Genomic DNA, 72,089 nt, shown 5'->3' with positions numbered 1-72,089 from the left:
CCTCTTTTTCACCGGTTCCATGGCGAGTCATGCTATATGACAAGGAAGAAAACTGGGAGGCCATGCGGCTTGCATTGGAATCTCTCCCGTAGCGCAGGGGCAATGCCGCCGTGCGTCATGAAATTTACCATCTGAGAATGACAAGAGCCTACAACAAAAGAGTACACAACAAAAGAGTACACAAGTGGCCCTTGAAAGTTGGGGACTTTGTGTTACAAAAAATGGAGGCAATCGGTAGGACCAATGAACAAGGAAAATTGACACCCAATTGGGAAGGTCCCTACCAGATCCGTGAGGAAGTAAGAGGCGGTACCTAATAGCTGGAAACCCTAAACGGCAGGCACTTGGCCAAAACTTGGAATGTAGACAACTTAAAAAAGTACTACTTCTAAGACTTGTAAATTTTTGTAAATAGAAAGCTATCAATGAAAAAGCTGCTTCTTGTTTTCAATTGTTTATTTCTTTAATTACAGACGTCTCCCAATAGGAAAACTGCCTGTGGAATGTACAGGCGGCAAAATCTAACAAATATATTTCAAAATCTTAGTGGCTAAACAACCGTTTTTAGAAGACATAATGAGGCCAATGGCCGGATGATATAAAAATATTCAACCGTCTGCTCCAATATGAGTAGGACATCCGGCGACGCCCATCCGGGTGAATTCGTTGCGGAGAGCATCTCCCATTTGGGTGGTACATTACTCTATAAACATGTACAAATGGCCAAAATTGATTGACCTAATTGGCCAACTCATAGGTTTTTGACTTAAGTAATCTAAAAGGAACACAACCGGGGTTATAAGAAACCGTGTGTCTAAAGACATCAGCCGGTGACCAAATGTAGTTCTAACTTAGATTATATTTTGAAATTATATAACTTTGAAAAGTCCTCCTAATGAGGAAAAAAGACGTTTGAGTATATAATTGGAGTATAACTGCCCCAAATGAAGGAAAAGATAGTTTATTAAGCCTACTTGAACCGCTTGGGGGCCAACTGTCTACTCGCTTATACGTTGGACGGCTGTGTACTGAGTTTGGGGCAATCACTACTGTGATTGATTGGCTTAGGAACATGTCATACTCTTTAAATTATCAAAAGTTCCCAAGTCAGTCAATCAAGATTTGAAACCAACTACACAGCCACCTAGGGGCTAAAGGTCTGCCGATTTGTTAGTTGCCGCATGCATCTAATAAGTTAAGGCAAAAATTAGGCACATAAATAGAAAAATAAAAATTGTGGCCAGCTTCATTATGGCCAGGTTGAACTTTGTTAGAGTCAACCGGGGCCTGATCGTTCCGCTCCTCGAGCTCCTCTTCCTCTTTCTCTTCTTCCTCATCATCCGAGGTAATGTTGGCCCACTCCTTAAAAGAAGTCGGCACCGCCAGGTCCAGAGTTTGGGCACCATATACCTCAATGGCATGTGATACTTCGAGTTGAAGAACTCCCAGTCAACGCCCGGATGAACAAGATCTCAAGCCATCTTCACGCACTCCTCGCAATCTTTTTCATTCTCAATGACCAGCTGGTCCTATTCTTTGGCGAGCTCAGCCTTGTGATCACTCTACAGCTAGACCATCTCCCATTTTTGAGCTGGTTGTTATCTGCTTGTAGTTGCTTTTTTTCATGATCAGCTGCCTATAGAGCCTTTAGATCAGAGTTAGCAATTTTAAGCTCTAACTCAAGATTATTGGCCTTGTTGTTAGTTGTCTCCATAGTAGTCGTGAGCTCCTTAATCAGCTCCTCCTATTTCATCTCACGACCTTTAGACTTTATATCATTCAAAGTGTTTCTATATTGAGTTGAGTTAATGGTATGGGTCGCCCTAGCACAGGCGTCTTTTACCTCCTCTTGCCTCTTCCTAAAAGGGGTTTTGAGCCCGTCTACCCTCAGCATCGCCTGTAAAGCACAGTCGGCAAAAGAAGGGTTAGATGATATACTTCCAAAATCAACTAATTGAAAGAAAATCTAAGTTACCTCAGCCAGCATGGCTAGGATACGATCAAAGTGACCTACTGCAGTCTAGGCACCCGATCCCTCTCTGACCAAGTGAGAGTCCTCAGCATCCATTTGGAATACTGCTGGAGGTCAAGCCTGCTTGGAGAGGCATTTGCACCAGAAGAAGGATGTGGTGAGAAAGCAGCATAAGCTACACCAATATTGTTTCGGCTGCCAGACGAATCTCCCAACGGGGTGGCTTGAGTTTTGACTCGCATATAGTGAAGTGGCCACGGGAGTTCAAAGTAGTCATCCTTACCTTGGTTTTCAAGCTGGGAGGTCCATCCACCCCTAGCCGCTGAAAAGCCGATTGCAGCATCGAGTGGCACGCCACTCTTCGACGCCGTAGAGGTGTCCGGCTTTTTCCCAGCCAACTCGGGCTTTCGCTCAGAACCTTCAACGCAGTCGGATCTTTACCTCCGGTCGTAGGAAGTTCTTGGTTTGGCGGCGCTGTTAATACTGACTGGGTAGGCTTTTTCTTCCCTACCTTGGACGGGGTTTTCCCCGGCTCATCACTCGTCCGTTTGAGCATCTTTGAGATGGAACGGGGGATGACCTTCCTGCCACTCTAAAAGTGAAACAAAGGGGTTACAGTTGGCAAAGATTGTTATAATTTAAATTCAAGTGCCAAAGGGAAGACGAAGCTTACTCCATCATTTTTGGTGTCCAAAGCCGCCTTCCTCCTTTTCAACTGCTCCTTCCTGATTTTGGCAACAGGTTTGGCAGGCGTCTTACCTGCATACACCATTTTCAGAGCGTCTTCTGCAAAAGGAAGCTAGTTGGTTAGATACAAGATAAAAGTGCAACAATATAAATGGCAAGACAACGTCTACTAAAGTTGCCAACATACGTCTCTCAAAATGGTACTCAGACCGTAGGCGAAGAGAAATGCCAAATCCTTCAACCAGTCCGGATGGGGTACCCAATTCTTGGGTACTATTATTTGTGTTCCATCATCTAAGGGCTCGGTAGTCGTTTTGAAAAACTCTAGCTCCATGATTTCCTACTAAGCCCTCTCTAGAATACGAAGGAGGGCACACTTCTTCCCTAGAATAGCCGGGTCTTTGTTGTACCAGCAGAGGAACCGGTTGTGTGCTAGAGACGGGGAAGAGACCAGATAAAACTTGTCCTTCCAGTTGGACCACTTTGACGCCTTGTCCAGCATCATCATGAACTCCGGGTGTGTAGTCAAAATGTATTACGCCCCCAACCGCCTGGGGTCCGGCTCATATAGTGCATATGGGCGAACGCCTCAAAGCTCGGCATTAAGTTTTGCATTTCACAGGCAGCGATATAGAATAAAATGTTCATCCATAAGTTGGGTGTAAGTTGCCATACGCCTAGGTCATACCCCCTCAATATTCATCTTATGCCTTTATGGAGGGGGAAGCGGAGTCCGACTTTGAATGCCGCCTCATAGCAGCCGAAGTAGTTGTCGGCGTGTTCAATATCATCATCCCACACTACAGTCACCTCCGCAGGTGGAACTATTATTTCCCAATTATGCCCAAGTGGGCACTTATCTTTAAAAGCTTGAAAGTTGGCCTCCAGGGTGAGTATATCCCTAACAGACATGTGTGTTTCAGTAGGATTAGTCATAGACGGCCCTTTGACCGCCTCTTGGGCCTCATAGCCGGCATCCGCCTGGTATGAGGTTGAATCTTCAAAGCCAGATCGACGGGCAGCCACTTCGCCGCCTTGTTCAAATTCTTCTTGAGAGACAGAGACAGAGGCGGCCTCTTCACCGTCTCCGTGGTCTGACTCATTTAAAATCTCATCACTGGGAGTGGAGGGTCTGCCCTAAGAGGACCCCGACTCTTGCTCATTCGGCACATCACATTCCCCATCCGGCGTAATCTCATCCGTCGGCACTTCCAAAGTAGGTCTTCTTCTCTTCAGCTTTGTAGCCGTTTGTTTCACCCTCGCCATTGTGTCCTGAATAGACACAGAGACAGTGGGATTCGGGGATGAGCAAGGGAGATCCGAACACCCAGAGACGGCATGTAATACCTCGTATTTTCATACGTATTTTCCTAATTAATTAATTATTATTTCATAAAAAGGGAATTTTAGTAAATTAACTTACTATTAGAATTTTGGAGCCATAATGATATTTAAATTTTGGGCGCCAATAATATTTTGAAACCTAATTATTTTTTTTAGATTTTGGATAAGATTTATTATCCATTATTTTATTTTAAAAACTGGATTATTTATATATTTCAGATATTTTAATTAAAACAAAAACTATATCTTATTAATTATTTAAAAGGTCCGAAAATTCCCAAACTGTGACTAGGTATTTTGGATTTTCTATGTACAGAAGATCTTATTTTTCTTAGTTATTTTATTGGTGAATAATTGGTATTCATTTAATTAATTATTTTATACAATAAATATTATTTACACAATTGCTTTTAAAGCCTAAAATCTAGCAAAACCTTTCCCTAAATACAGCTATATGGTCCGAAAATTTGGAGCTATGGAAGCTCAAAATTTTCGGCCATCTTGATTGAATTTTTGGGGATTTATTTTGGAAAATCGCATTTTTAATAATCTCCTTAAAATATCTTATTTTCCTTAATTCTATTTTTCCATCTCCTAAATATTTGATCATCTTATTTTTCTACCTTTTATTTCCCTTGATTATTCCCCAAGTAATCTTCCTTACCATATTATTTTTCATGACAACACACCTTCCATATTTTTATATGCACAATCACCTTAATATCAAAACTTTCCATATTTATTTATTCACTTCTCTAAGTATTTCCTTAACTCTTCTTGCCATAATTCTTCCTACATTTTTCTACCATAATTCATGCCCATGCTAGCCTATAAATACCCGTTTATTTCATTACCAAACACTCACACTAATTCTCTTAATTCTCTCTTATTCTCTTCTCTTATTTTCTCTTCCTTTTCTTTAACTTTTCTCCATCTTTTGGTGCGCCACCACCACCGAGCACCACCTCTACCCACAGCTGCCACCAGCAGTCACCGCCAACCACCGTCGGTAGCCCCTTGCCGCCACCTCTCCTCCTCTTTTCCTTTGGTTTTCTACCTTTTCTTCTTCATTCTCTTCTCTTATTTAATTAATTATAATTATCATGGGGGATTTATAAAAATTATTATGACTGGTTTTAATTAAATAAAATCAGACTTTTAATGGTGTTTATGAGAAAATAATTTATAAGGTTCATATACATATAATTGGGGGTTTTTAATTTAATTGTTGTGATTATTTGTTAACCTTATATTAATTAGGGCTATATTAATTTGTAGGGTGTGTTCATTAAGGTTCTTGAGATTCTTTTTGAGTGGCTTTGCTAGCAAGGATCGAGGTACGTTTAGGTGACTAGATACTTTTGAAAGTGATTGGTTGAATAACATGTTTTATGTGATTTTTATTGGTGATTAAGTTAAATTGATTTGAATTATGATTTATGAAATAAAGTATGATTTTAATGTATGTTTTAATAAATTGGTCTTGATATTGTGATTTTCATGGAGTTGTGATTTATGAAATAAAGTATGTTTAATTAATTGGTTTTAATAAATAATTGGAGTATTGATTTTTATATCATGTTTTGAAAGACTTGAGTTATTTAGCATGCTTAAAGACTTGATTTTAAAAGTATGTTGAATTTAATAAAAATGGAGTTTGATATATTTATTGAAATTAATGAGTTAAAGAGTTTTATTGATTATTTAAAAGGCTTTACAAGCATGTTTATTTTATTAATCCCACTATGCGGATTCATTGGAGATTATGGACTTTGTATGACCTAGTCTTTCTCCAAGAATAGCCTTGAAATAGTATGAGACTAGTTTGGGGGGTCTGCACACTTAGAGAGGAGTTTGAGTTAAATTGATTTTATAAATCATTATTGTTATTTTATTGAGTTTTGAAATAATTGATTTTAATAATCATTCTTATCGAGTTATTGAAATTATATTTGAGTATATTGAGAATTGGTTTTAAATAATGAGTTTTGGAACCTATTGATTAATCCTTGGAAGTTGGTTTGAAAGCATCTTTGCAAATAAATTGAGTTTGATTATCTTGCACTTATCGTACTTAGCATATTTTGCTAATCCGTATTTCCTATTTGTTTTGGTTCGCCCTGTTTACCTTAATGATAAGAAGTGTTGACTAATTTCAGGTGAAGTCAATATGTGAGCATATAGAGTCCAGGGAATGTCTTCATCTAGATCAGCAATGTCGGTTCTTATTTTTAATTATGAGTACTCATGAAAATGGTTACTATTTATAGTATTATTAATAAAGAGTATTGAAATTTTTCGCAGCAAAGTATTGGTTTTATTTAGTAAGTATGAGTAGACTTGCGTAATCACGCGGCGGTAATACGTCTAAGTCTATCTCTACAGTATAATTATACATATTATACTAGTATTTCCGTAAAGGGAGATTGGGGGTGTTACACGGCACCCACAGTCCTAGACTCAGCCGTACCAGAAGACCGGTCGGTTGCTAACCTAGGCTATGCCTTGTTTGTTGATGGTGAATCCATTTATTGAAAGCTATATATATATATATATATATATATATATATATATATATATATATATATATATATATATATATATATATATATGCAAACTGAAAAAAGTTTAAAAGAGCTAAGAACAGGAGAGACGGTTACCTTTATGTTGTTTGCTGAAACAATTCTCAAACAATGACCGGCTGTGTCAACGAAAAAGCAGACGAAGGTTTTCACGAAAGCTTCTACAGGCGGTGATCAGAGTCTCTCTCTCTATATTCTCTCTTTCTCTCTCTAGACTTTTGAGAATGTCAAAGATGAGGGAGGGTAAAATCCTATTTATAGAGGGGTAAAATGGGGGGCATCCCCGTAATTTCCTCATAAGGTGAACAATAATGTAATATTCTGTATTTTCATACGTATTTTCCTAATTAATTAATTATTTATTATTTCATAAAAAGAGTATTTTAGTAAATTAACTTACTATTTGAATTTTGGAGCCAAAATGATATTTGAAATTTGGCGCCAAAAACATTTTGAAACCTAATTATTATTTGGATAAGATTTATCATCCATTTATTTTATTTTAAAAATCGGATTATTTATATATTTCGGATATTTTAATTAAAGCAAAAATTATATTTTATTAATTAATTAAGAAGTCCAAAAATTCCCATTTATTTAGCTAAGAATTTCGGATTTTCTATGTATAGAAAATCTGATTTTCTTAGTTATTTATAGGTGAATAATTGGTATTTAATTAATTAGCTATTTATTTAATTATTCTATATTATTTACATAATTATTTTTATTCCTTAAAACCGAGCAAAAATCTTCCGAAATATTACTAGGGAGGTCCGAAAATTTGAGTTATGGGAAGCTCAAGATTTTCGGCCCTCTTGTGTGATTTTAGGGGAAATTTTTTTGGTAATTTGTATTTTTAATTATCTCCTTAAAATCTAGTATTTTCCTTAATTCCATTTTTCCATCCTCTTAATATTTTATCATCATATTTTCCTACCTTTTATTTCTCTTGATTATTCCCCAAGTAATCTTCCTTGCCACATTATTTTTCATGACAACATACCTTCCATATTTTTATTATGCACAATCACCTTAATATCAAAACTTTCCATAATTACTTATTCACTTCTCCAAGTATTTCCATAACTCTTCTTGCCATAATTCTTCCTACATTTTCCTACCATAATTCATGCCCATATTAGCCTATAAATACCCCTTCATTTCATGACCAAACACTTACACCAATTCTCATAATTCTCTCTTATTCTCTTCTCTTATTTCTCTCTCTTTTTCTTTCTCCTCCTTGCGCCAACCACCACCACCGAGCGCCACCTACCACCTCCCAGCCGCCACTGGCAGCAACCACCTGTCGTCGTGCTGCTGCCCTTGCCGCCACCTCCCCCTCCTCTTCTCCTTGGTTTTCTATCTTTTCTTCTTCTCTTCTCTTTTCTTATTTAATTAATTATAATTATTATGGGGGATTTATAAAAATTATTATAAACTAGTTTTAATTAAATAAAATCAGATTTTTGATGATGTTTGTGAGAAAATAATTTAAAAGGTTCATGTACATTTAGTTGGGGGTTTTTGATTTAATTGTTGTGATTATTTGTTAACTTTATATTAATTAAGGTTATATTTAATTGTAGGGTGTGTTCAATTAAGGTTCTTGAGTTCTTTTGTGTGATTTGCTAAGCAAGGATCGAGGTACGTTTAGGTGGATAGATACCTTCAAAGTGACTGGTTTGAATAACATGTTTTATATGATTTTATTGGTGATTGAATTAAATTGACTTGAATTATGATTTATGAAATAAAGTATGATTTTAATATGTGTTTTAATAAGTTGATCTTGATATTATGATTTTATTGAACTAGGGTTTATGAAATAAAAAGTATGATTAAAGGATTGTTTTTAATAAATAAAAAAAAAGGTTGATTTTATATCATGTCTTGATTAATTAAATTATTAATCATGTTTTAAAGGTTTGATTTGAAAGCATGTGGAATTTAATAAAAAGGAGTTTGGAATTATATTGGAATTATTAAAAAGAATTTATTAAATTATTGAATAATTATTATTAAAGCTTTATAAGCGTGCTAGTAATCCCACTATGCGGATTTGGTTTATTTGATAAGACTTTGGACTTTGTATGACCAAGTCTTTCCTCAAGAATAGCCTTGCAATATAAGGAGACTAGCTTGGGGGGTGTGCACACTTGGGTGAGGAATTTGGATATTTAATGGAATTTGATTTAAAGGATTTGGTTTTATTATGATTGAACTATTGGAATGGTTGAAATATTGGAATTTGGTTTTGAATCATGAATTGGAATTTTTGGTTAATTATTGGAATTGGTTTTAAAAACATCTTTGCTTCGAAATTAAATTTAATTATCTTGCACTTATCGTACTTAGCATATTTTGCTAATTCATATTTTCTATTTATTTTAGTTCGCCCTGTTTACCTTAATGGTAAGCAATGTTGACTAATTTCAGGTGGAGTCAATAATTGAGCATGTGGAGTCCCAGGAATGGTTTCATCTAGATTAGGAATGTCAGTTCTTGTTTTTATTTATGAGTACTCATGACAATGGTTATTATTATTATGATGTTATTAATAAAAGAGTATTAAAGTTTTCGCTGCAAAGTATTGGTTTTATTTAGTAAGTTTGGTAGCTTGCATAATCACGCGGCGATAATACGCCTAAGTCTATCTCTACGGTATAATTATACGTGGTTTTCTAGTAATACTGTAGAGGGAGATTTGGGGGTGTTACAAAGTGGTATCAGTTTTTCGGTCCTAAAAAGATTAAAATTAGAGTAATAATAAAAATTGTGGGTAGACTTACGAGGGCATATAGGATAGATAGAGTTTCGCATTTGTGTGAGAGTCAAAAGCTTTATTTTTTATATAAAACTATTTTCCTATTTGTGGAAAGATGAACGAGAAAAGGATTCTCGAGTTCTCTACGGAGGCCTATAATGGGTACGACTCTCTGTCTAGGAAAGGCTCGCCTCAACGTCGTAGGTAACTTTCCTGGGAGACGCGGGCTCGACCGTCCTATAATCATGACTCAAGTACATTATTATTATTATTATTTGAAAATAAAAAGAATTGAAATTATTTGAAACTTGAGTATGTGATTATGTGTGCATTAAAGTTGGTGTTAAAACACCTTAGAGTTTATAGGGGTCCGAAATTTTTGGGTTATTGTCCATGGTTGGGCGATCTTGATTTATACTTGATTGGTTGAGTTATGAATTGCTTATTGCAAATGGATTTTGAATTAAATTGTTTATGTGATTTAGCATTGAATTTATTGTTTTTCATGTGTATGTGAAACAGATGGAGAACATTGATGATATGAAAAAATAATTACTTTAACTTGCACTACTTGAAAGATAATGGAGTCACAGTTTCTGAGTTCATAATTGGAATTATTACCTTGGCCTTTACCCTTTATGAGAAGTATTACTTGGAAGTCTTGACCCAACCACCTTGGATGATTCTTTTAGCCTTGGCTCATTTACCTAGGGTTACAAAATATCAACATCTTTTTGACAAGTATGGGGATATAATCAAGAAAAATGGGATGTGGAATGAAAAGCATCATCATGAAGGGAAATGGTTAGCAACCATGTCTAGCCTTAAGAGGGACTTACATTATGTGGAGTGTGAGTTTAAACCCAAGAGAAAAGTTGTGAACATTCCCAAGCCTTCAAAGGGTTGTATCTTTAGAGAAGATGACCAAATGTACTACCTAAATGCCCAATTACCTTTTTCTTATCGAAGGGAGCGTCATGAATTTATGGAATCCAGTGATGAGTCCATACCACCTCTTGGTAGGAGTAAGAATTACCGTTCTCCTAACCGTACTCCAAGCGATGAACCTCTAAAATGTCCTAGCCCAAAAGTCCATTTCCATGTTGCAAAAAGCCTAGAAATCGTGCCCAAATTGCCAAAGAAAGAGCCCAAAATCCCAATGCTTCTTCAAGCCAACCTCGTGGTGATGTAAGCCCAGTAAAAAGCCTAAGTTACACTCCTAGCCCGGACAGAAATCTAAGTGATTCTGGGTCAAGCTCTTCAGACCATATTCCAAGCTATAGTGGCTATAACCCAACTCTCATGGCTGAACCAAGTGATAAGCAAGATGATCCAGATTATGATCCTATTGAAGATGGTTATGCTCGTAGTGATGCTTGATTGAATGATTTTGAACTATGATTTGTTTAATGTTTCAATAATTGTCCTAAATGACAAAGTTGTATTTTCATTAATTATTAATGAAATAAAATGATTTATTTGAAATTTTTCTATGTTATTAAGTGAATTAAATGCTTATATGATAGAACTTTTTTTAATTTTCAAAGTATGATAATTATACCCAGGAAGTATGTCTACAAGAATAAGAGACCAAGTGAGAAGTAAGCGCACTAGTTCCAAAGTAGGGAAGGTCCTTAGAAAGCTAACCCATATTATTGAGAACATCACAAAAGTGGTGAACAAAGGAAACCGAAGCTTTGACCTTGACTCTTACAGTGAGGTTTTCAAGAGAGTTGTTGCAGCCAAACCACCTGTTACTTGGAAAGGAGGACCCTGCCAGTCTTGAAAACTGGATTAGGGAGTTTGATAAGTTGTTTGATGCAATCAATTTCCCAAGTGAGCTGAGGGTGAACAATGGGGTTTATTATCTAAGGGATGAAGCTGACTTATGGTGGGCCCAAAGAAAAGATGAGCTGTTGAAGAAATCAAACTTTAGGTGGGATGAGTTCAAGGAAGCCTTGAGAGAAAATCAGAAAAGTTTTACCCTTCCTGAGAAAGCAGAAGTGCATGGAGTTCACCAACCTAAGGATGAAGAACGTGTCAATCAGTGAATACTACAACAAGTTCATTGAGTTGATAAGGTTTACCCCGGAAGTAGTCCCTACCAAAACCATCAAATCTCAAAGATTCAAGCAAGGCTTAACCTTAACCCTTCAAGGTAAGTTAGGGGAGTGACCTTTGAGACCCTGGATGAAGTGTATGGCCGTGCAGCCCATCTGTACAGAATCAAGGGGAGGGAAATGGAGCATGCTGGAGAGAAAAGGAAGAACCCAGACTCTTTCCACGGGGGTAAAAAGAGGCATAAGCCCAATGGTAACTACCAAGGGAATTCTGAGAGGAGAGACAACAAGGGAGGCTTTGGGAAGGGGAATGGAGGACAGTCGTCCAATGCTAAGGGTAATGGAAACCAAAGGGGTGATAGACCCAAGAGGAAGTACATCTGTAAGAGGTGTGAGAAAGACCACCCAGGGAAGGACTGTGAGGGGAACCCAGTAACCTGTCGTTACTGCTAGAAGTTGGGACATCGTGAGTATGAGTGTTTCAAGAAGGAGCCTAACGTTAAGTTAGGAAAAGTGAAAGTGTCGAGTGCTCCTAATAAACCACCCTACTCTAGTGGACCTACACCCAAGGTTGGAACCAGTGGCAGTGTGGGAAGTGCCCCAAAGGGTCGTGTGTTCGTGATGAATAGGCGTGAGGCTGAGTCTACTAATGATGTGGTAATTGGTGTTTTCTCTATAAGTTGTTTGCCTGTGAAAGTCTTGTTTGATTCGGGGGCTTCCCATTCTTTTGTTTCTAAGAGAGTAGTTGGAAGTCTCGGGTTGAGCAAACCAGCTCTCTTTTTGCTCGTCAAACTTTTTGGAGTCTGACTGATGGCTGGATGAGCAGAGGTTGGTGCTTGAATAAAGCTCTCCGCCTCCATCAACGCCTCTTGGAGGGTGAAGACCCTCTTTCTGACGAGGTCAAACTTAAAGGTTGACCCGTCCTTCAGACCCTTAAAGAAGTCTGTGTAGGCTACCTCGTCAGACAGCCCTTGAATCTGGATTCTCACCAGATTGAACCGCCTGACGTAGGAGCAGAGTCCTTCTCTCTCTCCCTACCGTATGGTGCTCAAGTCGAGGCTTGTTTTCTTGGCAGGAATGTTCATCAAGAAGTTGAAAGCAAACAAGAAGGCAAGCCTCTTGAAGCTATTAATGCATCCGGTTGGTAAGTTGCCAAACCATTGTTGGGCTATACCCTTCAAGGTAGCCGAGAAGCATCTGCACCACATGCATCATCCAACCCCTGCATGTGCATAAGGTTGGTGTAAGCCATGAGGTGATCCTCAAGGTTGGTGGTACCATCATAGACACCAACCAAGACATTCTTAACCTTGGTCGGCTATGCCGCCTCGGTTATTTCCCTGGTGAACGTAGAAGTTTGTTCACCAAGTCTGAGTAGCCAGAGCTGCCAGTCCAAGGGTTAGACGTTATGTGTCGCTTGTCCTCCAAAGAGGGCCGACTGCATGAAAGGTGGGACATATTGCCCGTATGACATATGAGGCACATATGGGACTGACCTAATCATCTGAGGGCTAGTATGGACGGACTTGCCGCCTATATGGCTTTCATGCAAGGATTGAGAATTCCTTGCAGAGGTGTTTTTAAAGCTGTCTGGAAAGCTCGATGTGGAGGCTGATGTAGACAGCTGCTGACTCTTGTTATACTCGACGATGTGTCGAGCATCAGAGAAGGTTTTCTTGCTGCCATCCGGATGAACAGCTCGGATGACCTTCCTTTTGCCCGTCTGAGGCAGAAGGATCTTGGACCAGTCAATGGCGGGTGTGGCCTTATCCTTTGGATGTGGAGTAGGCTGTCTTTCTCTGACTGGCTTTCTCCTCTCAGCTTGAGGAGTCTTCTTGGCCGACTGACCCTTGCTAGAGCCAGTCGTCCTCTTGTTGATCAGGTCCTTGATTTTACCCTTGAAACTTGTCATGAATTCATGAGTTCGTCTCAGGTGACTGGAGCTTGACCCTTTGCCGTTTTGGTGTTCCCAAGCGGTGGTCTAGTAAACTTGCTGGGACCAGCTTTGTTATTGCTCCGTTCCAGTATATCCTTGGGACGGATGCGCTTAGAAATGAGTGACCCATCAGGGGCCACATAAGTTTCGACTTCACAGTCGTTATCTATATCATGGTCCGTATGGACTTCCCCATCGACCGTAGGCTGGTTGGGTTCAGGTGGCGATACACAATCTTGAACCATCTTAGAGGTACTTTCCCCACAAACGGCGCCAAATGTTTTGGGTGCTTTTGGTCCATCGGGAGAGTTACGTCACCAAAACTGGCCCAACGCTGTCTGAACCTGCAAAACACGGAGACTCCGGTTGGTAGGAGCTCCGCCTCCGATGATCAAGTTAGTATTGGTTGTAGAAGATGAAAAGGTGTAGAAAAGGTAAAGGGGAGATCTTCTCGGATTCCGAGATCAGGTGTTTTCTCTGATGTAAGAGAATGTAGGACTGTTATAATAAATGAATGTATCCCTAAAATGGGGGAATATCCCTATTTATAGAGTCATTGGTAATTGTGCCCGTTCTTAGGTCACTCTGACCTAATTCTGATGGGCTGCGCCGCATTGCGGCTTTCTTGGGATTTGGGCCCTAAAGACCATCTTTTCTCCCGAACTCTGGGAGCGCCATGTGTCAAATAAGGATAGGTCCACTTTGGCCTTATCTTGGGCTGACACGTGTCGTCTACTGGCTGGACCACATGGCATGGGTAATTTTAACCCAAAACAATTGTCATGATTGAAAGCATGTTTAATTAAACTAAATGTTTAATTTGGTTTGGAATATTGAAAGAGAATTTTATTATGATTCATATAATTTTTATTGATGTTATGAGCATGAGGAAAGAGTTTTTTAAGTGTCTAAGGACACGAGGATTAAATTACATTTTCGGTGCCTAAGTGCACTTAAGGTGTTTCCAACACCGAGGGATAGGATTTGTGGCGCATTATGCATTTAAGGTGTCTTTGACACCGAGGTAGATTAAAAAGGGTTCAACATTAAAGATTATGTGGTCACTAATCATTCAAGAATTAAATTGGTATACTTGGTTGCTTGAATGACATTGATTATTGTTGTTGCTATAGTTTGTGAGTCATCACCAAGTTAAATAATATGTAAATAATGTAAAGTGAAAGAGATTATGCACTAAAACTCTTGGAACATATATACCTTGAGTATGAACATATGAGGGGAGTTATGCAACTTTATATTTGACCATAACTTCTACTGGGAGTACAGGACGTTGTATATTCCTTTTTATTAATGTGCACGAATTCCACCACTTACGAGTGGTTCTTTTATACTGGCACGGTTAGCTCCTGTGTTTAGGGGTGTGCAGAAATGGACCTAGACCGGAAAACCGACCGGGACCGGACCGGATCGGGGGATTTCGGGTCGGTCTTCGGTCCTCACAAATTGGTGATTCCGAGTTTTCGATCCGGTCCGGGTCAGAATGGACCGGAAAGTGTATTTTTGTAATATTTTGGGTAAAAACATTAAATTTAATGTTTCTTTTTCTAAAAAATTTAGGTACAAAAGTTGTAATTTATAAATTCTAGGTACAAAATAGGAAAGAACGCAAACAAAAACAAGACATTAAAAATGTATGTATATACTGAGATACTAAAATGAAAAAAAAAAGAAAGAATATAACCGGTCCATTCTGGTCCAAAATCGGACCAAAATAAACAGGTTCGGACCGGAACCCAGGCTGGTTGATTACGATGTGGTACCGATCCTCAGAAAAAATCGATTCCAGGTTCTGGTCCATTCTGTTCCGGTCCGGTTTTGGGCCGGTGCACAGCCTTACTCGTGTTAGTACCCCTTTTATTGGGACAAGTTAGGGGAAAACCTATTCGATGCGTAATCAAGCTAATAAAAAATTAGTTATTTATTGAATGTTCATGTTGTATGTTGTATGCTTGTAAACAGGTGCAACAAGGTAAGTTGTGTGATTGATAGGATAAAAGCATGTTAGTGTGTTTCATTACGCTTATGTACTCAGCTTTGCTGATTGTGTGTTTGCATGTTTGTTTGGCCTTGTCTTTACCTTAGCCCTACGATGACCCATTTCTAATGGCGAGTAGTGAGGACAAGTAGAGTGAAGCTTTTCAGGCGATGAAGCATATTCACGATGAACATGAGTGAAGAGCGAATCATGCTTAGTTCACGTAGAAATATGATGTGTTTTATTGCATTATTATTATTATTTATTTATCGTGCTTGCAAACTAACGCAAAGGTCTTGGTATTTCTCGGTTTTAATAAGAGCATACAATGGTTCCAAGTTGTAGGTTGACTTTGTTTGACTTTATTTGACTTTTCTTTGACTTTACCTTCATTGGGTTTTGACTTTGAAGTTGACTTGTTTTGGATGGTTTTAAAAATAGTCTTCCGTTGTGTGTCTTTGATTATTGCTTTAGCTGTTTTCACGGTGGGGGTAATGTCTTAGATTTTCCTAATTCGTATTTTAAAAAAAGCAAAACATGTATTTTAAAGGAAAGGAATTTCTAGGGTGTTACAAAAATGATATAGATTATACACAGAATATTTTCTTCAAAAATTTTTGGAAAAAAAAAATTGTATAATAATGTACTTGCCAACTTAGATATCTAACCATATCTTTCTATAAATTCCTATACAAGTAATTATTTTTAATGTATATAATTATTATTTATAGTAAGAATATCATGAATATATATCTTTCAACCTAACATAATTAGTGAATGAAAATTTTTGTAATGTGAAATAAAAAAAAAAATTATATGCCATCAGGGATTCAGGGTCTAAAATAGAAGAAAGTTGAATTAAAAATATAATATGTAGTCATAAAAAAAAAAAATGGCATTTTAAGTTGCTTAATTTGGGATTATATAAGAAATAGATAATGGACCAAATTTTTTTTAATATTCAAATATAGTTTTAAATTGCTACTCCATAATAAAGAGTGAAAAACTGTGCCAGGTTACGAGGCAGCGACACTTGGCGTTCCAACTTTTCGCCAAGTGTCGCCTCACATTGGATAGATTTAAATAGGCTTTATAAGATAAAAAAAGTTAGTTTAGAATTCTACTAGATTAGTGCCCGTGCATCGCACGGTAGTAACAATTTTTTCCCATAATTAATTTGTAATATAATATTAAAAAATGAGGCAATTCATATGAAATATACAAATGCAATTGAGAAAAAAATTATTGTTGATTAGTTGTGTTAACAATATTTAAAAGTAGTATACATTATATTGCATTAATGATGCATGTTTTTTCCAAAAATAACTATACAATGTACTTTTAAAAAATACGTTACGTAAAATAACAAAAACCAAAAAAAAAAAAAGAAAAAAATAAATTAACGATGACATCATATATTGTTTTAGCGGGAAATTTTTTAATGATAGCTTAACATGTGTCAAAAATGATGTAAGCATGTTCTGTTTTAGTGTTAGTTAATAGATTTGGATAGAATTTTAGGATAAAATTATTAGCTTAGAGTTTTATTTTCGATAAAATACCAATATTTCAGATGTACAAATTGAATTATAATTTTATTTTAAAAAATTATTAGATTATAATTCTCAAAAATTATCATATAAATTTATATATATATATATATCATTGTTTTTTTGGGAGCAAAGAAAGTAGTTCAAAAAGTACAACATTCATTTATAATATATCCTAATCAATTTAAATACAAAACTTCACAATCTAATATGATTTTATTACTTTTATGTAGAACTATCAATCGGGGCGGATTACGGGTCATTTCGAGTTAAGTCCCTTCAGGTCACGGATCAAAAAATGTTCATACTAGCACACAGTTTCAGGTTTGGGTCAATTGAACTAGCTTAATTTTTTTTTTATTTGCTTTATTTTTGGCTAATTTTTAAAAGTTTCTAATATTTCAAACTTATTTTGCTATTTATCTTTAAAATTTTTTAAATCAAGCATTTTTACCAATATTACTATTACTCATTATGCCTATTACATAATTTAAATCATCACAAAATCACATCAATTCCTAACTAATTTTGTATCAATGATAAATTATAAAACTTGGTATATAGATAAAAAGTTTATGTTATAAAATTATTAACAACTCGGGCGTCGCACGGGGCACCAAACTAGTATATATATAAAGCAATTACTTTATTGACACTATAATTATATTAGATTCGAAAATGCAATGGCACGAGATCTAAAATAGTAAAACACAAAAATGTAACCTTTAAATTTAAAACAGAGTGAATAATCATTTTAAAAAAAAAAAAAATTGATTATACGTTTCTTCTCTTCTAATCTAAATCAAATCTATCAACTTGTGCCAATCAATAGTAGCATAGACATCAAAGTAGAAGAGACCCCAAACCATACAATATACAATAGTTTATTAGATTCTTAATTGTAATTTATTAATGTATTACCATCATCATCATTATTATTTTTAATATTGACTATTGAAAATTAAAAATGAAAGCAAAGCAATGATGCCATAATTTTTCTAACAAAAGAAAGCCAGCGAAAATCCCAAAAAAAAAAAAAAAAAAAAAAAACCACCCAACTCAACCCAACCCAACTGTTCCAGACTACAGACTTTTTTGCTTTTCCCACCTCTTCACCAAAATTCTCTTTCTCTCTCTTCAACCTTCATTCTTCATCTTCTTCTTCCTTTATTATTCAGTAGCAGATTCATTTCTAGAGAGAGAAAGTCGGCGATCTCTGTGTAGTAGAGAGAGAAAGCTTGATAGTGATTATCAATGGCGACTTTAACATGGCGGAAAGCTTACGGTGCCATTAAAGACCACACCAAAGTCGGTCTTGCTACAATTAACAGTGATTATAAGGTTTTTCATTTTCTTCCCCCTTTTTTTTCGTAATTTTGCCCTAATTTTCCGAATTTTTTGAGTCTAATTTTTGCCTATTTTTGTGCGATACTAGGATTTGGATGTTGCGGTTGTTAAGGCAACGAATCATGTCGAATGTCCGCCAAAAGAGAGGCATCTTAGAAGTGAGTAGAATTACTTTTTTTTTTTTGTAATATTTGAAGTTTTTTTTTTTTTTTTTTTTTTTTTTTTTTTTTTTTGTGGTAGATCCGTTTTTAGTGGATTGAAAATTTGTTGATGTTTGGTAATTGATTTCAGAGATTTTGCTTGCTACATCTGCAATTAGGCCTAGGGCTGATGTTGCGTATTGCCTTCATGCTCTTGCTCGCCGATTAGGCAAGACTCGTAATTGGACGGTACTGTCTTAATTTTTTGATTAGTATCATATAATCATGATTTTGTCAAGTGTATTTAAATTATTCTTTGTTTGCTTGCATATTTTATGTATTCTTTTACTGGTTCTCGTTTTATGACCGTTTCTCTGTAAATTAAGAAATGAAATGATACCTCTTGCTCACTCCGCGATGAATTTTGGGCTGAATTTAATTAGTTTTTGCTATGAATTAGTATTATTGTTGTCGAGACTGAGTTTTGTTGGTTCATCATATTGATTTTGATTAGTGTCAGTGATGTAAACTTTTACAACATATTATGCGAAAGCCAGGTTTTTCAATGTTGAGAGGTTCTTTTGTTTGCAGGGGGAATGTAGTCTGCCTTAAAAAGAATTGTAGGATCTGATATTGTATGTCTTTTATTATTTTGTTCGAACACTTTCTTTTCTTCGTGTGTCCTAAATTTTATTGGAACACTTCCTATTTGGAAAATAATCCATTATTAGGGCCCCAGTCCCTCTCACATTCATTTCAACAACTTAACACGTAAAACATTCTGTTCATACAAAATTTTGAACTATTGGCACTCCTTAAGATTTTGCACTGGGTTGTGCAAATTTATTCGTCTGTTCCATTTTGGTGATTTATCTACTCCTCTATCTTCATGCTTTACTAAGGTTGGGTGGTACCCATGTTGCATTGTGCATGTTCTTTCGTGAGCGGGCTTATCGCTTGTCAAAAGAAAATGTGTTGGGCATCTATGGATTATTCAATATATAGCCTTTTTCTAAATTTAGCAAATTTATTGTTATCTTAGTTATAATAGTTTTTTTCTGTTACCTAATGCATCCATACTTGTCTTTTAGATTTAGTTATTTAATATTGGAATTAAGATGGATCCATTTATTATATTGATTCATGTTGGACCTTTTCTATTTATCCTTAGTTGCACTTTACTTTTTGATGTCATAGTTTGTAATCTTTGATAGAGTATTTCCATTCATACAAACATCAAAATATTAATGTGCGTGGTGTTGTTTGATTTGTCTCAATGAGTATTCTAAGGGTAATAAATTTTATTATTCATAGGCATTAGTGATCAATGTGTGAAATGGATATTGAAAAAAAAGGTGTAACCATTATAGTGAAACGAAGGTAAATTTACTTGCAAGCTTTTGGACGATGGACTCTGTAGGCTTCTGTCTCGTATGTAGTAATGGAAATTTAATATTACCAGGGAGGTCTTAGACCAGGTCTGTCCTGCTCTCTGTGTTGGTACTCTTCCTAGAAGGTGATCGGCAAAGGGAGGGGATTTAGGTGGTTGTTTGGCCCTCTTTGGGGGTTCTGTTTAGTTTGGGGTTAAGCCTGTTTACAGGTTTGTAACTTTGTACAATTGTACAGTTTTTTTGGCTTTAATATATCTCTTACTTTCCAAACAAAAAAAAAAAAAAAAAAGAAATTTAATATTGCTTGTTGCACCACTTCATGCTGACTTTCTGATCACAAATAAGGAAACAAACCACAGTCGCGATTTGTTGATGTGGCATCTCATGGATTCTTGTTGTGAATTGATGTAATAGAAATTATTCAATTTTGTCATTAGTTGCAGCATATCTCTAAATTACTGTTCAAAATATACTTTTTAGCTCTTAGGATATTGTTTTGTTGTTCAGTATGGAGTTGAAGGTGTTTTAACTGTATAGTGACTATATTGTGAGTGTAAAATTTTTGAATTTAATTGCCTGTTGATGTTTAATGGCTTTAATATTGGATTAAGACGTTCGATACCGTTACATTTCAATCTTTATTGAAATGTTTAACACTCTCTATACTATATACACGGCATGATTATAATATACTATAACCTAAGCATATCATGGATCAACAAGTTGTGAATTTATCATAGAACGGCATCTTGCCGTCTTCATAATTTAGGGTCCTTGATTTAACTCCATGGTGCTGAACTGCTGATCGATTAACTAACTGTCATTTCCTTTTGCCTAGCTTTGGGCCCGTGAAATAAAGCATGATCCATTTACCATTTTTTTCTATGCTACATTGCTATAGCTATATACGAAGTATGTGACAGATCTGAACTTCACCACATTTGCTGTATTACTTTTTGTTGGGAAAGAATCCATTGATTTGGTTACTGATGAACATAACGTGTACATGTATACTTGTCTTAGTTTATGATTTTGTTGGGAGAACCGTAGCTGTATGCTATAGTTTATGATGCATAGACTTATGAGGATTCTTGTGTTGTTTTTTCCCCACCTTAATGAACAGGTTGCATTGAAAACATTGATAGTTGTCCATAGGCTGTTGAGAGAGGGTGATCCAACTTTTAGGGAAGAACTTCTTGGTTTCTCCCAACGTGGGCGTGTACTGCAACTCTCCAATTTCAAGGATGACTCGAGTCCAATCGGTTTTCCTTTAATCTTTTATCTTTTTCTTGGTTATGCTTGTTCATTTTCACATGTTCAGTTTGCTCCTCTTTTTTCTGCATGTTGCATTATCTTATGTAGCTTTATAATTGAAAATTGCAGCTTGGGATTGCTCTGGTTGGGTTCGTACTTATGCACTTTTCTTAGAGGAACGGCTTGAGTGTTTCAGAGTTCTAAAATATGATATTGAAGCTGAGCGTCTACCAAAACCTGCTGATGGGCAGGAGAAGGTGTGTATTCTTTCACTTTTTTCTTTTTGAAATTTTAGTTAATTTTTTTCAACTTATCACTTTGTTTTAATTAGAAAATATTAGCATATGTTAAATGTGTTATAGCTGTTGGATCCATTACATATTTGCTAGACACTCAAACGCATTGCTGACTAGTTAAGCCATTTTATAGCATTTGTCTTTTTAGAAATTTTAATGCCATAGATAACCTCAATACCTCATGCTGTTTAAGAATAGTTGGTGATGGTTTTGAAGCTTTGATTATGAGTAGATGCTACAGTGTGCCATGAGGAATGAGGATTCCTTAGTTTGAGTGAAAGTCTTAGGTTTGTTAGGCTCTAGGCACTTTGAAGGGCATAGAGTTCCTAAAGATCAGATGTGAGGTATGAGATGTAGGCATGCCATTTACTATTGAGAATTGCTTCTTCCTTACATTCGGGATAATCCTTTTTTATTATATACTTCCTCCGTTTTTTATCAGATGCATCACTTTCTAAAAATAGAATTTTCAATTTAGATGCATCACTTAACTTTCTAGTTAATTAATTCTCTCTATCTCTCTCCTATCACATGGTCTCTCTTTATTTTTTTTCTCTTTATCTCTCTCTACTCCAAAAATTGCCTAGGACTCCGTAATTACAGAATTGATGCAACTAAAAAAAACGGAGGAAGTATTTTTATTTTTTAACTATATTATGTGTAATAAGTAAATTATTGCTACATATAAAATTTGCTTACTACTCACATTAGTAAGAGAAATCGTGTCTATGGGTTTTGGCTGAGTGTGACTCTTGTCTTCTCCCTTTAGTTAAGAAAAGTGAATTGCTAATTGCTAAAAAAATAAAATAAAACAGAAAAAAAAAAGGAAATAAAGAGGTAAAACCGCAATAAGTAACGGCATTGTTGTCCCCCCTCCTTTCTCCTCTCCCAATCCACTGCACAACCACCACCTATACTGCTACCTAACCTACACCCCTACGTAGGCCACTGCAACTGCCACTTGACCAATCTTTGCTCTCACTGATACCTGACCAACTGTAGTTGCTGCTGCCACCTTACCAAACATTGGCCCACAACATCATCTAACTAGCCTCCACTACCTGTGTTACCTGACAGAGTGAGTCCTACTTAACCAGCCATCAAGAATCAACCACCCCACTGAAACATCTACCACCACCAAACCAATCACCTTGACCACCAAAACGTGGTGGTGCCTCTGAAATCTGTCTCTTCCCTTGGAGGAGGTGGAATTCAGAGACACTACCCCATATTGGTTGTTGGAATTGGCTGAGTTGCGGTGTTGGTCAGGTGAAGTGGGGTTGGCGATGGTAGTGGTGTTGGCTGGGTGGGTTTCTTGGTTGGTTGGTGAGAGTCTAAAGAGGGGAGAGACAAAAATGTCCTTTGACATGTGGTACGAGTGATTTCCTCTGGAAATTGCAACATCCTAAAAATTTTGTGTAACGCTGTAAAGTAGATACGCAATGCTGCCCATGGCTCATGTATTGGCCATACCCTTGTAATTTCTTAGCTTTTGTATTTTCAAAGGTCAAAAATATAGAAAAAATGACAATGAAGCTGAGAATTGATAAGAAGTCCTCAAAAGCTGGAGAAAAATTGAAATAATGAGTAGAACAATTAGAAGGGCTGGAAACAAAATAGAATCATTCCAAAGAAGTTAAACTCTCATGGTTTCCTTGTTGTCACCTCAAACTATTTTCTCTAGTGCTCTAAACCAGAGGATCTGAAGAAGGGTGGGCATAGTAGATGTGTGAAAATGCAAGGAGGGAAAAAATTAGAGAAAGGACACAAAGTCTGTTATGACTTCGAGAGCAAGCCTAGTATGCAAGTTTCTTTATTTTGGTCCCATTCCTCCTTGTTCACAATAGAAGCATAACGTTTTGGAACTTTGCCCATGGCTTACTCTACCTTCTTTCCGCTAGGTGAGCCATGAATGCACAGTGTTGTTCACATCATTATCCTTGCTATTCCTGGGTGTTTTTTTTTCTTTTTTTTTTTGCTATGTACTCGGGCCATCCCTTCTGTTGCCCTTTTCTTCACTCCTCAGCATTCCTTAGGCGCACTTTTTTGAGACTTAGGTTTGAGGAAAGATGTCACCAGATAGGCATAGTCCCGTTATTGGACCTTCAGCATGGGAAATTGTATCATGTTTTTGTAGTCATAATCTCATATGGTGAAGCTAGCCAGGTTTAGCCACAATTATTATCAGTAAATTAGTGTGAATTATTAATGTGCTTTATATAGTATAAAACCTCATCTTTTTTTTTTAATTTTTTTTTTTTTGAGAAATACTTGCTTAGCTTTGCTGTTTAAACCGTTTACAGGGTTACAGTAGAACCAGGGATTTGGATTCAGAGGAACTTTTGGAGCAGTTGCCAGCCTTACAGCAGTTGCTCTATCGTCTTATTGGATGCCGGGTATTTGGTTTCTCCTCTTTTAATTTTTCCCCGATTAATTTTATGTTAATTTTTCATGACTTTTTTATTTCTCATAACAGCCAGAAGGTGCTGCTCTTGGAAATTATGTGATACAGTATGCACTTGCTTTGGTATGTAAAAACCTATCTATTGATTTATTGATCTTTTTTACTGCTTTTCTAAGCTTGAGGTGCTGGCTTCTGTTGGATACTTCCATTAATGTAGTTACATTTGTCTGTCCACCAATACTTTGGAATTCTTTTTGTAAATTTTATGATGCTTGAAGAAAATGAGTTTATGGTGGAAGATTGGTGTAATTTATGCTTTAGAAGACATTTTGTTGTTTTATGTGCCCTTATGCTATTAAATTGAAAATACTCGAAAATCTGATAGTATTTTGAGCTTGATTCTCAAACTTGTGGTATGCATTAACTAGAAGCTTATCACTTGAGTATTCATGAGCTATTCTTAAGCTTTTATGGAGCTAGAATATTAGATTATGGGTATGCCAGATTATCAGGTTATGATTGATGATGTGAGAGAATGAAACCTATGCGAGTTTACATTCATGACAGTGGTGTATACAAATGTTGTTGAATAGTCTATATTGAACGAGGAAATAAATATTGGTAAGATAAGAAAGCAACATATTTTATTGGCTGCATTGTTGTTGCTTGCTGGCGTCTTGTTTGTATTACCTGCTGACGTGGGCCATATAACTATAGCCCAACTTCTTTATTGCTATCTGGTGTTGGTATCTATATTGCTCACAACATCATGTTGTTATGGTCCTGGTTTTGAATTATAATTTATCATAGCAAAATAATGCTATACGTATATATGTTTAAAGCATTTTTGTACATTTCAGCATTTAACACTACATTGGCCTTTACTCTTTAAGCTTGACCTGTATTCTTTGTATCTTTTGTTTAATATGGGGCTTGTCTGTTGTTTAAGCGTTTTATTGACATCCATTTTCTGACCTAAGTAATGTTAATGAGTTGGTTAATCTCTACAAGAGTGTACTAAAGGTTACCTTTTAACTTTTGTTAAGGTCAACTCTTCCCCATCAAGGTTACCCATGAATCTCACCTCATTAAAAGTCAACTTTGTTTCACATTCCACCCATCTTATTTAGAAGCCTTGATCCGGAGATCTGTGATTAGCTCAGCAGTTAAATATACAAGCTAAGAGGTACACGCTATGCGTGTACCACATAAAAAATTAGGAAAAAAAAAAAGAAATTAACCATTAAAAAAAAAATCAAGAGCAGTTTTTTTCAAGAAATAAGTGGAGCAGTTATTATAGGGTAGTTATGACAGATAGTTTTTTTTATTTTTTTATTTTTAATAATGGTTTATGTTTATGGGTAGTTATGGTAGGATAGATTTTTTTTTTTTTTTTTTTTTTTTTTTTTTTTTTTTTTTATAAAAAAAAAAATTTATTATTAATTGTGGGTAAATAATGTTTTTTAAAAAGTAGAAGGGTTTTGTAGGAAAAATTAAATTTATCGACGAAGAAGTCCTTTCTCTTTATATAGTACTATAGATAACTAGTAATTTGCAAGTTGCTACACTGTCAGATTTGGGTTCTCAGTTACATACTTGCATATTCCCTGTCCCTCTCTCTCTCTCTCTCTCTTACTTTTTAAATGCTACGTATGATTATCTGGTACCAAGAGTATTATATAAATTATGGTTGTTTGACTCTTAATCATCTTTGCATTTGACATTTATTTGCTCTCCGAATCATCCCACTTAGAGGAATTATTGGTTCTTTCTTGTTACAGGCTCTTAAGGAAAGTTTCAAAATATATTGTGCCATAAATGATGGTATTATTAATCTGGTTGATAAGGTAAATTGGATTTTTACTTATATCACATATTTTAAGGCACTTGTGCAAACAAGTCACACTGAATTTCAAGTTTTCTTGTGGCAGTTTTTTGAAATGCCAAGACATGAAGCTGTGAAAGCCCTTGAAATCTATAGAAGAGCTGGCCAGCAGGTGATGATAATTGATAATTACAGCTTCCTAATTGTTATTGTTTATAGTAGTGCTTCTTAGAGCACTCTCTCTTTCTCTCTCTCCTCTTTTTTTTTTTGGATAAAACTTGATATTATTAATTAGCTTTTGCTGTTTGAACTAATCTTGGGAGCCTGCTGACGTTTTACCTTCTACCATATGATAACTTGTTTGCTTTATGGTTATTATAGAGAGGAATGTATATGAAGGGATTAGGAATGGCCAGATGGGTTTGTTTATGAAAATTTCTATTTGATATTTTAGGTAAAAATTAATGACGCAAAGTTAATAGATTAAAAATTTATCAATATAAATGCACTAATTGGGGACTAAGCTCGATTATTTTACCGAGTCAAGTATTATATGTAAAACTATCTTGAAATTTCAATGCAGGCTGCAAGTCTCTCCGAGTTTTATGAGGTTTGTAAAGGATTGGAACTTGCTCGAAACTTCCAGTTTCCTGTTTTGAGAGAGGTAATTATTAGTGATACAGGTTTTGTTAAATGTAGTTATATGAGTGATTATTTGTTTGATGATGTTAGTTATGGTGGCTATATGTTCTATCTTACTTTTGCAGCCACCACAATCGTTTCTTGCAACCATGGATGAGTATATCAGAGAGGCACCTAAGATGGTAGATTTGCCAGCACAGCAGCTTGTAAGTTTGACTTCTAAATTGCTGATAAATTTTGTATTTATACCCTATCATGTAGAAAAAAAATTATCATGTTACCTTGATATTGATTAACCTTTTTTGTCCATATTTTGAATCAGGAATTCCCGGAAAGGCTTTTACTGACATACAAACCAGAGGAGAACTCTCTTTCTGAAGATGATAAATCAACTGTTGAAGATCCTCAACCAGTGGCTTCAGATGATTTGACATCTAGTGCTGAAGCTGCTCCTGCTACTACTGAAGCTCCTCCACCTGCTATGAATATGGACTCTGGCGATCTGCTGGTATGTCACTCCTTGATTAGGATGTTATATTTTACTGATGAGATGGCTCCATATGATTGAGTAAAAGTTATTTAACATTTTAATTTAAAAAAAAGTTTACCCGAGTTTTTATCTATCTTGAGTAAGGTCTATTTTGTTCTGCACTTTCTTCATGGAGTTAAAGAGGAGAGTCATGTTTGATGTGGAAAATTTGGATGCTTTGTAATCATTATTAAGTTGTGGGGGAAAAATTGTAGAGCTGTCAATCTCTGACACGACACTACAACACGACCAAAGCTGACACGACACTAAGACGAAGTTACTGAAAGAAAATATGAAGTCAACACGACACAAAACCAACCCGAACACGACTTGTTTAGATAAAGTGGTCAAATTATGCATCATCCTAAATTTTACATAGTTTTGATAGATTTTGTGACCGTCATGAAATTGACACGAGATCAAACATAAACACAACATGACACGACTTTTTGACAGCAAAAAAAAAATTGTGTGTGTGTGTGTGTGACACGACACTAAGACGAAGTTACTGAAAGAAAATATGAAGTCAACACGACACAAAACCAACCCGAACACGACTTGTTTAGATAAAGTGGTCAAATTATGCATCATCCTAAATTTTACATAGTTTTGATAGATTTTGTGACCGTCATGAAATTGACACGAGATCAAACATAAACACAACATGACACGACTTTTTGACAGCAAAAAAAAAATTGTGTGTGTGTGTGTGTGTGTGTGTGTGTGTGTGTGTGTGTGTGTGTTTTCCTATCTTGGGGGAAATCCCTTTACCTTGAAAGCATCCTTTAAAGAGAATAAAATGTTAAGCATCCTTTAAAGAGAATAAAATGTTCTACAATATAGTAAGTCTAAAAGCAAACCCACAAACCAATAAAATAAAATTACAAAATGATCGAGTAAAATTTCAAAAGCTGCTCTTGTGGAGATCTGGTGATTGTTATGTTGCCCGGACTCGGGTACTGCTTTCTCACGAGTACGTGTCCCATCATACTACTCGCCTGTTTTGTGATAAATTTTCACGGTTTTGGCTTAATATAGAAGTTTGAAGTGTTTTATTTATGCCTTAGTGTTGAGAATTAGACACATATACTTTATCTAAGATGAAGATTCTGAGTAACATTATTTGTTATTAAAAAACAATTAGTTGCAACCTGAGCAACTCTGAAATCATCAAAATCACCTCCAAGTGGCTAAGCATGCATGAGTGCATGCTGCATACAACTGAAAATCTGTGAATGATCACCAGTCTAATAGGCTAATAGCTCTTTAAGGAGAGCTGGCTTGAGGGGCGGCATTAGTATTGGCACATAAAGGGGCTGAAATTGGTGGGCGGAAGTTTTAGTGAACTGTGGATGTATCTTGCCCAGTATTGGACCACCAACACAGCATAGATGCTTGACATACACAAAAACCAGTGATCTGGTGTCAAAATAAAGCTTGAACAACTTTGTGAGACTATCTGAGGGATAGACTTTTTCACAACCTTGAAAAGCCAAATATGAACAGAAAGTTCCTAAAAAAATGCCAAGTTTAAGCAATAGAGGTCAATATGCGGTAGCTTGGGTTTCTTTCTTTTTATCCTTCCAAAAGAAAAAAAAAAAAAAAACTTATCCTATAATCATATGCAATCACTAATGCTTCTGAAATCATTTTATCAGATGAAACCATAGTGTACATGTATATATGGGAAAAAAAGGGAATATGAGGGATGAGTGGATATAAATTTGGAATATCAAACTAACATGTACCTTCTCGTATGCAATTGACACCGTGCTATTCTTTGGCTTCCTGATTTTTGCTGTCATAATTATTAGTTTTCTGACTGCAGGGGTTGAATGATGTTACACCTGATGCAACAGCCATTGAGGAAAGTAATGCGTTGGCGTTGGCCATAGTGTCATCAGGTAAATTTCCGTGTTTTTTTCTTCGTACTTTTATGTATTTCTGTTTGTTCCTTTTATTTTTGGAAACTAATGTCCATATTTTTTTATTTGGAATGAGAAGATGCTGCTTCAACCTCCAATTCTGGCACTGCTTCAGGCAATTTTGATCCATCTGGCTGGGAACTTGCTTTGGTCACAACTCCAAGCACTGATATTTCTACTCATACTGAGAGGCAACTGGTATGTGGTATCCTTCTGTAGCATCGCTGGTTTCTATAGCTTAAAATTTGCATAAACTTTTGAAGGAACGAACCATTGAGGAAGCTAGCGCAAGTAGTGTGTGTTTTACTCTTATCTAGCAGGAAGATATTTATTGTGTTTTTCTTTTCATCTTGAGAAGCTATCCTTCTGAGTTCATTGATGATGCATGATGCATGTTTTGCATACTTTCTCGTTAATTCATTCATCTCTCTCTCTCTCTCTCTCTCAGTGCTTCTGTCTTAGTATGCCCATGTTTCTTGAGTTTGGGATGAATGTCTAACACTAATATCAATTTTAAAAGATTTGGCAGATTTGGCCTACTATATAAATCTTAAAGATGAATGTCAAAGACATTGTTTTTAACTAGGGATCTGGTCAAAAAAAAAAAAAACACTAGGGATATGGTTAAATAGAAGGTAAAATATCAATCCCTGAACATTTTGACATATTATATAAATTTCCGCGAGTTAAAGAATGCGAGCTAAATTACAAATGTAAACTTTTTCTTACAGGTATTGTTTGCTTGTTTATTTCAAGTTTTTGTTGAATTCTGTTTATGTGGTGTATTTCAAGTGTTACTTCCTGTGGTGTTTTGGGTGGTTGCCTTGTGAAATTATAATCTACTCGCAGAAATCCAGTAAATAAAAAAAGGAGAAGATAGGGATGGCTACATATTCTAATAACCTTTTTTTTGCTGTATGTTGAGATAAGTAGGTTAAAAGGATTTTTGTTTCAGTTGTGGGACTTCCAAAATCTCTTACAATCCTTTCTTATGTATTGCAGATAAGATATTTTTGCTAAAAAAATTTAGGTATTTTATATGAACACTTCTTTAATATGGCATTATTATACATCAATTTTCAAATTCTATATCTGGATTTTATGCTATGATCAATATCGTTTGATAAGGATTGCTCTCTATTTAGCTTTTGGAAAGAGTGCTCTTTGCTAGAGTGCTTGGGTGGGGATTGGAACCTAGGTGGAGTAGAAATTCAGTTGGAAGAACCATTTTTCCAATGACTACATTGTCTACACTCAAATTCTATAATTTAGACTTTCCAAACATGTAATTAGGATTGGACCAGTTTGGCCAGAATTAGATGATGCAAATATGGAACTTGCAGATAGTTACTAGCCTACTATGGCTGCATGGAAATATGTCCTTGAAGTACGTATTTGTGCAAGCTTCTTGTTGAAAAGCTTTACAATTTGATGCCATACTAAATTGAAAATTGGGGGGAAAAATTCCTTGATGTTATTTGATTTTGTTGTGGTACCTTCCTGCGGTTCTTTTTTTGTCTTGATGATTATACCTCACCATGAATCCTGACTTGGTTTATCATTAATGATCTCTTTTGCTGTGAAAGAGGCAATTGATCAATGATGTATATGAAGCTAGTGGCATTAATTTTTACTATGATTTATGTTAATAAGTAATATAATGAGGATAGGTTATGATCATTGGATAGGGTACATTCACGTTTTTGTATGAAAAGAAATGAGTGTGTGTGCATCTTCCTTTTACAATGCCATGTATGAATTTTATAGCATGATATGTTTTGTTTGTGGAGCTTATACAATGCTACAGCTATTTGATACTATTGGTAATATATCTTTCATTGTAGGCTGGTGGATTGGATTCACTCACACTGAATAGTTTGTACGATGAAGGAGCTTATAGAGCCAGCCAGCAGCCTGTTTATGGTGTACCATCAGCCCCCAACCCATTTGAAGTACATGATCCCTTTGCAATGTCCAACAACATTGCTCCTCCTGCTGCAGTTCAGATGAATTCTATGACTCAGCAACCGCCACACAATCCTTTTGGTCCTTATCAGGCTCCTTATCATGCACAGTCGCAGACACCTATGGGGCTTGGGGCACCAAATCCTTTCGGTGACGTAGGTTTTGGACCTTATGCTGTTGCTCCTGTTAATCATCAACAAAATGCTGCTAATCCATTCGGGAATACAGGACTGCTGTAACCCTGGTTGGATGCAATTGGCTTTTGGCACATATGGTTTTGGTAAAGTGAGGCTATCAAAGTGATGTTAATATGTCGTAGATTTTAGGTATGAGATGTCCATACGATGAAGGCATTTCTACACTGGATCTTCTTATAGTGTAAACCTATGAAAAAAGAGATTCATTAATCCTACTGATCAAGAATAATAATTTTTATTCTTTTCTATCGAGATACAAAATATGAGGATTGTATATTTTTATTATATGGGTTCGTGTGTAAAAATATGGTAAATGTAGGGACTCGCCATGAAGTGCTTTGTGAGGTGTAATTTGTATCACTGATACTGCTGTACTTGAAATGTGTTACCACATTCGTCTTTGTTCTGAAATATGCCTCCTTTTCTGTTTGGGATAGGCCTAATCAGTTGTCATTGTAATGTTACGAGTACATGTTCAGTTTCTCTCTTTTCTCACTTTATAGTCGTATCAAAATTGGTTGAGTTTATATTAATTATTAAAAACACCATTTTACATCCTGTTGGGGTATTGTCATTTGTCACCTTGTCGGATATATTATAGTAATTGCAAGCTGGAAAGTTTCTTGTGTTATCTTAAGTCAAAGAGGCTGCTATAGAATTACAAACTACAAAGGTTAGGTTTAGTCATTAAATTGTAAATTACATCATTGATTAGGGTAACCTCAATTTTCAAACTTAACCCATGACCTCCGTGCTTAGCATCTCCTCCGTCCTGGGCAATTTGGTGACCTTTTATACCACTTCATACTCCTAATCTCTTTCCTCGTCACCTTCTAGTTCCATCCAACCTATGATTTTTCTCTCTTTACCTCTTTCTAACCTCCCACAGCATTGGTATCCACCATGTTTTAAACCAGCATAGCTGTCGAAGTTGCTGCCATCGCCAATGGCAACGTCTTACTTCACTATACATTGCCCAAGCGGGCCAAGCGCCATTGCCCTTACCTTTGACACCTATTAATGTCAAATGTAATTCCACATTTGACGTTTGTTAATGTCTATTGAGAGATTTTCCAAATATCATACTTTATCCGGTTTTTTTTATTATCACATCACTTGTCTTATTGATTAACAAGTCCTTGATATCTTCCATATTATCCCCCAACTCCCTCTATATTAGGTGACCTCTTTTTGTTTGCGGTTGACTTAGTATTACTAGGAATAGTCGATTTTGACGAAATCGGCAATTTCACAAGCACAACGCGGAAGATCGCAAGGATGAACAAATTCCACGTGCATTTCTCAATCTACGCGTTCATAACTTGATACTGCTCTTTCAACACCTCACTATTGTCGTCGCTAACAACATTAAAATTTTAGTCAATTTCAATTTCAAGTCAACTCACCTTTTCTTGCTTTAACATCCCCCCTTCTCAATTTTAACAAAAATCAGCTACCAATTTCTATCATCAATTTATTCGTTTATTAATTTATTACCTGTGGAAAAGTCAGCCAACTTCTTCCTCAGAAACTTCAGATTTTCAACCTACTTTTAATATTTTTTTTAATTTTTAGTTTTATTCCATTTCTATGGAATTTGATTGAATTTCTGAATCAAAATATGAAAACCAAAGACTTCATCAAGAGCATGATGAATCCTTTTAAATTCTACTCTGATAAAGGTACCTAAAAAAAAAAGAAAAAAAAAAAAAACCCTTTTCTTTATTTTTGTATATTGATTATTAAGATTATTACTTCATTATTTGTGATCATAGCTAAATTTCTAAAGTTTTTGTATATTTTTTTGAATTGGGTATTTGTTAGAAGGCTCAAAAGAGGCAGATTTGCAGAAGATTGCAGCACAAGAGCAAAAGCAATTTTCATATGAGACATTAATCAAAGCAACTGACAAATTTCATCCTTCTCACAAGCTTGGTGAAGGGGGTTTTGGTCCTGTTTTTAAGGTATGTTAGTTTTGTTTATTAAAGTACAAAATTTGGACCAATAAGTGATTCGGTAAGGGAGTTGTTTCAGCTATACTAGAGGTTTCGGGTTCGAGCACAGGGAATGCTCCCCGGCTTGAGCCCGGGTCATCTGGATTACTGAGTAGGATAGAGTTAAATGAAAATTAAGTATGTAAGGAAATTTTGATTGCTAAAAATAGAAATTTTGAAATTTTGTTTATTAAGTAGTAAAATTGGGAAATTTTTGTGGGTGTAGGGTAAATTGTTGGATGGAAGAGAGGTGGCAGTGAAAATGCTGTCACAGCATTCAAGACAAGGGCAGAAAGAATTCGTCAACGAGGCAAAGTTGTTAGCTCGTGTGCAACATAGAAATGTTGTGAATTTGTTGGGTTATTGTACACATGGTGAACATAAACTCCTTGTTTATGAATACGTCTCCCACGAAAGCGTTGACAAGCTTCTATTCAGTAAGATTTTCTGTCAATTTGCAATGAATTTGTCTTGTGTTTAGGCTCCGTTTGGTTTGATGAGAAATTCTTAAAATGATTTTCATGGAAAACAATTTTTTAAAGAAGAATACAATTGCTAAGTAGTTTTCCCTTGTTTGTTTTCTTACACTATAAGTTATGGAGACAAGGAAACTAGGAGTGGAAGGGTGAGGATGATTGGATGAGAGGAAAAAGGTGGTAAGGAGGTGGGAGGAAAATATGGCTTCCACTTGCTTTCATTTCGAGAGGATAGTGCTTTCCATCCCCGAGAGTTATTTTCCACCATTGGAAAAATTGTTTTTTTACCCCTTTACAAAGCAAACAAAAGAAAATGAGAATATGCATGGAAAAATAATTTTCCTGATCCAACCAAACACTCCTAGATTGTGAGGTAATTTTGTGATGGTTAGTGTGGTTGTTAGTTGTCGTGTTACTAGTTCGTATTATGACATTTCTTAACTACATTATGCTCATAAGCTCATTGTATTTAAAAAATGGTTTGTTTATCAATACTCATCACAATTGTAGAAGTATTTAGTATGCTTTGAGCAATATACTAATTTGAAATGTTGGTTGGTATTGCTAATAAATTCAGGAAACTAGAATGTTTTCTTGGACATTCCAATATTGTGCATGTGACTCTTATACGGAGTAGTTTAGTGTGAGGGAGTATTTATATTATGGCCTTTAAAGGACATATTAATATGGTGATTGTGGAGGTGAATAGTGCAAAATATTTTTTAAAAAATACTCATATATCTCAACTGAAGCAATCTCTGTGAATAAGAGGGTAAAATTACAGCAAATACTCTAGTTTTATTCGGCACTAGTAATTGGTTATTTTCTAGGGAAACGGCTGATTCTTCCATCATTAGTATGACGGTAAAACCCGTAATCCAGGTAACTTTTGGAAACTTGATTTGTTAGGGAAGGGTATACCATGGCTTGCCAATCTCCATTGCTGGACAGATGATGGAATGAATGTATCCAATGTTTCCAAGGCCAGTTTGGTTGGCATGTTAGTGATATTGAGCAAAAGGCCTTTTTACGAGATTGCTTGCCTCTGTTGTGGATGATAAGTATTTTAAGGATGACAACAAGTTTGATCCAGGCTTAGGAGAGCTTATTTGAGATCTTTTGGACCCTGTGTAGAGTTCTCAAGGTCATCAGGAGGTATTTGCAATAAAGGAGTTGTCAGAACAAGCAAAACATCCTTCAATAAACTTCCATGACCATGATGTGTAGCATGCAGGAAGTCAGTATGGACACCCAAAGTTCATGCTGGGATACTCACGGATCTGTTTCCTGTTTGAAACAGGAATTTTTTTTAATGACTTTTGATTTGAGCCATTGGATGAAGCTTGAATGGTTCAGATTTAGTGTGAATGAGGTTTTTCTCTCTTCTTTGAGATGTTAGGCATATTCCTCCGCAAAGCATGCTCCTTAGTTGTCGATAATGTTTAGAATGACAAAACCTAAGCTCACGATTCAAATTTCAAAACAACTGGGTGAGCTTATGAATTAGATTCTTGTATCTCTGGTATTTATCCTGGTTTAAGCATCGACCTTAGCTTGTTCTAAATTGATGGAATATTAATGAATCTTATACCCTTGAAAAGTTTTCTTAGAATCTTAGATGATTACACTATATTATCTTGCTTAGATTTTGTATAGATAGTTTTTTGACTGCTACAATTTGTTTCTGGGTATTGAATGCAATTATGGCCTTCAGATTATTCTCTTGGATTTTTTTGGAAGCCTTTGAATATTTTACCTTCAGTTGTATTTACATTTTGATCTTCATCTTTATGTCAAAACCCTTATGGATTATAACAATGCAAACTTGAGAGTGCCTCAATGAGAATGTATTTTAATAAAGAAATTTTGCAGAGTGTAATTGGTAAATTTGCTGATCATTTTACTTTTACACCTTTGCAAGCATGAACCTTTTACAAAGTAAATTATGCATAGAGTTTGGGAGAAGTAAAATATACATTGTTGAAAGCATTAGTGTATTAGATCACATGGAGCAGTCATTTTGTTAAGTAATGATGTAAGGATACCCCTCGGTTTATGTGTGATTCCGAAAAACTTGTTTCTCATTTCTATTTCTGTCATGTCAGATAGCCTCTGTTAGAATATTTAAAGTTCTTGTGGATCATTATGTCAATACTGAACAATGAGAGAAGTGTTGGTAATTGTAGGGGAAATCAGCAAAAGGTGACAATCTTGTCCTTATTTAGATTTTTCATTCTTGATTGATATGGCTATTACTGGCATGATTATTGGTGCAAGGAGACTGTCTCAGTGCTTGGTGTAGTCATCGAGCTAGTTTTTCTGGCTTTTGCTCCATTTTTGAAATTCTAGGAAGTTAATGATTGCTGGTTAGGAAATCAGAGAATTTGGTGATCTTTTGAAGCCTTTTGGGTAGTAAAAAGCTGTATTTTGGCGCATTATATGTGTCAAAGACAAGGAAATGGGAGGGATATAGCACCGCTTGATATTGTGGGAGCGTATGATGAGATTTAAAAAAAAATTTCTGCTTGTTCACTTACAACCTTAGCGTGTATTGTGGGAGCATGATGAGATTTGAAATTTTTTTCTACTAGTTCACATACATCCTTCTGGTGGGATCATATGATTAGTTTTGAAAATTTTTGTGCTTGTTCACATACAACCTTCAGGCTGGTCAAAGTTTCAAAACTATCATGATATTGAAGTTGTAAAGTTGTGCACTTATTGCATCTGGTGTTGTACCCATTGTACTTCAAACTTGTGGTCATTATTGAATCCATGACTTTTGAGTTTTAACTGTATGTTAGTCTAAGTTCTGTATACCAAATAATAGATCCATAATATTTTCTTCTAATTAGTTTTCTAACATTGTGAAGCATTGCTTTCATAAGGCCTGATGTAATTGATGAATCCATGCCAAACTAACCTTAGCAACTTCTAAAAATGCCATTCCGTTTAGAGTTGCACTTATTTAAATAAAACTGCTTCATTTTATAGCTAAAAAATTGATATAATACTGATGGTGTCTGATGCAGAACCAGATAAGCGTCAACAACTTGATTGGAAGAAACGGTATGAAGTTATAGCAGGTGTAGCTAAAGGATTGCTTTACCTTCATGAAGACTCACATAGTTGCATCATTCACCGTGACATCAAGGCTAGTAATATCTTACTTGATGATAAATGGATCCCTAAAATTGCTGATTTTGGCATGGCTCGCCTCTTTCCTGAAGATCAAACACATGTGAATACTAGAGTTGCGGGTACCAAGTATGTCTTGCTATTATAGAGTTGTTTTCTCCCAATGTGGCAATGTTCTTGCTCTCTGACCTGCAGTTTGTTTGATTGAAACAGTGGTTATATGGCTCCAGAATATGTCATGCATGGGCATTTATCAGTGAAGGCCGATGTATTCAGTTTTGGAGTTTTGATTCTTGAGCTGATTAGTGGTCAGCGGAACTCTTCATACAATCTACCCCTTGATTCTCAAAATTTACTTGATTGGGTAAGTTATTGGTTTTACAAGTCAATCTATTTAACAAATTGTTCTCCCTATGGTCCTTAATATTGGTTGTTTGTAGTTAGGTATTTTCTATCATATTTGTTGTTAGTTGGATTTGGTGTTTAGTAAAGCCGTATAAATTAAAAAATGACGTTTCGTAATGTATTCAAATTATCAACTTAACTATGGTTTTGACAGCATGAAGCCATGAACTGACATGTAATTTTATATTTGGTAGTACAAAACGTTTTATGTTTTAGATCAAAATCAATAAACTAAAACTACTAAAATTTTGGATCAGAGGGAGTTTTAGAATTGCCAATTCAACATCTATTAAGGAGTTTAATGAAATATATGGTATGCATTTTATTTAAATATGGGTAAGTATGTATGTATGAATCTGTCCCATTTTTAACTTGTGAATCATTGCATCATTGTATGCTGGGATGCATACGAGTATTTACGATCACGGGTTTAAAGTAGAAACTGTTTTTTTTCTTCAGTGGCGACGATTAATGAACCTAGGCTTTAGGATGCACCAAGAGTTCAGCTGCATGCTGTTGCCAAAATCTGGTAGAGTTTCTTCACGCCCACAAAACCTATTTTTATTCCAGCTAACCTTTTTGGACTTTCCTAGTCAATATTACTCACCAGATAATCATTTGACCTTAAATTTTGTAGATTATTTTTTATATACAGTATGTTTTATTTTATATCTTTTTTTTTTTTTTAAACCATTTTATATCTCTTATTTGTGACAAAGTTTATTACGTGAGTTATTATATGGAGATATGTTGGTAGGTGGCTGCCGTCTACTTTTTGCATTCTTTGACGTCTGCATGATGGTAGCAGAGTTCATTTCAATTTTTGCTTATTTTCAAGCTTGGTCATTGTCTCATTGATCAGGTAATCTCTTGAAAAATATGAACCCTGTTTTCTTAAAATATACAAGTACTTCATCCGGTTTTTTTTTTTTATTTATTTTTAATCTATCATTTAGATTTCTTCACTATTCACACATCTCTCATTAACGATATTTTATTTTTTATGCGGAAAAAAGTAGTCGTATTTTATAAACTACTAAATATAGATTAAAGATAAAAATGTCCAAAGTTTTGCACGGATAAGCGTGAAACTCTATTGCAATTAAAAAAAAGGAAGTACTTTTTCCGTTTCAAAATAATCTGACAAGTTTAGATAATCTAGCAACTACGGAGTATATTTATTTTTTTATTTTATTTTGTGGGAAGGTGACAGGGTGATTCAGATTTGTGACTTTTGTTATGGAGTTATGGAATTTTCCACAAATATTTATGGTCAAAATTGGATCTATTTGGATAATGTCAACGTAAATATTATATTGATGGGTCAAGAGTCAAGTGGGGTCTGGGGTTTTACTTGTCAACGTAAAGATTAATTTCAAAATAATGGCCACAAAATTATTTGTCAAAAATACCATTGGGAAGTCAGTCTTTAATGATATGCAGCATCGTACCATACATTTCGATATTTTTAGATTGGCTTTCATACTGAGCTTGCTAAAGAGTAAGGATGAGTAAAAGATGGGCTGATGAGCTCGAGCTTGTCATTGTACTGCCGTCTTTTTCATGTTTTTGATGTGTCGAGAGGGCTGGAATAGCAAAGTAAATGGCTAAGCCAAGGTTCTAGAGAAACTTGGAAGTTGGAAGCGATAACAAATTGTGTACATTGCTACATTCCAACTACTGTAACCATCATACAATCAGTCATTTGCAGAAATAAAATGTTTACCACCACCATAATCGTATATATCCTCTGTTCATTTCTTATATACTGGAAAATGCGGGCAAAATTTTAAACATTACAGTGTAAAAACTACAATGTTAACTCCTGTGTAAAATATAATAGGGTAAATTTTGGTTTGGCAGGCGTACAAGCTATTCAAAAAAAGCAGAAGTCTGGAAGTTCTGGACCAATCAATAGCAAGCACAGAAGATGCAGAACAAGTAGCTCTATGCGTTCAAATAGGGCTGTTATGCACCCAATCGGATCCTAATTTAAGGCCATCAATGCGTCGTGTAGTGGTCTTGTTGTCAAGGAAACCAACGAGCCTGGAAGAACCAACCAGGCCAGGCTTCCCTGGTTCAAGATATCGGAGATCACGGAATCCAGGTGGATCATCCTCTCATACTGCATCTTCGGGTGCATCTTCCACAACTAGAACAGATCACACCTCCAGTACGATGAGTGTTACCAACACCACCACCCATACTGCTAGGAGTTTAGGTTCAGATCCTCGTGGTAAACGGCCTATGCAACCGAGTGAATAATAATTTTCGAGGATAAATTAGAAGAATGATTAGGAGGGGGTTTGTTATTCTTTTAAAACTTTGTACATAACAATTTGTTTGTATCCTTTGTTATTTTTTTGTAATGCCATCTAGGAATGTAAATGAAGATAGGTTGAAGGGAAGGTGGACTATAATCACTATATTGTTCATCGTGATCATCACAAGCTATGAAATTCATTGAATTTTCTTTATTTTTTTTTTTTTTTTTGTCTTTTAGAGAGGTACATAGCTTTCATTTATTTTTTGAGGGAAGGTACATAACAAAATATGATTTGAAACTTGTTTTTTGTTTTCCACTCCCTTCGTTTTAAATATTTGCTCCACTTTCCATTTGCGGCCGTTTTTAAATACTTGCTCCATTTCCTTATTTGGAAAGCTTTTACAATATTTAATTAATTTCTCTCACCTAGTGGACCCAATATATATTCTCTCTCCTCCAATTCTCCCCACTACTTTCGCTTTCTACAATTTTTTTATTCTTCCACCAACCTTACTACCTCCATATTTTATTACTTTCTCCAATTTCTCCTAAAATTCGTATTTAAAAACGTAGGGAGTATCGGTTATAATATTCCGAAACTCAAGAGTGACAGCTTTTATTAATGAAAATGATATACAAAACTCTACGGCTATAATGCTTTTTACTCCCTCTCTGTTTCATAATGTTAGTTCCATATACTATTTTGGGCATTAACTTTTGAATTGGTTGTGGATTGATGACACGACTCTAAGTAAAGAAATCTCTAGCTTTAATTATACATTATGACTTATGCTTTTCCAAAAAAATAATCAAAAAACTTAAATAAGGTAAGCTAATTATGAATTATTTTGTACTTTAATGTTAGATTCCAAATATTCTTCTTTTCTTATTTTATGTGATTAATTCCATATGAGACTAACATTATGAAATAGAAGGATTAATAATTATCAGCGCGTTTCTGGTGCGGCAGGGTGCCAAATCAGCAAATGACAAAGTAACCCCACCAACCTAGTAACCCCTCCAACCAAGTAATCCCTAACCCACCTGGTAACCCTTGACCGGACCTAGTAATCCCAAACCAAGTAAGTAACCCCTAATCCTACACCACCTCAAAGCCTTAAACTCCACCTCACCACCACCAACTCCTGTACCAACTGCCCCACGCCACCAGCTCCAGCCCCAACGCCATCAGCCCCTAACCCTGATCCACCCACCCTAACACTAACTAAACCCGAACCCACACCCAAAACCCACCCTAACCACCAGCAACCACGCTGCCACCAACTCCCAAAACCCACCCTAACCACCACGCCACCACCAACCAACACCTAGCCCCGATACGCCATGTCACCACCACAATTCACCGAATCCACAAACAAACCTAGATCCAACCAAAACACAACCAAACCCGGAAAAAAAAAATCTAACAAATACCTTAAAAATTAGGAAAAATTGGCCGCAACAACACCAACTATGACAAAGGTGCGTGTAGCAGCACAACCTTTCGAGGGTGCTCAACATCACAAACTATGCACTTGGGTGCACATAACAACATAAATGACATTGGCAAAATTTAGGTTTTTTCTGAAAGTGAAATCTTAAATATTTTTAATGCTTTTTTGTTTAAATATATTTTTGATTAATTCCATTATTCCACTTAATTTTCCATCACATGTAATTAAGTAAACCATTAAATTGAATTGTTTCAAAAAGTTTTCGCCATTATTTTCTATCGTTTGTTTCTTCAATTATTTTTTTTTACATCTCATGTGATGATTGACTTAGTTTCCTCTTCCATTATAATTAATTTTTTCCCTTTAAATTATTCTCTCTCAACCTCCACAATTTAAGTTTTGTACATCAAAAACAAGAAAATCAATTTGGCATATCCTAAAATCCAATTCTAAAATTATTTTTTGAATTAAGTATTTAAAATCATTTCTTGGGGTTTGGTATTAGAAAGTTACCTATGTACCCTGAAATCTTGTAGAATAAAGGTATTGAAATGATTTATTTATTTATTTATTTATCAATTTAGTATTTAACTTTTTTTTTTTTGAAGGGATTTAGTATTTAACTAAGTGGAAAGGGAAAGGAAACTAAGTCAATCATGTGAGATCGATATTAGAAAAAGTAATTGGAGAACAAAGGAAAATAATAGCACAATTTATTTTTTTTGAAGGAATCCGCTTAATAAAATGGTTGAGGTTAAGAAATGCTTAAATGAAAAAAATAAATAGAAGGTAAGTCTAATTTAGTCACACATAATGGAAAATCATATTAGTTTAAATAATGTTTAAACAATTATATAAAATAATAAAGATTCCACTTTTTTCCATGGAACTTTAGTTCATTAGTGTCATTTATGCTAATATGTGCACCCAATTACATAGTTTGTGCTGTAAACTGCACCCTTAAAAGGTTGTGCTGCTACACGCACTTTTATCATGGTTGGTGTTGTTGCGGCCAATTTTTCCTAAAAATTAACAATGGCTTTAAATTTCACTTCAAATATGGCTAAAAAGGCCAAATTCGACCATGAAAACACTAGATCTAGAGTTTAATGGCTGAATTTGGCCTTTAAAATCTGTAAGTTGTTTTCCGGCAACGGAGGACGAGGAGCTTCAAGGAAGTCGACGACCATGACGACGATCTCGGTTGGTGCTTCACGGAAGAGAAAATGGAGGAGAGGAGAGGAGAGGAGAGAGAAGAGAGAGAAAAAAATTAAAAAAAAAAATTGTGGCTGGCCGTACGAGCCGCATATAAAACTTTGTGAATAATAATTATTGTACCGATTTACAAGTATTTTGTAATATATTCCTAAATTAATAACAAGTTAGGGAAAGAAAGTAAAAAAAAATAATTGCTTCAAAAAAAGAAGGAAAAAAAATAATAAATAAATAAATTATATGCTTATCTACATCTGTAAGGGTCTATATGTATCATTACCCTTTATTAATTGTCAAAAAGCTAATTTATTTTTCTTTTTTATTTTTTTAATTTAAATGTCTGACTAAAGGTAAGGCATAAAAGACTAAAATCGAAAACTACTAGTATAGCGATAGTTTACTGCAGGATAATAAATCTCCAGTAACTTATATTGGCTCTACTTGTGTTCTTTGCATTTTGGTTCTCGCACACCATTCAAATTTTGTTTTAGATTTATTCAGGTGATTATTTTTGCTAGTAGTCTCCTGCAGTAAGTAAAGGAGATTGCACACAATTCCAATTTTGCAGGAATTGGCCGCTTCTAGAGTTCTAGGCATGCCATTGCCTTGGCTTGGAGAGTAGAGTTCGCCATACCAGAAGAGCACCCTCCCATCCTTTCTTGCCATTTCCCATTCCTTTTGTGCTTTTGTTCCAGGCTCCATCAAGTTGAATTGAGTTTACTGAGGAGCCAAACTTAGACCATCCCATGCTTGCCATGGGAAACCCGGGGGGGAGGTTGAATCGGCCCTAGTTAGGGGAGTGTAAGAACTTCAGGTCCATAAAATTTGATTGGATAAAGGATTCATAATCCTTAATCCTTAGTGACGATGTAACTCATTCCAGAATTCTGTTTACTAGGATGTTAAAACCTCAATGCAATTATCTCATTTCTTTCTAGCCAAATAGCTCATGTTGTTGCAAGTCTTGCAACAAAGAGTAAGGCTTGATTACTAGTAGGTCCATCTTGGTTATAAAAGAACCGGATAAAGTGTCAAATCCATTCTCTAATTGGGATGTCTTCATTTACTTGTGAGCGGATGCTCAATAAACCAATTTGACATACCTTGTCAGCTGTACATGTCCTTAAAAGGAAAACCAATTTCGTTTAGAACTTTAGATATTGAGATAGCAGGTCACCCTGTCTTAAACCACAATTTGGCTCGAAAACTGATAGTGTATATCAATTCTAAAAGAGCTTAATATAACACTCATAAAACATTGTGGCATTCTTTGTCAAAAAAAAAAAAAAAAAAAAAAAAACATTGTGGCATTACAGCTCATCCCTAATCCAATAATATACTTTCAAAATATCATATTTTAATAATTTCTTATAAAATTAACAGACAGATATAAAGGTATAAATGTACACTGACAAGAGTGAAATGCAAAAAATGTATGTATAGTTGAAAAGAGATGGAAAGCCAGCCTCAGCCTCTCAATTGACAAATCATGTCACGAATTATGATGCAACATTATGGCATTAATCACATCACTATAATGGAGATTGAAACAATGAGCAAGCATAAAAATCAAATGCTGAATATTCTTAAAGTGCAGATGTCCATGAAACATTCCTACCAGCTAGATGCAGAAAAGAAAAAACATCCATAAATTTCCATCCCAAGTCATAGTGCAACACATACTAAATCCGCCAAGAAACACGCCAAATCCACAAAGGCTTGGTCACATGTGCACACATTTTAATCAGAATACATCTCCAGACGACCACCAAAAGTGATTTTTCCATGCAGACATATAAGCCAAAATTTAAAAAACCGCTCCAGATCTCATATTGGCTTGATTTTGAAGTGAAGTGAGATAAGTGAGAATACAAAACACTTCAAGTCCTGCATGAACAATGAGGCAAAAGTTCAGTATTACATGTGTTTTGCACAAAGATCACACACACTAAGGATACGTACAAACACATTGAAAGACAAAAAATTGTTCACCAACACAATAGTCAGCATTAAGGTCTTTGATTGCATCAAACACAAATCCTTCTATTTATCAAATGACAAACTTTCTATCCTCAGTCTATGCAGAACCAAACAAAAAGTCCACCGTGATTTATCTCCTGCAGGTACCAGAAAAATTCATTCCACTAGTCCACTCAATATGGTGTTCTGTGACTTCTGTCCACAAAATTCATCCCTTGAATTTTTCATTAAACGTATTGGTTACAAAAACTCATCACCAAATCTGTCTTGGGCAAGGGTAAAAAAGGGGAGGAGGTAGGACCTAACAGCATAATACTTTTTGCTTGAGTAGCAGAAACTAACCCAAGGTAAATGAAACAGATTAAAAAGCCTATACTTTTTGATATTGTGTTTAAGACTTAAAAGCCTATAAAATTTCTTTTTAATGAGCTAAGACTCACATGCTGTAAACAACATCAAAAGATAGCATCCCTGAAAAAAGGAAAAGAAATGGATCACCATCAAATAGGAGTTACATTTACTTTGAGTCCAAGATCTTTATTCAAGTGTTCTACGCCCATAATATTTTAGTTAAGTACTTAGGTTGGGATATGCTCCCAAAAGAGCCTTGCATGCAACAGAAACACTGAAAACTCAAATCACATCAATTGAGAATCCTATCTTTCTTCTCATATGACACCTGCTTCCTACTCCTAACATTCCAATGGATGGATCTTTACACAGTGGCTTAAAACTAATATGAAATGCAAGGATTTGGTCAGGGACATGCGGTGGAACATTTTGTTTCCATCTTATTGTTTCAAGGTCTCGAGGAGTATACTTAGATCCCAGTGTCACCTCTACCCCTTCCATTATCCTCCACTAAGCTGCTACTTTAGTTTACAAATTTACAGAAGCCGGTCAGTTTACCCACCCCTTTATCAATCCATATTCTGGAATCTTTTCTTGGTTACTGTGATCATGCACACATGCTAAATCCTAATGTGAATGTCGGATTTGCTGGTATCTTGAATGATTGAATGGGAGAGCAAAGTAGTGGATATTACAGAAAAAGTTATGCTTTTAATGCCCTAGCAGCAGAATTATTCAGCATAAGAGCAGACCTTCTTGTAAAAAGTTTTGCACCGCATCAGATGGATTTTATCAGATTATACAAATGTGTCCATCTCCTCCAACATCAATCTTTGTTTCATAATAAGTACAGAGTACCACAATATCTCGTATGAATGTAGGAAGCTATTCCAAAACTCCCAGACACTTAAGCTTACCCACATCAATACTAATATTTTAAAACAGGAAGTTTTAAGGACACTTGTCCATTTCCTGTTTTTTCTGTTTTTTTTTTTTTCCTTTTTTTTTCCCTCTTGATTTATCCTAAATTTTCCAACTTTCTGTTTTCCTGGTTTTTTTTCTTTTTTTTTTCCTTGATTTATCCAAAAAAAATTCCACACAGCGTTTTAGTTATATTCTCTGTTTTTAAAATTTTTTTATTTAATTCTTTATGATTCTAAAACAACGTTATTTCCTTTCAGTTCTCCATTCAATATCATGAATTAAATCTGAAGTGCCACATTACTTTCCCAAAACAAAAAAAAAAAAAAATAAAACTAACACTTCATTCAATTTCTTCTTCTTAAACGACACTATTCTCCATCGGTTCTTCCATTAAATATTTACAGATAGACTGGTTCCAAAATTTTCACTGCATTCCTAAAAAAATAAAATTCATCAATGCTAGCCTATCAATCCTCTTTCTCTCTCCTAACGATCTGTCTGATTTTACAAAGTTAGTTGTAATTTTTTTCCATTAATTCCTCAAATTTTGTCAATTTTTTGTGCTTAAATTTTGTTCGAACATTTCAATTCCTTTTCTGATAATGGTGTTGAATGTTGATTGTGTTGATGACAATTCTTAAAATGATGTTTTTGGGTGCAGGCTAATGGGTTATGATACATGGATTTTGCCTGGCAAAGTTTATGCTTTCATTCATTGGTAATGAATTTATTTTTCATATATGTGATTATGGTTGAAATTCTTCCAATCATATGTGTTTTTTTAAAAAAAAAAAAAAAAATTATATATTTACAGTATTCAAAGGATTGAACATATGTGGTTAGTAAATGTTTATAAGGCTTGGTTGCTATCCAAATTTATTTAGTTGTAGGGATGATGGAAAGTTTTAGTTCAATTGATAGCTTCCATAATTTAATGGGCTTGATGCATGAATAATGTTGTTTGTTCCCTTGATTATCTTCTTTGATTTAAACTTTTTATGTTTTGGTGAAATAAAGAGTAATATTATTTGATGTTTTTATTTTTTAAGAAATACTTTAATGAATATCTCTATTATACATATAAAATATGAAACTTTTATATGCAGTCATATTGCCTCATTCGTGTATTGGCTAAGTATTTGCTTTTGTTTCAGGAAACTGTTGATAAGCCTTTCTTGCCAAATCTAAAAGATTTACGCGACAAGGAAGTCGCTACTTTTAGTTTTAATCTTATACTCCAAATTTTAACATTTAAGTACATTAGTATATTCATCATCACTATAGGTCATTTATTTTATTTTATTTTTTTTTTATTTATTTATTTTTTTATTTTTGTTGACCGGTCATTGAATGTTGTAGAATGAAATAAGTTGTGCATAGATAGGCAACTTTAAATTCACAAATTGTGTTTAACTTTTATATTAACTTCTATCACTATAATTTGGTGTTGTAATATTATCACATTTCGCTCTTTCAATGATAATTTAATACAAGTTTAACCCGTGCATCGCACGGGCTGAATACCAGTTATAGGGGGAAAGAAAATCAAATTGCAAATGCCATGGCCAAACATCATAGAACTATTTGTATAAAAGAGAAAAGTGACTTGCACCAAATCTCTTGCTTTTGTATGGAACTTTATTCAGCAGATTGAAAATAGCTTAAGTAGCAGAACTATGTAGTGTGTATAATCATTAATGCATTGCATTCCTTTTTACCAAACAATTTAACATTAAAAAATTAAAATCAAAACCATTGATTCAGCATATAGTATCCGTAGTGCTATTGTTCATTCAAACTGTCCTAACACAGGTATATGACTTTATTAATTATAAGCTCTAAAGCCTCTAATAGCTCACAGCAATGCCATATTGTTGCGTTGTTGCTAGGACACCATAAGGACAAAACTTTGCTGCCTCAAAACAAAAAGCCTACCACTCCTATTTAAATGCAGCAACATTTCCACTTACAATCTCCAGTAGGCCATAATCTTGCTTATATTTAGCGTTGTACCACAATAAGCATACTAACTTACGGGTATTACGTCAAGTTATAAGGATTTTATCATGGATAGCCACACTACGTGCATCTCGCGCCCTAGTGATGATTACAATACAACCAATCAACTTTTGCTTTTTACTTTGACATTCCATAAACTTCATTCAAGAGAATATAATACATAGAGCAAGAAATGCAAAATACAACAGATTCGTCATTCAAAGTGCGAGAACTAAAAAAAAAAAGAAAGAAAGAAAGAAACAAGCAACAAGATACATATAAACAAAAGATTTCCAAAAGCATAGTTCAAGGCAGGACAGCCATAATAAAAATAAAAACATGAACTATAATCTAAAGAAATCAGAAATCCTGACCTGAACGAGATAGTAAAAGATCCGAAGCCCTTCGGGATCTTTACTACTCTGGACATCAACAAGTGAACCAATTTTTGAAGTTGTAAATGAGATATGCTCATTGCCCATCACAATCTCCAGCTCTTGCCTCCCGATAACATCAGGTTCAGGCCATAGGTTATCATCTTCCTTCATAATCTACTTGAACAACATTTTGAAAAAAAAACTTAAAAAATACTTCATCAAACTACAAGCACCATGTACTATCTTTTGCCCAAATGTTCATTGATCACCATTAAAGCAATCTTACACATCTCAAGAATCAAAATACCTAACAAAAACACATGACACAATATAATAAGTTTAAAAAGTGGGTGCTTAACGCATTTACAAACTATATACATTGACTGAACAAATCCAATAACCTATAAAGCCTAAAATATTTAGATGACCTATAATGTTGCCATTATTGATTCCTTCTACAGTTCTACTCGGTGCCGCTGACTTGTTACAAGCACATTGACCAACTAACTCCAATAAAACAGAGTTAAGTTCTTAAGAAATAAAAATATGACCTGAAACAAACAAGGAATTTACCCAAAACCTGACAAACCTAGCAGCCTGTTTGACAATCTAGGAGCAAAATACTGGTATATCTTAACCACAATAAACCCGTGAAACCAACATGAGGTTTTTGTTGTCTTTCTTATTTGACGCATTCCATGAAAACAAGTATATTCAAACCATATCAAATTGCCCATGTTTATTCATCAATTCAGGAAGAAATTGCAAAAATTAGGGCTTTCATGAAAATAAGTATACTCGGACCATATCAAAGAACAAATTGCCTATGTTAATTCATAGTTCAAGAAGAAATTGCAAAAACTAGGGCTTCCATGAAAAAAAGTACACTCAAACCATATCAAATAACAATTTGACCACATTTATTCATCATTCAGGAAGAAATTGCAACAATTAGGGCTTCCATTACAAATTAGGGTTTCAAAATTCCAAAAATTAAACTTCCTCAAACAAATTAAAACCCAAAACCCTAATAATATTGAACAAATAAAAGCGTTAATAAACAGACCTCGCTCTCAGAGATGATGCGACGGCATTCACGAAGAACTGCAGGAGTGAGGAAGACCTCCTTACGAATCATGGTGTCATTCTTGTAGTTGGAGTTGTTAGCATAGCGAAGTTTACCATCAGGGCGAAACTCGAACTCAAGGAATTCATGACCGAATTTGCCTTTGTGACCGACGTAGTATCGCAGGTAGAACTCTCCAGCTTCTTCTTCTGCCATGACTGCTGCTTCTGGTGTTGGTTTGTCTCTGGAATTAGAGTTCAAATAAAAGGTTCGATTTTAACTCTTGGCCACGTTGCGTTATTTACAACGGAATTAGTAAAGGGTAGAGGTGTCAATTTGCAACGGGGAGTAATAAGGGCGTAGAGGTGTCAATTCGAATACTTTGTCGGTTTCATCGATTTATAATGGGTTGAAATAATTAATGGGTCGGTTCAGGTTGGTTTTCAAAATTGTTGGGTTGATTATTTTTGGTTTTTTAAATTGCGGTTTCTAATCAGGTTGGGTTATAATTGTCGGGTCATTATTAATTTGGGTTGAACTAAGTCAGTTTGAAAATTTTGATAGTTTAAAGGGGTTTTGTTTCAAAACAAAACGGTTCTTAATCGGATTGGGTCATCATCAGTTGAATTGGGTCAGTTTGAAATCGGGTTTCGGTTCAAAACAGACCGCGTGAAATGAGTTGGGTCATCATCGGTTCAGGTTATAATTGGTTTGGGTTGAACTAGATCGGTTTGAAAATGGGTTTCGATTCAAACAGATCAGGTGAATTCCATTTGGATATGGGTTTACCCAGTTTGAAGCGAGTTTTGGTTCAAATCGATTAACATTTTCGGTTAAAATCGGGTCGGATCAGTATTGAGTTTGGTTAATCACATAGTAGGTATGAACGGGCTTTTGGTTGTATAAAATTGATTTTCTCTTAGGTGCTTATATTCTCATCTAGTTGTAAAGTGTTTCTTAGCCATTACCCATTTCTTATATCATATGCAACTTTAGTTTCAAAAATTGTTACACTATACAAGTACCTTGTAAAGGGTCCATTTTATTAAGCTACTCACTCTGTGTTTTTTAAGTGTTACACTTTGATTGACACATTGTAACACCTCAATTATTCTCTCTCTTGTACCTGAAAATATCTTAATTAAGACAATGTTTTCATCATATATCCTTGATTTTTTTGGTTTATTCACCATATATCCCTAGACTTTTTCAAATACAACATATACCTCCCGAGTTTTCTCAAACATGCACCGAATACACTTAACACTAACATATTTTAGCCCTCTTAGTGTTTATAGTTAATTGAAGGATTTATGTCTTCGTCGTGTGCAATTACTAGATATATATATAGATCAAATTATGGAGATAATTAAGTTCGTACATTTGGGTCGTCGTTTTATCATAGCTAGAGGTACTAACGATCTTTGGGCTAGTAAAATAGCCCAAAACCCAATTGGACGGATCCTATAAAGTCACACAAAGGGCCTAGATCGAGCACGAGAGGACGAGGCCCAAGATGGGCCTCATCCCCTAGTATGGCCGGCCATATGGAGTAAGGTTGAAGGTTTTGGGCTTCCTAACCCTAGTCTAATTATAATGTGATTATAAATAGACTAGGTGCCTAGGGTCTGCATAACATAGTAATTCAGTGATCAGTTTGATCAAACCCGAATTAGCAAACACAAGACCAACCCCCTCTCATACTCTCCTCTCTCCCACGGCCCTCTCTCCTCCCTCGGCGCCAGTTTGGTGGTTCGTGGTGGTCGGTTAGTCCATTAAAGGTGGTGATCGCGGTTTTCCCTTTCACTCGACCAATCTAGTATTGGTGGACGGCTCATTTGAAGCTCATGGACTAAGTAGAGGAGCAACGCTTGGGGCTCTATTCTCTCCTTGATTTGTCAATCATTTGCTACGTGGAATTCACGCTTCAAAGGTATGATTATGTGTCTTGTGTGTTATGCATGTGATCTTGGGATTAGGTGATAGATTGAATATGATTCATGTTTTTCCGCTGCGTAGTACCTATAAACTCCTACAGTGGTATCAGTTAGCCTCTTGCATGAACGCACTCGATCATATTAATACGATTAATTTGAAGTCCATGTTAATTTTATAATCAATTAAGAGGGAGAAATTAATTTAATTATGGCTCAATTGTTATATTTAATGTGATTAAACTTTTAAAATTGATTAAATGCGATTTAGTTATGCTCAAAATAAACATGAATTGGACCAAATTAAGCCCTAGATCATTCGAAATTTTCAAACCCTAGAACCCTAGTTTCGGATTTTCGAAAAACCCTAACCCTAATTTCGAATTATTTCGAAAATTCAAAGCCTAAAATATGTTTTTTGTGCTTAATTTTGATTTATTTCGATTTGTTTTATGTTTCATAATTTTAATCGGATTGATTTTACATAAAAATGTTTTGTGTATGATCATCGATTTAATTTTAAGAGTTAGAATTAAATTGGGATTAATTTTATGATGAACCCTAATTTTAAAATTGAATGATGATTTAATTTTAAATTTTGGACTGATTTGATTTAATTTTTATAAAAGTTATTTTAATTAAATTAAAACCAAAAAAAAAAATAGTTTTACGGCCGGCAACCGCGGCTAGGTGGCGCAGCCACGGCGGCTGCCGACCTGGTATTAGTCCAAGAGGGAGGGGAAGGGGAGGGCGGTGGTCCTAGTGGCTGGGCAGCGACTATGCAAGCGTTGCACGCTGCTACCGTGGCTGCCACTGCTACTGGTTGTTGCTGCCTTACGGCAGCGGCTGCTGCAAAGCAGCCAGCTACCGTGGCTAGCCTCGGCTAGCCAACCACGATGGCCAGCACCGTGCAGTCACGATTTTTCAAAAAAAAAAATTCTAATTTTGAAAAATATTTCAAGATAATTACAAAATTATTTTGGGATAAAATCGATTTTGTTTTGGATAAAATCTTTTGTTTTAGGATAAAATCAAATATTCAAAAGTTGTTGTATTTGATATTATCCATGTTTAAAGTTGTTAAATTGGTAATTATCCATAATTAAAATGGTTAATTTTGGATAAGATTGATTAGGATATTCTGAGCATATTCCAAAAGGATAATAATTAATTTAAATAATGTGATTATCCCATAATTAGATTAGGATATAATTGATTTTAAAATTATTTGATTGGCTAATAATTAGGATAGAATCTCCTAAAGTTGTTAGGATAATCATGGAAGATTAAATATGATTTATATTTCTAGATTAAAATAAGATTTGATTCTATCTCATGCCTAAATTAAAATATATGATATTTTATGATTGGTCATGATGTGATATTATCTAATTATGATTTAAAATATGAGATATTTTAGGAAATGCGTTGCCTTAATTATGAACATTCGATGTTGTAGTTTAGACAAGCATGTTGAGTGATTTATTATCTGGCACTTTTATAATATATGATATTATGTTGCTATATATAGACTAGTATAGCCCATAGATTCTAAAATACGATCTGCGCATCGTAATGTATTTTTGTAATCTAAATACGGTCTGCGAACCGTTAAGTATTTTTGTAACTTTTATTTAAAGTAAATAGATAAGTTATTTAAATAGTGTTAATCCAAAGAATCCCATGAAGTGAAGGCCCAAAGGAGCAAGGTGGATGGAGATCCATGATGATTCAAGTGGAGCTTTTCATTTCTAGTTTTCTTAGAACTAAGGGGTCATACTATGTCATGTTTTTTTTTTATTGTATTAGTAGATTATGCATGTTAGATTTTATTTATGTTGATTGATGATGCGCTAGAGTTCACTAAATAATCACAACATAAATGAATCTAGATCCCAGTAATATTGAGATTGCTTTTCCAATTAGATACCCAACAATCCTTAAATAGTGAGTGATGGGTCGGCCTCCGCAGAGCGTCACTTGTTATTTTAGGTATTGTAGGGTGGATCACGTTCTACATATTTAATTGGTTATGCTCAACAAGGTTACCTAAAGCGTTTAGAACCTTGAAGCAAAGGGTAATAATTAAACATGCGATGGTTAATTATTCAACCAAGAGTTACAAGAGTTGTAATCAGTAAAGAGTTTACTCACCTTGAAAATGTAATGCTTGATGGTAGGGCCTTAGTCCGGTCAACTATTACACAAATAAAGTATCTTGAAATCACTTAAAAATCAATTGGGATCAATTAATATTGAATAAAGTGTTTTAAAGTTACCTAATTAATTTGTATATGGTACTTTAATGTTAAATTAAACATAATTATTAAACTTTGCCTTATTTGACTTAGATGGGTAGCCGTAATCACAAAGACAACAAAATTTACAATCTTCGACCATTCTTTGAGAAGGATCAGTTGACAGGAGAAAACTTTTCCACTTGGGAAAGGATGCTAAGGCTCGTTCTGAAATTTGAAGGTATAGAGGATGTCATTGACACCCCATTGCCAGGACCTCTGCCAGAAAATGCAACTACGTCAGAAGTCAAGAAGCACAAGTGTAGGGAATATTTCAAGCATTATCCCAAACTTGAGCCCCATTGTGATCATACACTTAAGCATGGTGGCGTCCAAAGGGAAGGAAGCTAGAGCAAAAGAGTCGCCAACAAGTTTTAGGAACTTGTAAACCGTTCACAGGGTGAAGGTTACACCCCTTAACAATCCATGAGATCGTCAACTCCAATATGTCTGGAACCATGACTGGTAGTTCGGGGATGGTACAAATCCAACCTAAAAGAGATTGAACCTGCCCTAATAATAGGCCTCTACTTCATTCTTCTCGTATTCTTGTGCGCTTTCTGACTAACATGCAATCAATAGGTTTACCCTAAACCTGTTTATCTATGTTGGTTGAATTTAATGCACAAATAAAACTATTATTGGTGATCACTTGAATTATAATCATATTAACCCTAAACAAGATTATTAATTATCTTTTTAAGCGTGATTACAAGTACAAATTCCCTTTAAACATGCATAAAAGGTGTGATCAAGCAATAACAATGTATAAAATATATCAAGCAACATAATAACAATCATCATAATTATAATCATAGTAATAATCATAATAATAATCATATTAAAGCATAATATTAATAGCAAGATCCTAGGTATGATACTAACAAGATTAATAACAAACCCTAGCATGTCACTAAACATTAAAAAATCAAAGCTTTAGCCCTAACATGATACTAACATGATATTGATATGATATTAGAAAGCATAGGAAGCACCCTAAACATGATACTAGAAAGCAATAATAACATCCTAAGCATGATGCTAGGAATTAATAAATAACAAACATGCTTTCGACAAGAATAGAGCAATAAGACTACATACTTTGATGCCTCGTATCTCTTTCTAATAACAAAATATACGCGTTAGTAACTTCAAGGAAAATATGAAATCAAACAATCAAATTAAATAATTGAAATAGAGATTAGGACCAAACCCTCAGAAATTATAACCTTTCACGTCTAGGGCGAAGGCAACTTCGAACTTGGCTAGGTGTGTCTAGTGCTAATGTATGAGGAATTTTGTAAGAGAGAAGGTTTAGAAAAAGAATAGAGAGAGAAGAAAAGCTTCTAGCTTTAGAGAGAGAAAGAGAGAGATTGATGATTGATGATTGTTGATTGAAAAAAGGGGATATATGACCTCTATTTATAGGAAAAAAGAGAGTCTAAGAATAAGAAAAGAATTTGAATTCGAATCGAAATAAAACTCGTCGGTCAGCAGTTTTTGCGAATTTTTTTTATCATAACTTTTGATCCAAAAGTCCAAATAAGTCACATAATATGTCGTTGGAAATCTATTGAAGTTTAATTTCCAATCCAATTGGAATCAAATTAAAATCTTTTGTAGATAAAAAGATATGGCCGAAATAGTGGGACGGTGTCAGTTTTGGATAAAGTTTCGTATTCTATTCATATCTTTTTCGTTATAGCTCGGAATTAATATTATAATATATCATTGGAAAGATAATTTCAAGATCTATCCAACCATATAAGATTTGGATAAAAATTATGAGGCACGAAAATAATATCTGACTGTCTTTGAACATCTTTAAATTCGAATAGAATTAGGACTTAAAAAAAGGAAAGTTTTATTCAATTTCAAATTCTACGATCTTATCTTTTCAAAAAGGATAATTAAGATCTTTTAGAAACTCATATAAGCTTCTAATAAATCCTAATTAGATTAGGAATAGGATTAAACCTTTGGACCCTCCACATGATCATTGGGTCGTAGGTAAAATCCGGTTTGGGCCCGTTTTAGTATTTTGGCCATAACTTCCTCATTATTCATCGGAATTGAGCTTATAATATATTGTTGGAAAGGTCTTTTCAAACCCCATCTAACTACACTATTATTGGACCCATATCATGGACCAAACTAAACTGGACTGCACGTTTTCATAAAATAGGGTGAGAAAAGAAATATTTTCAAAAACAGAAAGAAGTATTTTAATAAAAACATCCTCATCACTAGACTTTTCACACTTTCACTTCGTTCGATAATCAAATGAAGTGAAAGGTATTCATCACTGGCTTTGGTTTTGGGGAGACACATTTGGGTGTCTACAACAAGGAAGCTCATGATAGAGTTGTGCCTATCACTTGCTTGATGATTGCTACCATGGAACCTAGTCTTCAAAAGCGTTTTGAGGGTCAGGATGCGTACACAATCATGCAAGAACTCAAAGCTTTGTTTAAGAAACAAGCTAAAGTTGAAAGGTACGAGCTTCATAGTGAGATTCTAGATTGTAGGATGGAGAAGGATGCCACAGTTCATGATCATGTTTTCAAAATGATCGGCCTTATTCAAAATATGGAGAAACTGGGGCACCCATATAGTTATGAGATGGCAACATACATCATTCTCCACTCACTTCCAGAAAGTTTCAACCAGTTTATCATGAATTTTAACATGATTGCGACTGCAAAGACTATGAATCAATTGCACGCAATGCTGGTTAGTGCTGAAAAGCAAATCCCTAAGGAACCTAAGAAAGAGGTTCTCATGGTTCAAAAGGGAAAGGGGTTCAAGAAGAAGGGGCAAAAGGCTAGTGCCAAGAGCAAGGGCAAGCAAGTTGCCAAGGCTCCTGAGAAGCTTAAGGCGAATCCAAAACCCAAGGCTGCAAGTGAAAGCTTTTACTGCAAGAAGAAGGGTTAGGTCACATAACCAATTGCACATCCAAAGTTACATTGGATGGACTCTTATTCTAAATTGATTATGAATCATTTGAGAATTAGAAGTCATGCTTGATAAGGTAAGATGACCAAGTTGCCTTTTAGTTGAAAGGGTAAAAGAGCTAAAGACCTTTTGGAACTCATACATATGATGTGTGTGGACCATAAAATTCAAGAATTAGCAAAGAGATTTAACTATTTCATTGCTTTTACTAACAATTTAAGTAACTATATCGATAATTACTTAATGAAGTAAAGCTTGGAATCATTGAAATGTTCAAAATTCCAAAATGAAATGTAAAATCAGTTTGAGATGAATAATTAACACCACAATATGATTTTTGTGATATATATTTAACTCAAAAAGTAAATGATCATCTAAAGGGAATTGTTGAAGTAGTTCACAATCCAGAAACATTACAATTAAAATGTATGTTTATGAAGAAGGAATCAAACTTTGCTTGCCATGGTTCGATCCTAGCTTAACTTTGATGATTTACAAATATCGTTTTGAGGACATATATTACAACAACAATTGCGAATATATTAAACAGGAAACTTAACCAAAGCAGTAGAAAAGATGTCATAAGAGTTATGAATTGGAAATGTTCCAAAGTTATCTTTTCAAAATAGGATTAAGGGTTATGAAATCAATGTAAAATGTTTATAAAGATGACATAATAGACCCTAAATCAACATAAACAGTTCTTCATGGGTTATCCCATGGAAACTAAGAGGTATTATTCCTATAATCGCGTAGAAAACAAAGTGTTTGTTGCTTGCGATAATGTCTTTATAGAAAGAATCTCTTCCTATAAAGCCAAGTGGGAGTAAAGTTAGATCTCGATGAGATTCGAGACGAGCAACAAATGGATGTGGATAACACTACATCAGAGACGAAGGCATATGAAATCAGCTAATTTGATAAACCATGTGTCGAAGCAAGCTAATTCCACTAGCGAGGCTTCTATCGTCCCACTTGAATGAAAGGCTTCAAAGATTTGAAGAGAATAATTCTATTGTTGTTCATACCTATTGTAGGTCACTTAGGATCAAAACAAATAGTTTATTGAAATTCTGAGAAAAGGTGGATTCTAAAATTTTCTTATTGGAATGGTTGGAATCCATGCCCTACAAGCAAGCTTTGGATAAGTGCCAACTCAAGATGTGGCTTAAGGCCATGAAATCCAGAATGGACTCCATGGCTGTAAAGATGTGTTAGTCTATGATAGTCTTACAAATGGGGTCAAACCTATTAGTTAGGTAAGCCTATTTGGATTATTCTAGTTATGGAGATCAAAATCACCTTCATGAAATGTTCTTGATGGAGGATATGTATATGATACAACCTAAGAATTTTGAAATCCAGAAATCATAGAAAGTTTTGCGAACTTCAGAAATTCATTTATGGATTGAAGTAAGCATCAGGGAGTTGGAACATTCGTTTCAATTACGCAATCAAACAGTTTAATTTCCTCAAAGAACGATAAGGAATCTTGTAGAGACAAGAAGTTTAGTGGGAGCAATTGGTCTTCTTGGTCTTGTATGTAGATGACATACAATTCATATGAAATGACATATCAATGCTTGAATCAGTCAAGCAATGGTTAGAGAGTTGTTTCTATATGATAGACTTAGGAGATGTTGAGTACATATTGGGAAGCAAGATCCATGAAGTGAATCTTGAAGAATGATTGGACAACATCAAGAGACTTATATTGATAAGGATCTTGACAAGTTCATGAAGCAAGACTCTAAGAGAGGATGTTCTCCCATGTTTCATGGTAGTACGCTCAGTAAAACTCAGTGCCTTCAAAAGCTAATAGAGTTGAGTTGTATTGATAGTATACCTTATGCTTTTGCAAAAGGGTCCATTATATGTGCCATGATATGTACATATTAAGATGTTACATATGACTTATGCATGTGTAACAGGTTTCAAGTAAATTCAGAACAAGCATACTGAAAGTTGCGAAGAGCAAATTCTTGAGAACTTGAGAAGGACTAAAGGAATGTCTCAACTTTATGGTTTTAAAATTAAACAAGTTGTCAAATGGTTATACGGATGCAATTTTTCAAAAACAGGCAAGATGACTTTAGCTGTTGATCTAAATGCATATTTGTGTTTGTATGGAAAAAGACAGTAAGCTTAAAGAGTTCAAAGCAGAGCACTGTTGCATGCTCAATGTCTGAATATGTGTGTTTAGCTACACTAAGAGTAGTTAAGGAGGAAGTTTGGATCCAATTGTCCTGTGACTAAAAGGACACCTTTGCCAAAACAAAGGAGCCAAGGTCACATCACAAATCCAAACAAATAGATATGAGATATCACCTCATTTATGAGATCAGGACAAGTGGACTGTCATGATCTGCAAATTTTTATTGTGAGTGAGATCACTAAACCCCTTCCATAGACTAAGATATGAGAGTCATATTAAAGACTTGGATTGAAGCAAGTTACGCAATTCAAGTTGTGTATGTTTTGAGAAAACATATTACATAAGGAATGCATATATTTGCAGAATTATGTTTAAATAGAAATTTCATTTCTCTTATTTAATTATGGTTTTGGAAATTTAATAAAATGTCCAAAATAATTATGAATTGATGGGCTCATCAGGTTGATGACCTGCTGAATGAAACCCCACAGGTGAACAAAATTCATATATTATTTAAGTTCCTAGTTCGAAATCATTAAAGTGGACATAAATGATTTCAATAAATGGACTAGCATGTAAGATTGATTGGATAACGTAGTTTCATGGGCTATAGGCGCATAGTGATGCTCGGTCAGTCACTTGGATATGCATGAATGATGCATGATCGAACTATTGACCTACTTTGAAGTTCAAGTATAGAGCTTCCAGATATATTAGTGGATTCCTTTGACATGAGTGGAACATTGATTTCATTCAATGGATGTTATGACTGTGGTTCACTCAAACGTCTACCCGTAACTAGAGATTATAAAGGGTGTTTCCCGGTTATTTCAAAAGTTGAGTGGGAGCCTTGTTGCCACAAGATTGGATTGAGTCTACCTATTAAATTAGGGAATGTGTCATGGTCGTTTGAAGAGGGAGAATTCAGAAAATACGTGGCCGCGTTCAAATGTATTACTCAGTAATCATTTGGTTTTGTAATTCTAACTCAGATTTCAAAAAACGATTTGTAGACTAATATGGTCTCGACATGTGATGCAATCATATTATCAAATCGACACATATTGACTTAAGGAATTTGAATATTGCACACTTATCTCAGACAAGTGGGAGATTGAAGGATTTATGTCTTCGTCGTGTGCAATTACTAGATATATAAATGGATCAAATTACGGAGATAATTAAGTTCGTACATTTGGGTCGTTGTTTTATCATAGCTAGAGGTAATAACGATCTTTGGGCTAGTAAAATAGCCCAAAACCCAATTGGACGGATCCTATAAGGTCACACAAAGGGCCTAGATCGAGCACGAGAGGACGAGGCCCATGATGGGCCTCATCCCCTAGTATGGCCGGCCATATGGAGTAAGGTTGAGGGTTTTGGGCTTCCGAACCCTAGTCTAATTATAATGTGATTATAAATAGACTAGGTGCCTAGGGTTTGCATAACATAGTAATTTAGTGATCAGTTTAATCAAACCCGAATTAGTAAACACAAGACCAACCCCCTCTCATACTCTCCTTTCTCTCACGGCTCTCTCTCCTCCCTCGGCGCCAGTGTGGTGGTTCGTGGTGATGGTGGTTCGTGGTGGTCGGTTAGTCCATTAAAGGTGGTGATCGCGGTTTTCCCTTTCACTTGACCAATCTAGTATTGGTGGATGATATGTCTATTTTATATAGTATTTTACCCCTGTCCCTTGGTCATAATTGGTAGTGTTTTTGGCTCTATAGAACCACTTTTATTACTAATTGGTGTTTTCTAGTGTTTTCGTAGTTTTCGTTGAGTTTTGTAGGGAATTGCACTTTTGGAGCATTTTCCCGGGATTTTATGGAGCGACTACAAGCGTTGGAGTAGCACGACCACTTTTCATAGCCCAAGGCCGGTTAGAGTCATCAAGCCGGTGATTAAGGGCTCGACATATGAAATACCGAGCATTTGACATTGAGTATTCAAGCCCCAAAGTGGAAATCCGGAGTGGGCTAAGAAGTGAAGCCTAATCTAAGTCCAAGCAAAGCCGGGCCCGATCGGGCAACCTTTGGCTTGATCGGGCGGCTGCCCAGAGTTAGAGAGCGAAGAAAAAGCCGAGCCCGATCGGGCTGCCCTTCGCCCGATCGGGCGTGTGTTTCTGAGAGGTTGTTTTCGGCGATTTACTTAGTTTCTAATTAGGATTTGTTCGGAGCTTTTGTATAAGTACGTTTTAGTGTTTTTAGTATTAGTTGCCTCTTCTCTTAGACTTTCTCTCTCTACTTAGTTTTATTTTCTCTCTCTACAACTTTACACTTTGTTCTTGATTCAACTCATTATTTCCGTTAACTTTAGTAACGATTTCTTCTCTATTAATTTCAGTAATTTTATTTCTTTATTCATCATGTCTTATTTAATTGCTTTGATTAGTGTAGATTTTAATTATGCGTGAGTAGTTTTCTTTCTAGGGTTTGTGGGGTGACAGGCTAAAGTCGTATCACCTAATCAAAAGTAATTACCTAAGTCCTCTAACTAAAGTAGATAGGGAAGTAGGGTCGAATCCACAGGGAAACTGGTCTTTCTATTCCTAATTAATTATTATAATCCAAATTATTAAAGTAACCAATATTTGTTGTGATTATAAACTATACTACGAAGATTATGAGTAAAGAGAATAATTAAGGAAGAAATCAATAATAATAAAGCCTAGGGCATATGTTCACTAATAAACAATATTCCAGGGTAAAACACAATAATCAATCATCAATGCATTAATTAATCAGATCATAAAGGGCTTTCGCTACGTATTACAATCACATAATTAATTTACGGGTATTTAATCTCATCTCTCGAATCTCGACCTAACCATTTATAAATTAATCTGCCTATTGAAACTAAGCCTAAACATCAATTCTCATATCTCGAATCTCGAATCAATATTGCTAAACTCATACAATTAAACCTGGCCAAATCTAATTGCATAGCATATAAACAATCAATAGGAAATCAATTAAGCATTAATGATCAACAATCATAAATTACCCTTTCATATTATTTATTAGATCCCCAAAAACCCTAGAAGGAAAACTACTCAGACATAATTAAAATTAAGCAAAACATAATAATTAAACAAGACATGAAAGAAAAATAGAATGAATAAAATACTGAGATTAATTAAGAGAGAAATCGTACCAAGACGGCGGAATTACAATAGAGTTGAGGAACAAGAAAGAGAATAAAAGTCTAGAGAGAGAAAGTTTAGTAGAGAGAAGGAAGAGAATAAAAACTAGAGTAAGAGAATTATGAAGAAGTCCACAATTTTGTCTCCTAAAATTGCATTAATACTAAGCAAGAAGATTTCCGCTAAAACAAAAGTAAAACGGAAAACTAAACTCCCTAAAGAAAACACGCGCCCGGCCGGGCAGTGGCTCGCCCGACCGGGCCCGCCTTTTCCTTTTCAAATGTCTTCTCGGGCCCGGCCGGGCAGTGGCTCGCCCGACCGGGCCCGCCTCCCTTGCCTTAGATATCTTCTCGCGCCCGGTCGGGCGCGTGAACCGGGCGCGGGTCCCTTCAAGGTATTGCTCCGCCCCGCCCGGCCGGGCGCGCCTTCGGGCGGAGCTCTAGTGGTCCGGGCGAAGCTTCTTGGGCCTCGAGGCTCTTCCTTGGGCTCACCAACTTGGCCCAAACGCCTCATATCTCCAAAACTAAGCCCTTAGTCACCGATTTGCTACCTCCAATCGGTCTTGGGCTATCGAACGTGGTCGCGGTCTTTCAATACTTGTAGATGCTCCTCGAAAAACCCGGGAAAATGCTCCAAGTACGCAAATTCCTACAAAACTCAAGCAAAACTACCAAAGCACTGGAAAACACAAATTAGTAATAAAAGTGGCTCGTAGGAGCCAAAAACACTACTAATTACGACCAAAGGACGGGGATAAATATATATATATAATGAACACATCATGGGGATCCATGAATAATATGAAGGGGTAATTTGTTATTGTTGACTGTCAATGCCCGATTAATTTCCTATTGATTGATTTAATGCTATGCAACTAGATTTGCGCAGATATTTTATGTATGAGTTTAGCAATATTGATTCGAGATCCGAGAGATGAGAATTGATGTTTAGGCTTAGTTTCAATAGGCGGACTAATTTATAAATGGTTAAGTCGAGATTCGAGAGATGAGATTTAATACCGGTAAAATTAACTCTGTGATTGTAATACGTAGCGAAAGCCCTTTATGATCTGATTAATTGATGCATTGATGATTGATTGTTATGTTTTACCCTGGAATATTGTTTATTGGTGAACCTATGCCCTAGGTCTTTTATTCATTGATTTCCCCCTACTTTTATTTCTCCCTACTTTTATTCTTCGTAATATAGTTCCTTTATATAACAACAAATTAGTTACTTAATAATTTAGATTACTCTTAATTAATTAGGAATAAATTGACTTGTTTCCCTGTGGTTCGACCCTTCTTCCCTATCTGCATAGTTAGTGGACTTATGAATTATTTTTGATTAGGTGATACGACTAAAACCTGTCAGTGGACGGCTCGTTCGAAGCTCGTGGACTAATTAGAGGAGCAACGCTTGGGGCTCTATTCTCTCCTTGATTTTTCAATCATTTGCTATGTGGAATTCACGCTTCAAAGGTATGATTATGTGTCTTGTGTGTTATGCATGTGATCTTGGGATTAGGTGCTAGATTGAATACGATTCATGTTTTTCTGCGGCGTAGAACCTATAAACTCCTACATTAATAATGCCTTAAAACCACCCCAGATCCCTTCCCCCACCCTCAAAACCAATTACCTTTCCTTAAACCACCCTAGATTTCCTTTTCCCACCCCAAAACCAATCATATGGATATGATTCTAGAGAGTAGGGGTGGCTTCAGGGGTTGGGGAAGAAAGGGGGTGGTTTTGGTGGAAGGGGAAGGGATTTAGGGTAGTTTTGTGACGTAATTAACCAAACTCCACTTATCTTGTATTTTTTTGTAAAAACTCATGGTGTATTTAAAAAAAGTCAAGGGTATATGGGGAATAAACAAAAAAAACTTGAGGGTATATGGTCAAAAAACCGTAACCAATACATAAGAGAATTACCGGCGTGCTAATGCCACGTTTAAACATTAAGGCTATATTCAAAATTTTGCAGCGGAAAACTAACTCAGACAAAATAAAGTTTCAAACCCTAAATAAAAATCCAAAATACACTAGTAGAAAATTGTATTTTAGCACCAAGTAATGCCCACCGGTTTTTAAAATCCGGTTGGGATAAAATGGGCGGGATTTTGAGGAAAGATTATTGGCACTGGTTCAAACCGAACCGGTGGGAAAAATAATAATCCCACCGGTTTGAATCGGTGCCAAATTAAAAAAAAACTTCCCCATTTTATATATAACCCTTAACCCTAGCCACTTCTCTCTCCCCTCTCCTCCTTCTCTCTCCTTCGATCTCGTCTCCTTCTCTCTCTCGATCTTCTTCTCTTTCATCTCCGCAACAACACCACCACCAAGACCACCTTATATCTCCTCAAAGTCCTCCTCTTCTTTCCCCTCAAAGCCCACCACCACCAACACCACTAACCATCGCCGCAACAATAACACCACAAAGACCGACATCAACAACAACACCGATAGTTCGACATCAACATCAACATTAATTTCCGCCTTTTCTCGCACTTTCTCTCTCCTTGTGATGAAACTAAAGGTTTTTAGGTCAAATTCAACTATGAAAACTCTAGATTTCATGGTCAAATTTGGCCTCGTAAATCCAATTTCAAGGTTTTGTGTGGTCGAATGAAGGTATGTGTCTTTTTTAATTTTTTTGGGTTTAATTATTCGAGGTTAGGGTTTCTGGGTTTAATTATTCATGTTAAATGCCTTGATTTTTTTGGGTTTAATTGTTGTAATATTGTTCGAAATTGCTGGGTTTAATTGATTTTAGAATTTTCTAGGTTTAATTGATTTTGGAATTTTTTGGGTTTAATTGATTTTCGAAATTGCTGGGTTTAATCGATTTTTCTAGGTTTATGGGTTAAATTGATTTTGAAATTTTCATGATTTGTTTGGTTTTTTTAGCCAATTCTTCTGGGTTTTTTTTTGGTGATTTTTAGGGTTTTTTTATTTATTTTTTATTTATTTTTTATTTTATTTTATTTTATTTTATTATTTTGAGTTCATGAATCTTGGTTTTAGGTGGTGGGGTGGTTTGCTTTGGTTCGGTGGTTTTAGGTGGGTGATAGGGTGGTTTGCGGAGGCGGGGTTGTGGGTTGTGGCTGGTTGTAGTGACGGAGGCGGAGGCGGAGGCGGCGTCGTGGGTTGTGTCTGGTTGTAGTGACGATGAATGGTGGCGATGGGTTGTTTAAAATTACAGATTTATTTATTTATTTATTATTTATTAAGTTTTGAGGATTATATATCAAGATTAATTTTGTTTTAATCTTTATTTTAAGGATTATATTACTTGATTTTCTACTTGATTAATGTTGGTGTTTTAATTTTTGTGTCAATGACAGCTTCAAGATCACTCTCTATGAACTCAAACACAAGATGCAAGATTCAAGAACGATTTATTGATGAATATATATGTGATTTATGTATATTATGATTATATTTAAGTGAAAAAAATACAAAAAAGAATTATTTATTTATTTTTTATTGTGTAATGGGCACCTGATTGTGTCTCCCCAAAACCCAAACCCAGTGATGAGTACTTTTCACTTCATGAATATCGAGTAAGGTGAAATGTTGAAAAGTCTCGTGAATTCTTCTGTTTTCTAAAATGTTTTAATAAAAATACTTCTTTCTGTTTTCGAAAATACTTCTTTTCGTATCCTATTTATGAAAAACGTCCAATCCAGTTTAGTTTGGTCCATAATATGGGTCCAATAATTGTGTAGTTGGATGGGTCTTGAAAAGACATTTCCAATGACATACTATAAGCCCAATTCCGAGTTCTAATGAGGAAGTTATGGTCAAAATACTAAACTGGGCCTAAAACGAGTTTGATGTGCGACCCAATGATCATGTGGACGGTCCATTAATCTTAATTATATTCCCAAATCAATTAGGATTAATTAGAAGCTTCTATAAATTTCTAAAATATATTAATTATCTTTTTTGAAAAGATAAGATTAAAGAATTTGAAATTGAATAAAACTCCTCTTTTTGAAAGTTCTAATTCTATTCGAAATGAAAGATATTCAAAGACAGTCAAATATTATTCTCGTGCCATGTATTTTTTAACCAAATCCTTATATGGTTGGATGGCCCTTAAAATTATATTTCCAATGATATATTATAATATTAATTCTGAGCTATAACGAAAAAGATATGAAAGAAATACGAAACATTATCCGAAACTGACACCCTTCCACTATTTCGGCCATACTTTTAATCTACAAAAGATTTTAATCTGATTCCAATTTAATTGGAAATTAGACTTCAATAGCTTTCCAAATACATATCATATGACTTATTTAAACGTCTAGATCAAAAGATGTGATAAAAACAAAATCCGCAAAAAATTGTTTTTATCGCATCGCTATGGTCCTATCGCGCCGCGATGCTTTTTATCTTGCGCGTTGAAAGGAATTTTATTCCGATTCGAATTCTAACTCTTTTCTAATTATTTTCGATTTTTCTTTTCTATAAATAGGGTCGTATTTCTCCGTTTTCAACCACCAACAATCATCAACAATCATCTTTCTATTCTCTATTCTCTCAAATCTAGAAGCTTTCTTTCTCCCTCTTTCTAAGCCTTCCCTTTTTCAAACACCATACATTCATCGCGAGACTTAGACACACCTAGCCAAGTTCGAAGTTGCCTTCTCCCTAAACGTGAAAGGTTGATAATTTCTAAGGGTTTGGTCCCAAATCTTTATTTCAATTATTTAAATTAATTGTTTGATTTAATATTTTCATTGAAGTTACTAACGTGTGTATTGTTTTGATAGAAAGAGATACGAGACAACAAAGTGAGTAATTCAATTGCTTTATTCTTTAGAAAGCATGCTTAGATTGTTTTAATTCCTAGTATCATGTTAGGATGTCTTTATGATTCCTAGTATCATGTTTAGGGTATTAACTAATATTTCTAATATCATGCTTAGGTTGCTTCTTATTTCTTCTATCATGTTGGTATTATGTTAGGGCTAAAACTTTAATTTTTATTGTTTGTGACATGCTAGGATTTGTTATTAATCTTTTTAGAATCATGCCCAGGGTCTTGCTAATATTATTATGCTTTGATAACATTGAGATTGTTATGATGATGATGATTTGTTGTTAATAAATATCATGTTGCTTGATATATTATTGTTATTGCTTGATCACGCCCTCTCTTGTAGGTTTAAAGGGAATTTGTACTTGAAATGACACTTAATAAGATAATTAATAATTTTATTTAGGCTAATATGGTTTTAATTCAAGTGATCACCAATAATAGATTTGTTTGTGCATTAATATTCAACCAACATAGATTAAACATGTTTAGGGTTACTATATCGACTGTATGTTAGTCAGAAAGCGTACATGAATATGAGAAGAACAAAGTAGACCTATTTTTAAGGCAGGTTCAATCTCTTTTAGGTTGGATTTATACCTTTATCCCCGAATATCCAGTCATGGTTCAGGATCACTAAGAAATTAGCAATCTCATGGGTCGTGAAGGGGTGTAACCTAAAACTTGTTGGCGACTTTTTTACTCTAGCTTCCTTCCTTTTGGACGTCACCATGCTTAAGTGTGGGATGCTTGAAATATTCCATACAACACCGATTAATCGGTGCCAAAATTAAAAAATTGCCACCGGTTAACCGGTGCCAAATTAAAGAATTGCTACCGATTTTGCACCGGTGGCATTTTTTTTATTTAAAGCATCCTTCAAATGCCCACCGGTTCAAAACTAGCGGTTTTGAACCGGTGCCATTTTATGTTTTTCTACTAGTGATAAGAATAACTAAAGTACATCCATCAAACCAAAATTTAAGGAAATCCAATGTTTAAGCAGTATAATAAACTAATCAACTCTCAACTCAATTCCCACAATCTTGATACCTGTCCAAACTATTCTAGTACATGTGAGAAAACCCCCACTCACTTATTACAAGTGTAAAAATTGGAACATTGTAGGGTCATTGAAAGGCGAAACCCCTGCTCACAAATATTACAAGTGTAAAAATTGGATCATTGCAGGGTCATTGAAAGGCGAATGTCATGACCAAGAAACACACACACACACATACGCTAATGGCATATATTCGAAGAGTGGGTTCGAAATTGTAAAAAAAATGATAGTATTAATCAAGGATTCAATACGAGCACATAAGTTCAAATTTAGGATTACAAAGGAATTACATATTCTTCTATCGGAGGATCCCTTAAACGAGGTAAAAAAAAAAAGTGGAGGACTTTTATGACTATACGACATGTTTCCAAAAAGACTCTAAAGTCATGGCAAAAACCTTACTATCTATATTACATCAAGCAAAATTCATTGTAACATTCTAGTTTTTTTTATAGAGTAAATTTACAAATGAGATAACACAAGAATTGACGAATAACTTAATTTATTATACACAGTTCGATAAATCGATAATACAATAATTGATAATGATAAAAATGGTACAATAATTGATGAATAACTTTATAAGTTATTTTATTATACGGGGTATGTTAATACTAAAATTAGCTATAATTAATAGTATTTAATCTAATTCTTTCTTCTTCTTCTTCTTCTTCTTCTTCTTCTTCTTCTTCTTCTTCTTCTTCTTCTTCTTCTTCTTCTTCTTCTTCAAGGTTACCGACTAATTGAATTGATTGAGAACTGTTAGAACCCGATGTTACTTCATCGTCGTCGTTTTGTGCATAAGTACGATCTTGTGAGCGAGTTTCGGCATCCAACCAATCCTTGAAACACACACACATTTCAAGTGTTTCGGGTTTTGGACTTGTTCTTTTATCATCTAAAACCCTTTCCAACGTACTAAAAGCTCTTTCGGAGGCAACAGAGGAGACTTGTATAGCGAAAATATCACGTGCCATTACCGCCAAAATTAGATGTTTCGTGCTTTGTGTTTTCCACCAATCAAGGATGTCGAGGTTGTACCTCCCTTATTCGTCCATGCCTTTCATGAAGTTGTAACTTAAGTACATTTCCAACTCTGAACCATCGCTTCGTGTTCTCCTAAATGATGATTCACTACTTGAAAACTTAAACATCATGTTAGCAGCTTGTGCAAATAAACCTTTAGCCCTTTTACTTATGTTCTTGGATGATTGAAAAGGAGCAAATCGAGAAACGATTCCATAATTAGATTCATATATAAACTCTATATAATGCAAAAAATTGATTGGTCACATTAGCTTTATAAGAATCAACATCATCTTCAAAATTCATGCATCAAAAATAGTGTTGGATTTTGTAGTGTGTGGAGAGTGGTTCAAGAAGGCAAGGGGGAGCATAGCTTTAGAAGTTAAGTTATGGGTTGTTTGCTTGGTACAAAGCAACAATGAAAGGTAAGGGCTAACTTCAAATGAACATATCTGAAGATATAGAAACGATATTGAGATGATTCAAGATGGAGGTGATAGCTTATCTTAAGAGCTTTCCAACAACTGATTATAAGCTTGATTTGGTTAAGAATTGAGGAAGTTATAGCCATTTTACAAAGAGCTGTACGGGTGTTCGACCGAATTGTTGAAAAGTTCGGTCGAACCTGTTGAAGAAAATCGAGTGCAGCAGTTTCTGCTTTAATTAGTTGTTCGACCAAACCTAAGTGGAGGTTTGGTCGAAGCTACACAAAGAACCTGCCCTAGTTCGGCCGAACTCTGGGTAGGTTCGGTCAAACTCTCGGGACTCTGTTTTATCGCTCTTGAGCCTCAGTTATTTACGGTCTTGATTTCTTCTTTGTTACTAACTTGTATTCTTAGCCCTTGGATTGTTTGCCTTGTATTTGGACTATATATACTCATGTATGTCATTATTTAGGTTTTGATATTATATTTAAGAGAGAGAAAAGGCCTTTTGAGACTAATTAAGAGAGAATTAAGAGAGTGAGCTTTCAAGAGAGATTGAGAGCTTGTAATCATCATCTTTAAGTTACTCCATAGTGGATTAGTGGGTTTCCTCTCAGCACTTGAGTTCCCACAATAAATTTGTTCTTGTTCTTTGTTTACATGGTTTTGTTTTTCAATTATTGTTAATTGTCGTTAATAATAAACTTAGTAGCACATACGTAATCCTTTCAAATAGATATTAATTAATATAAATGTGTCATCATACTTTTGCCTTGGATCTAATATAGAAGCAAAAATATAAATCATAGAAATATTAGTGTAATATTTACACTATTTTTCCTCCAGTGATGGAAGATATTCCTCATTATCATGTTGGGATTGATGTTAATCGAAAAGTTGGGCAAGTAAAAATGCATTGCTAAGAAAAGAATGAGCACAAGGATTATAAACAAAAGAAAAACAATGTGTCATACTATATAATAATTGTAAAAACTGCATATATTTTTCACAATTAAACCAATTATCATCTAGTGAAGCAAATTGTGGAAATTTTTTATCATAAAAATTCGTTTGTGGAACCTTGTAATTTATTGCCTTACTCAACAATTCATAGGTGGAGTTCCACCTAGTCGCACAATTTGTTTTGATTTTAATATCCTTTATCCTCAACTGCCTACAAAAAACTTTCCATTCCTAAAATCTCATGTTAGACCTGTTAGTTAGTAGATATAATAACATTTCTAATTCTGTGATAAAATAGATTATTGCATGAGTTCCATCCTTCGCACACAAATTAAGAACATGGCAAATGCATCTAATATGAAGTGCGTGCATCTCCATCTAATATGACATTAGTCAATTGTGCTTCATCAAATGCCATATATAGACATGATTTTGGGCCTAAGATTATATGCATCAATAGCTTGCATTAAATGATAAGAAATATTAAGACAGGTGTGGGTTTATTCTATCATTTTAAAATGGATATATTAAGACATGTGTGGGGGTATTCTAGCATTTTAAAATGGATAATGCGTTTTTGTAATAACCAATCATTATCTACCCAATGACAAGTCACACACAAAATAGTGATATCCGTAACCAATATCCCAGGCATCTGCGGTCAAGAAACTCTACAAGTAAGATTACTTAATTCATCAAATAACCTCATTACTCTACAAAAGATTTCATGGCAATCAACATTCTCCCTAGTTCATTCCCCTATCTCTCTTATAATTGTAAGTGAAGTTATGTGGATGGAATTTAGAAATTTTTGGGTTAAGTTGGATCACTAGATGGTTAACCACATTTACGAACATGTCTACTTATGTGCCCCGTCCTTCACTTGCACTACTACAAATCCTGTCCTTTTGAGATGCTTTTTTGCATTATTTTCGACATTGAAAAGCGTCGCTATTTTTTTTCTTGACGCTATTCGAAAGCATCGAGAAAAAGTGAGTCGAGAAATTCGCGACGCTTTTTCGTGTCACAAATCTTGACACCATTTTCTGTCCCAATATTCCATGACGCCTTTATATGTCTTCAATATCGACGCTTATTAATGTCTAACAAAATGTACTAAACGTCGAAAATATCGTTATTCAATCGCCACCACCAAATTTCGGTACGCGTTTTCCTGTCCATATTGTCGACGGTGTTTTTAGTCCCAAAACCATTTGAGACGCTTTTTGTTGTCCACACAAAAATAGTGGCGGGAAATTTTAAAACTGATTATAGCAAAATTTCTTGACAAGAAAAAGCGCTTAGACTTTTTTTTTACTGTTTTTTTTTTATAGTTTAAATAAAAGTGTTTTCAAATATAATATAATATATATATATATATATATATATATATATATATATATATATATATATGTAAAAGCAACGATAAAACATATATAAAATTAATAAAGTTGCTGTCAAAATGAACAAAGAGTTGAAAATTTGAAATCCAGTCCCTACTACATACTTTCACCGATGGATGTTCAAAAAAACCTAATGATGTCCAAAATATCATCATTATTGTTACATATGTCAACTGCATGCCAACTAAATTAAAAAGTTAGATTGAAACCTACATAAGTTAACTACTATCTAACTAAATATAAACAAATGAAGGTGCATAGTAGGCTAATTTCCAGCTTCAGTAGGTTTCCTTTGTTTTTTTGTTGCATCCATAACCTTAATAAAAAAAATAATAAGTATATAATATTTAATTGCTAGAAGAAACACAGGGGTAAAAAAATATCCGAAGGAATGCAATGGTATAAGTATATTTTTTGACGAGTTTGTTACTTGCAAAGCATTTATATAATTTGTAATGGAAGATTAAAGAAAAATGATGAAATAAATGGCAAACTAAAATTTTTAATAAAAAATAGCGTATAATGATGGATAAAGCACAAAAATAAGATACAACTTGGGCAGCAAGCGCGCAAAGGCCTGTGAAGTCTAGAAGCCTACACAGCTACTGCACACTTTTTCTACACATGCAAAAATCTAAGACACACGTACACTACCATACATAAACCAAATACACATAAATATTTGACATAAACAAATTTACACCAACACAAAAGTGCTTGAATTTTATTAAAATAGATAATTACCTGTTTGTTTGTCAATCCCAAGACTGATTTGGCACAGGTTAGAAGTTTTATTGAACTTTTTCCATCATGAACTCCACCAACAATGTGAGAAAACTGTCCGATAAGGGTTTTAAGAAGAATATTATTCTCTTGTACTTGGTCTTTTAGCTTTTCATTTTCCTTCTCAAGTACTTCATTTTTTTTGTGCAAAGCAGATATTTCTTCTTTCACATTACTATCCATTACCACAGTCCTTTGATAAATTTTATCTAGGCCCGTCCTTCTTTAGCAAATCTTGCGCCCCGTAAATGTCGCTCTTTCGAACCCCAAGTCCGTAACCTGTAGGACCAGCAGGGATCTCTCTACCATGCATGGTCAGCTCAAAGGCTTCATCTTCAAGTTCCCGTTGGGACTTAGAAGGGTTTATCAACCTCAACACTTCAACTTTGGCTTCGCATCATCCTACAAAAAACGTTAAATAATAATATAATAAAATAATATCATTTCCACATAAAAAACAAGCTTTAAAACACATTTAGAACTTTTACCACAAAATCTTTGGTCACCGTGCTTGGTAGAAAACTTCCACCCTTGCCTGTATGAGCTTTTATCCAGAGAGCTAATAAGCTCATCTTTTCTCCATGCTCATCTTCCTATATATTAGTAATGTAAGAAGTATATATAAATGAAAATTTGAACAAGATAAGTTGC

General features: G+C 35.1%; 3 protein-coding genes across 6 annotated transcripts; 2 read left to right on the top strand and 1 right to left on the bottom strand.

The window, feature by feature from the left end:
• Nucleotides 1-17,939: 17,939 nt before the first annotated feature.
• LOC145562355 (putative clathrin assembly protein At2g01600) lies at nt 17,940-31,252 on the top strand. The gene is made up of 15 exons (XM_081622608.1): nt 17,940-18,235; nt 18,330-18,399; nt 18,533-18,630; nt 20,896-21,034; nt 21,156-21,283; nt 23,626-23,718; nt 23,799-23,849; nt 25,508-25,573; nt 25,658-25,723; nt 26,135-26,215; nt 26,319-26,399; nt 26,516-26,701; nt 28,551-28,626; nt 28,727-28,845; nt 30,492-31,252. Exons 1-15 carry the CDS (start codon nt 18,149-18,151, stop codon nt 30,849-30,851), a joined length of 1,701 nt encoding a protein of 566 aa, XP_081478734.1. The 5' UTR covers nt 17,940-18,148; the 3' UTR covers nt 30,852-31,252.
• An 891-nt stretch (nt 31,253-32,143) lies between these two features.
• LOC145563807 (cysteine-rich receptor-like protein kinase 43) lies at nt 32,144-39,299 on the top strand. 4 transcript variants are annotated; one of them, XM_081624231.1, is made up of 8 exons: nt 32,144-32,491; nt 32,634-32,773; nt 33,030-33,240; nt 36,312-36,546; nt 36,631-36,781; nt 37,282-37,351; nt 37,580-37,684; nt 38,686-38,819. In XM_081624231.1, the coding sequence occupies exons 1-7, from the start codon at nt 32,431-32,433 to the stop codon at nt 37,678-37,680; spliced, it is 969 nt and encodes a 322-aa protein (XP_081480357.1). In that variant the 5' UTR covers nt 32,144-32,430; the 3' UTR covers nt 37,681-37,684; nt 38,686-38,819. The 4 variants fall into 4 exon arrangements, with proteins under 4 accessions (XP_081480357.1, XP_081480356.1, XP_081480355.1 ...); XM_081624230.1 differs by lacking the exon at nt 37,580-37,684 and having other exon boundaries at nt 38,686-38,957; XM_081624229.1 differs by lacking the exons at nt 37,282-37,351; nt 37,580-37,684 and having other exon boundaries at nt 32,637-32,773; nt 38,686-39,299.
• Nucleotides 39,300-43,315: 4,016 nt separating this feature from the next.
• On the bottom strand, nt 43,316-48,750 carry LOC145563806 (protein mago nashi homolog 2). The gene is made up of 3 exons (XM_081624226.1): nt 48,454-48,750; nt 47,385-47,561; nt 43,316-43,644 (listed from the first exon to the last, which is right to left on the bottom strand). The coding sequence occupies exons 1-3, from the start codon at nt 48,667-48,669 to the stop codon at nt 43,585-43,587; spliced, it is 453 nt and encodes a 150-aa protein (XP_081480352.1). The 5' UTR covers nt 48,670-48,750; the 3' UTR covers nt 43,316-43,584.
• Nucleotides 48,751-72,089: the final 23,339 nt, after the last annotated feature.

Source organism: Chenopodium album, chromosome 10 (assembly GCF_948465745.1).
Source record: "Chenopodium album chromosome 10, dcCheAlbu1.1, whole genome shotgun sequence".
NCBI classification, from domain to species: domain Eukaryota; kingdom Viridiplantae; phylum Streptophyta; class Magnoliopsida; order Caryophyllales; family Amaranthaceae; genus Chenopodium; species Chenopodium album.
This window is presented reverse-complemented; position numbering and strand designations above follow the sequence as displayed.

Coding starts and splice junctions, on each gene's coding strand:
- LOC145562355 (XM_081622608.1), top strand. CDS start 18,149: ATGGCGACTTTAACATGGCGGAAAGCTTACGGTGCCATTAAAGACCAC. Junction 21,035..21,155: donor GGATGACTCGAGTCCAATCG/GTTTTCCTTTAA, acceptor TGAAAATTGCAG/CTTGGGATTGCTCTGGTTGG. Junction 23,719..23,798: donor ATCGTCTTATTGGATGCCGG/GTATTTGGTTTC, acceptor TTCTCATAACAG/CCAGAAGGTGCTGCTCTTGG.
- LOC145563807 (XM_081624227.1), top strand. CDS start 32,431: ATGAAAACCAAAGACTTCATCAAGAGCATGATGAATCCTTTTAAATTC. Junction 32,774..33,029: donor GTTTTGGTCCTGTTTTTAAG/GTATGTTAGTTT, acceptor TTGTGGGTGTAG/GGTAAATTGTTGGATGGAAG. Junction 33,241..36,311: donor CGTTGACAAGCTTCTATTCA/GTAAGATTTTCT, acceptor TGTCTGATGCAG/AACCAGATAAGCGTCAACAA.
- LOC145563806 (XM_081624226.1), bottom strand. CDS start 48,669: ATGGCAGAAGAAGAAGCTGGAGAGTTCTACCTGCGATACTACGTCGGT. Junction 47,562..48,453: donor GCATCATCTCTGAGAGCGAG/GTCTGTTTATTA, acceptor TTGTTCAAGTAG/ATTATGAAGGAAGATGATAA. Junction 43,645..47,384: donor TCTTTTACTATCTCGTTCAG/GTCAGGATTTCT, acceptor TTGTTCATGCAG/GACTTGAAGTGTTTTGTATT.